Source organism: Salmo trutta, chromosome 1 (assembly GCF_901001165.1).
Source record: "Salmo trutta chromosome 1, fSalTru1.1, whole genome shotgun sequence".
Classification (NCBI taxonomy): Eukaryota; Metazoa; Chordata; class Actinopteri; order Salmoniformes; family Salmonidae; genus Salmo; species Salmo trutta.
The window spans coordinates 16081217-16151240 of record NC_042957.1 but is presented as its reverse complement, the minus strand read 5'-3'; the positions used below and the strand labels follow the sequence as shown (position 1 = coordinate 16151240).

The 70024-nt window shown below is 42.7% G+C and overlaps 6 protein-coding genes across 12 annotated transcripts in view; 2 read left to right on the top strand and 4 right to left on the bottom strand.

The window, feature by feature from the left end:
- LOC115171117 (ectonucleoside triphosphate diphosphohydrolase 5-like) overlaps positions 1–2585 on the top strand; it is a 12551-nt gene extending 9966 nt beyond the window's left edge. Inside the window, exons 12-13 of the mRNA XM_029727677.1 lie at positions 1830–1945; positions 2112–2585. Of these exons, the coding sequence (XP_029583537.1) occupies positions 1830–1945; positions 2112–2195 (200 nt within the window). The 3' untranslated portion in view covers positions 2196–2585. The remainder of the gene's footprint in view (positions 1–1829; positions 1946–2111) is intronic.
- A 511-nt stretch (positions 2586–3096) lies between these two features.
- Positions 3097–16911, bottom strand: LOC115170857 (zinc finger protein 410). 5 transcript variants are annotated; one of them, XM_029727229.1, is made up of 11 exons: positions 16822–16911; positions 15713–15764; positions 15431–15563; positions 15056–15247; positions 12606–12851; positions 12298–12460; positions 12031–12212; positions 11652–11741; positions 10957–11076; positions 10603–10722; positions 3097–3576 (listed from the first exon to the last, which is right to left on the bottom strand). In XM_029727229.1, exons 2-11 carry the CDS (start codon positions 15743–15745, stop codon positions 3476–3478), a joined length of 1380 nt encoding a protein of 459 aa, XP_029583089.1. In that variant the 5' UTR covers positions 15746–15764; positions 16822–16911; the 3' UTR covers positions 3097–3475. The 5 variants fall into 5 exon arrangements, with proteins under 5 accessions (XP_029583089.1, XP_029583411.1, XP_029583332.1 ...); XM_029727551.1 differs by having other exon boundaries at positions 12630–12851; XM_029727472.1 differs by having other exon boundaries at positions 15056–15244.
- Positions 16912–19974: 3063 nt separating this feature from the next.
- Positions 19975–24257, bottom strand: LOC115170782 (CLOCK-interacting pacemaker). Its single transcript, XM_029727111.1, has 3 exons — positions 23913–24257; positions 23142–23349; positions 19975–22963 (listed from the first exon to the last, which is right to left on the bottom strand). The coding sequence occupies exons 2-3, from the start codon at positions 23251–23253 to the stop codon at positions 21951–21953; spliced, it is 1125 nt and encodes a 374-aa protein (XP_029582971.1). The 5' UTR covers positions 23254–23349; positions 23913–24257; the 3' UTR covers positions 19975–21950.
- Positions 24258–33231: 8974 nt separating this feature from the next.
- On the bottom strand, positions 33232–47060 carry LOC115170713 (actin-related protein 10). The gene is made up of 12 exons (XM_029726988.1): positions 46875–47060; positions 46401–46473; positions 39218–39300; positions 38946–39054; positions 38332–38507; positions 38014–38093; positions 37023–37058; positions 36738–36817; positions 36486–36559; positions 36081–36162; positions 34365–34566; positions 33232–34238 (listed from the first exon to the last, which is right to left on the bottom strand). Exons 1-12 carry the CDS (start codon positions 46949–46951, stop codon positions 34057–34059), a joined length of 1254 nt encoding a protein of 417 aa, XP_029582848.1. The 5' UTR covers positions 46952–47060; the 3' UTR covers positions 33232–34056.
- A 636-nt stretch (positions 47061–47696) lies between these two features.
- Positions 47697–57413, top strand: LOC115170553 (synaptojanin-1). 2 transcript variants are annotated; one of them, XM_029726897.1, is made up of 9 exons: positions 47697–47939; positions 51041–51108; positions 51361–52727; positions 53979–54332; positions 54523–54678; positions 54821–54973; positions 55154–55185; positions 55474–55626; positions 55859–57413. In XM_029726897.1, exons 3-9 carry the CDS (start codon positions 51623–51625, stop codon positions 55931–55933), a joined length of 2028 nt encoding a protein of 675 aa, XP_029582757.1. In that variant the 5' UTR covers positions 47697–47939; positions 51041–51108; positions 51361–51622; the 3' UTR covers positions 55934–57413. The 2 variants fall into 2 exon arrangements, with proteins under 2 accessions (XP_029582757.1, XP_029582704.1); XM_029726844.1 differs by lacking the exon at positions 51041–51108 and having other exon boundaries at positions 51531–52727.
- A 5215-nt stretch (positions 57414–62628) lies between these two features.
- On the bottom strand, positions 62629–65943 carry LOC115170411 (N-alpha-acetyltransferase 30). Of its 2 annotated transcripts, none has more exons than XM_029726708.1 (4): positions 64620–65939; positions 63454–63577; positions 63233–63288; positions 62629–62888 (listed from the first exon to the last, which is right to left on the bottom strand). In XM_029726708.1, the coding sequence occupies exons 1-4, from the start codon at positions 65496–65498 to the stop codon at positions 62751–62753; spliced, it is 1197 nt and encodes a 398-aa protein (XP_029582568.1). In that variant the 5' UTR covers positions 65499–65939; the 3' UTR covers positions 62629–62750. The 2 variants fall into 2 exon arrangements, 1 of the variants encoding a protein (XP_029582568.1); XR_003871051.1 differs by having other exon boundaries at positions 62773–62888; positions 63131–63288; positions 64620–65943.
- Positions 65944–70024: the final 4081 nt, after the last annotated feature.

The following is a 70024-nucleotide window of genomic DNA, read 5'->3' as shown; positions in this document are numbered from 1 at the left end:
TCCCCCTTTTTCTTCCAAACATAACGATGTTCATTATGGCCAAACAGTTCTATTTTTGTTTCATCAGACCAGAGGACATTTCTCCAAAAAGTACAATCTTTGTCCCCATGTGCAGTTGCAAACCGTAGTCTGGCTTTTTTTTGGAGCAGTGGCTTCTTCCTTGCTGAGCGGCCTTTAGGTTATGTCGATGTAGGACTCATTTTACTGTGGATATAGATACTTTTGTACCTGTTTCCTCCAGCATCTTCACAAGGTCCTTTCCTGTTGTTCTGGGATTGATTTGCACTTTTCACACCAAAGTACGTTCATCTCTAGGAGACAGAACGTGTCTTCTTCCTGAACGGTAAGACGGCTGCGTGGTCCCACGGTGTTTATACTTGCGTACTATTGTTTGTACAGATGAATGTGGTACCTTCGGGCGTTTGGAAATTACTCCCAAGGATGAACCAGACTTGTGGAGGTCTACAATTTTTTGGCTGATTTCTTTTGATTTTCCCATGATGCCAAGCAAAGAGGCACTGAGTTAGAAGGTAGGCCTTGAAATACATCCACAGGTACACCTCCAATTGAATCAAATGATGTCAATTAGCCTATCAGAAGCTTCTAAAGCCATGACATAATTTTCTGGGATTTTCCAAGCTGTTTAAAGGCACAGTCAACTTAGTGTATGTAAACGTCTGACCCACTGGAATTGTGATACAGTGAAATAATAAGTGAAATAATCTGTCTGTAAACAATTGTTGGAAAAATTACCTGTGTCATGCACAAAGTAGATGTCCTAACTGACTTGCCAAAACTATAGTTTGTTAACAAGAAATTTGTGGAGTGGTTGAAAAATGAGTTTTAATGACTCCAACCAAAGTGTATGTAAACTTTCGACTTCAACTGTATTTTGTATTTTAAAATAAATACATTTGCAAGTAGCTGGCCCGAACAGCAACATTCTCAGTAACGTTTTACTTTATCAACCTTAGTTGAGTGCCCTGACTGTAAGTTACTCTGGATAAGTGTCTGCTAAAAGACCAAAATGTATATGCAAAATAATTATTAACATACCAAAATGAACTGCTTAGCACACTGGGTATTATTATTGGCCTTGTTTCATTATCATTAGAATAATACTCTGCATGCTTTGCAATTGTTCATTTTTACATATACATTTCCATTGAGTTAATTTAGACACTTGGACTCCTGATGCCAACTCCAGGTGAAAGGGAGCAACAAAATGGCCAACCGTTATGAAAAATGGGATAGAAAAGTATTTTGAAAATACAAATGACAGCTCTCGAAAGTATCTTGTTCCATAGCACATTGGAGTGTAGTTCAGCCCAAGGTGATACAAATTACTAAATACTCAGAAGTAATTGAAATACATATTTCAAATACCTGTAATATAAATACTGTCCATAGCAATGGATGTATCATTACTGTGTTGTGCAGGGTTTCTCAACGTGGCCCCCAGGTTTTCTGAGCAAAAAATAATTCAAAAACACAACGCACGCACCGCAATCTGGCAGATGTGTCCCAGCTGTGTGAATTGCCTCCCATTGAAATGAATGGACTTCTGGCAGAACGCATACATACTGGTGGGCACAAGGCTTAGGTCTTGTATAATGCCGGGAGCTGCCTGTGGATTTGACTGTTCAAACGCAGTTTCCTTCCCACACCATCAAAACAACAGCTATGCAGGTGTTGGCTAGTGCAGCTCTGATAGTGCAGTAAGGTCTAGATTCTATGCTTGAGAAGTCTTAATGGCTTACAGGTGTCTTCCTCTCCTTGTTTCCCTTTACTGCACTGATCTGGCAATGGATTTCGGTCTCTTATTCCAGTGTGTAACAAGATGTCTAAGTACCGTCCTGTCAGCCCCTTCTTGTGTATGGACATGACCTACATCACCTGTCTGCTCAAAGATGGCTTCGGCTTCAAGGAGAACACTGTACTGCAGGTGAGACCGGAATAGTCCTGGAATAGTCCTTTTGGCAATTCAGTAACGCAAAACCACACTTTTTAAAGCTAGCAACAAAGAAATGGTCAGACAGATCTGTTAAACATTTTTACTTAAATAAATACAAAAAGGCATGAGTAATTTGGTGTGTGTCTCCTTTCTCCAGCTGACTAAGAAGGTGAACAACGTTGAGACAAGCTGGGCTTTAGGTGCCATGTTCAAACACTTCCAGAACCTAAAGATCCACTGAGAGCCATAAGCCACAGGGTTGGGTGGGCAGGTGGGATCACATGGACTGTCAACAAGAAATGGACTGAGGAATACTTATTTTAATCTAATAAGCCTTTGTGTCTTGTAATGTTTTAAAGATATGCCATATTTGGATTTTACATTTGAGATGACATTACAATTGTTACAACTATTTTGTTACCCAACACACATGACTGGTACTATAGTTCAGTAGGTCTGTTGTTTCCATATGACTGGCTGCTATATTGTAGCCTTGTATTATTTATTTATATCTATATCTATCTATTAAAAGCACTGGGGGCTGAAACTCAACATAGTTGTGTTACTGCAAATACTGTACAAATCTGGATATTTTGACCATCTGTTATCAGTTAGGTCTGATCTTGATTTTCATAAACAAATAGAAGCTGGTATGTGTGTGTGTGTGTGTAGAGTGTGTGTGTGTATGTATATAGAGTGTGTTTGGAAAAAAATAGTGTTCAATTAACTCTGCCTTCGTTCCAATAGCAGCTTGTGAGTTTGAAACTGTTTCCTTAATGATTGGGGACTGAGTACATTTCTGTGGAGTACATTTTCAAATAGTTTTGTGTCAGCTATTGAGTATTGCAGAAGTTCAGCTCCATAGTGCGATTGAAATGGTCATTTCCGATTGAGCCGACATATGCAGCGTTTACCGTGAATTAAGTCTCAATGTGGATACATTGCCTCGAATTTCAAATCCCGCTTTAGTGCTAAACTTCAACGATAGAAATTGATTCGAGCTCTTGATTAATGTGAATTAAGCTAAAAAGCATCAGCCTTAATATTGTTTAGCAAAAGATTACTGCATTTTAGCCTTATCTGCACCCAGGCAAGCTTACACAATTGATTTAGTATGTTGTTTAACAATGACAAACACATTGTTAATTAAAACATTATTTGTATACCTGTCTTTATTTCTTTGGAAAGTCACCTGATAATTCCTTATATTTATAAACTACAGAAAAAGTTGTCTGTCTGTACAAGTTCTAGAACATTTTACACCGTCTTCTCATAAAACCCTCAGCAGCTAATTACATATCTACAGGGCTAAATCTGATCTTTTTTTCCCACTAAATGGTCTTTTGACCAATCACATCAGATCTTTTCTGATTGGTCAAAAGACCAATTAGTGAAAAAAAAGATCAGAATTGGGCTGCCTGTCTTAACGCAGCCACAGTGAAGGATGCAGAGAGTACATGTAGAATTCTGCCACAAATGCCTTTCCTGAAGTGTGAACAGAGATTTGCACAACAGCCTTGACTACAGCAAAGCCACCACATCCTCTGCGTACGTGTGGCTTGTCGTTGTCATGGTGACCAGGTCATGGGGTTGAGAGAGAACGACCACGGACTCTGCCGAGCCTAAAACAAAGGGAAGAAGAGATGAGTTAGAAGAGACAGAAGGCACAGGGGGGTAATTAAATAACATGGCCATAGTTAGGCTATATATCCCCCTGTGGTTTTGGACGATGCCCTTGGTTTGAGTCCTGAAAAATCGAACACCATCGCTAACTGTTAAAGGGATAGTGCGAGATTCTGGCAAATAAACCGTTTTCTACTTACCCAGAGTCAGATGAACTCATGGATACAATTTGTATGTCTCTGCATCCAGTATGAAGGAAGTTCAGTTCTACACAGCTAGTGGTAGACTTACAGTCATCGCGCTAATGCTAGTTATTATTAGCTCGCAAGCTAACTTCCATCATACTAGACAACATAAAAATGGTATCGACAAGTTCATCTAAATCCACGTAAGTGGAAAAAACACATTGATTTCCAGAATCTGGCACTATCCCTTTTAAAAAAATGTATTTCAGTTACAGTAAACAATGCTTGAAATACACTACATTGCACATGTGGTTTTATACATTCGATATACCATGGGATCATGCTTTTTGAACGAGGTAGGAATGTATACACCCATTCGAAAATAATGAGGATAGATCGGGGGCAATCAGTTCACATATGGTGTCCAGGGCACAGCTGGGGGCAGAAGGTGGTCTATAACAAGTGGCAACGGTGAGAGACTTGTTTCTGGAAAGGTGGATTTTTAAAAGTAGAAGCTCGAATTGTTTAGGTACAGACCTGGATAGTAAGACAGAACTCTGCAGGCTAACTCCGCCCCCTTTGGCAGTTCTATCTTGGCGGAAAATGTTATAGTTAGGGATGGAAATTTCAGGGGTTTTGGTGGTCTTCCTAAGCCAGGATTCAGACACGGCTAAGATATCCGGGTTGGCAGAGTGTGCTAAAGCAGTGAATAAAACAAACTTAGGGAGGAGGCTTCTAATATTAACATGCATGAAACCAAGGCTTTTATGGTTACAGAAGTCAACAAATGAGAGCACCTGGGGAATAGGAGTGGAGCTAGGCACTGCAGGTCCTGGATTAACCTCCACATCACCAGAGGAGGAGTAGGATAAGGGTATGGCTAAAGGCTATAAGAACTGGTCGTCTAGCACGTTCAAAACAGAGTAAAAGGAGCAGGTTTCTGGGCACGATAGAATAGATTCAAGGCATGATGTACAGACAAAGGTATGGTAGGATGTGAGTACATTGGAGGTACACCTAGGCATTGAGTGATGAGATGTCTCTAGAAACATTTAAACCAGGTGATGTCATCGCATATGTGGGAGGTAGATTTAAAATGGTTGGTTAAGGCATATTGAGCAGGGCTAGAGGCTCTACAATGAAATAAAACAATAATCACTAACCAGAACAGTAATGGACAAGACATATTGACATTAGGGAGAGGCATGCGTAGCCAAGTGATCAAAGGGGTTCAGTGAATGGTTGGGCTGGATGGAGACATGGCAATTCAGACAACTAGCAGTCCGGGGCTAGCAAGATAGCAGAAGGGCCTTAAAGGGACGTTGTGATGGAGGAAAGTCTGTTTTAGCTTCCTCGTGCGGTTCCGTCGATAGACCAGTCATGATCGATTAGTAGGGTTCCGTGTAGCAGAGGGGTCCAGTCCAATTGGCAAATGGATCTATTCAGCTAACAGTCCAAAATGCTCTAGACAGCTAGCGGGCCGCGGCTAGCAGATGGGCATTCAGGGGATGTCGCGACGAAGAGGCCTGTTGGAAGAAAAAACCCTCGGCAGATTACGTCGGTAGTCCAGTCGTGATGGATAAGCAGGGCTTCGTATGGTAAAAGGGGCCCAGGCCGATTGGCAAAATAGGAATAGTGGCATGAGAAATTGGCCGATGGACCTATTAGCTAACAGTCCGATATGCTCTAGACAGCTAGCGGGCCGCGGCTAGCAGGCTAGCAGATGGGCATTCAGGGGACGTCTCGACGTAGGAGCCAGTTGAGTAACCCCCTTGAGCAGATCACGTCGGTAGTGCAGTCGTGAAGAATCGGCGGGGTTCCGTACCCCGTACCGGCAGAAAAAGGGGTCCAGGAGGGAGTGGCTGATGGACCTCTTCAGCTAGCTGGGAGATAGGCCTAGCTCCAGGCTAATTGGTGCTTGCTTCGGGACAGAGTTTAGTCCAGTGAGTGCGGTGTAGGATGTTGCTTTGGATCAAACCATGTTTGGCACAAATAGAAGAGGAGTGGACACGGTGCAGAATATCTTCCCATGTGTCATCAGTAAACTCAAACTTTATGTTCCCATAAAGTTTTAATAGCTGCGAATGAAGGATTGTGAAGAGAGTAAATTTGACCATAGCTATAAGAAATGCATCAAATTAAATTTTGTCACATGCGCCAAATACAACAGTAAAATGCTTACTTAGAAGCCCTAACCAACAAAGCAGTTAATAAAGAAAAATACCTAAAAAAAATAAGAAATAAAGTAACAAATGATTAAAAAGAGCAGCAGTAAAATAGCAATAGCGAGGCTATACACAGGGGGTACCGGTACAGAGTCAATGTGCGGGGCACCAGTTAGTCGAGGTAATTGAGGTGATATATACACATGTGGGTAGAGTTATTAAAGTAACTTATACATAGATAATAACAAGAGAGTAGCAGCAGCGTAAAAGAGGGAGGCAATGCAAGTAGTCTGGGTAGCAATTTGATTAGATGTTCAGTAGTCTTAGGGCTTTTCTAAGGTATGAAAAAGGTAGCCCCACTCCACTCTATCAAAAGCCTTCTCAGCATCTAGCGAGATTAGAATATCTGGGAGCTTTGAGATAAAAGGATTATACATAACATTAAAGAGTCATCTGATATTTGAGAAAGAATGTCTATTTTTTTTATAAAACCTGCCTGGTCAGAGGAAATAACAGATGGTAAGACCGACTCCAAATGCATAGCTAATAGTTTAGCCAAGAGCTTAACATCCACATTGAGCAGTGAGATTGGGCGATAGGACACGCAGGAGACAGCGTCTTTATTCCTTTTCAATATCATTGAAATGGAGGCCTGTTTTAAGGATAGAGGGAGAGAGACTGATTCAAAGGATTCAATAAACATTCATCAAGAGCGGGGCTAATTTATCCAGAAACTTCTTCTAAAATTATATTGGGTATCCATCTGGTCCAGGACATTTACCACCTTGAATTACACATGCCGCCTCTGAAATCTCTTCCATGGTGATAGGTTCCTCCAATTGAAGCTTGGAGACTGAATCAATTGTTGGGACAGTTAGAATATATTTTTTAAATGTATCAAGAGCAGAGGGGTCAGCAGACTGTTCCGAAGTATAAAGAGGCATAGAAGTCTTTATACTGGCTATTTATTAGCTGGGGATCTATTGTTGCACCTGTAAGTGTTTGAATTTGAGGAATTTGAGGAAGACTGGCAAAGTTGATGAGAAAGCTATTTAATTGCCTTGTCACCATACTCATAGTGAGTACGTCACGACTTAAGCAGCAGTTCCTCAATTTGATGACAAGGTATTGAATTCAGCTTGTAAAGAGAGTCAATCCCTGAACACATTTGTGGATGGTGAGGTAGCGTAAGTACTGTAACTGTAAAATACAAGTTGTCAGTTCAGAGAGTCTCTTTTTCCTATTTAAACTAGTGTATGAATTTATTTGACCTCTAATGTAGGCCTTAAAAGTCTCCCACAGAACAGATGCTGAAATGTCGGGGTGTTGTTATTAGCTATAAAAAACATCAATCTGAGCAGTCAGGAAGTTGACAAAAAACTTTCAGACAGCAAGCGCGTATTAAAACACCAAGGTACACAAGGCTCAGTCCCACCACCAACTGATAGCTCTAAAGTCAGAGGGGCGTGATCAGATATGACAATGGAATTGTATGAGCATGAGCGTACAGAGGAAAGAAGTCCGTTGTCCAAGAAGTACTCAATGCGGGTATAAGTGTGATGGACATGCCCTACTTGTTGGATTGAAAAAACGACAGCCGTCTAACGGAAAACTCTTCAAGAAAAGTTTGGATCACCTTAGCAGACTTAGGTGTGCTAATTTTGTTGGAGGAACGATCCAAAGTAGGATTAAGCCAGCAATTCAAATGGCCTCCCAAGATTAAAAGTGTCAGGGAAGACAGAAAGGCCTGAAAAAAAAAAGTGTGTCATCCCAATTTGGCAAGGATCAATAGAGTATTATAGATTCTGCCAGGGACAATAATATATCTGCCATTGGAATCTAAAATAACATTGGAAGAAACAAAGGGCACCGATTTCTCCCTCTGCAATAGTTGGGAAACAAAGTATGTTGGGCGGGGCCCCACCAGGCATATGTTGTGGCGGTGTTGACATCTTTCTAGGTCCTTGCATTTTTCTTTAAGCTCTTTAACATCAGATGAGAGTGAATTCACTGTGGCCTGAAGGGTGTTTAGGTCATCACTGTAAGACACAACAGAGCACTCTAGTTCAAGTATGGTAGTGCCCTGTGTAGTCACTGTTGCCTATCGTGCAGCTACAGACGATTTCAGTTCTAACTTAAATTAAGGACATTTCAAAGCGGATAGTTGAGGAGAGTGTCCATTTTCAGGTCAAGCTTATCATACAGTTGAAGTCGGAAGTTTACATGCACTTAGGTTGGAGTCATAAAACTCGTTTTTCAACCACTCCACAAATTTCTTGTTAACAAACAATAGTTTTGGCAAGTCGGTTAGGACATCTACTTTGTGCATGACACAGGTAATTTTTCCAACAATTGTTTACAGACAGATTATTTCACTTATAATTAATCGTATCACAATTCCAGTGGGACAGAAGTTTGTATACACTAAGCTGACTGTGCCTTTAAACAGTTGTCATGGCTTTAGAAGCTTCTGATAGGCTAATTGACATCATTTGAGTCAATTGGAGGTGTACCTGTGGATGTATATCAAGGCCTACCTTCAAACTTAGTGCCTCTTTGATTGACATCATGGGAAAATCAAAAGAAATCAGTCAAGACCTCAGAAAAAAAATTGTAGACCTCCACAAGTCTGGTTCATCCTTGGGAGCAATTTCCAAATGCCTGAAGGTACCACGTTCATCTGTACAAACAATAGTACGCAAGTATAAACATCACTGAACCACTCAGCCGTCACACCGTTCAGGAAGGAGACGCGTTCTCCTAGAGATGAACGTACTTTGGTGCGAAAAGTACAAATCAATCCCAGAACAACAGCAAAGGACCTTGTGAAGATGCTGGAGGAAACAGGTACAAAAGTATCTATATCCACAGTAAAACGAGTCCTATATCGACATAACCTGAAAGGCCGCTCAGCAAGGAAAAAGTCACTGCTCCAAAACCGCCATAAAAAAGCCAGACTACAGTTTGCAACTGCACATGGGGACAAAGATTGTACTTTTTGGAGAAATGTCCTCTGGTCTGATGAAACAAAAATAGAACTGTTTGGCCATAATGAACATCGTTATGTTTGGAGGAAAAAGGGGGAGGCTTGCAAGCCGAAGAACACCATCCCAACCGTGAAGCACGGGGGTGGCTGCATCATGTTGTGGGGGTGCTTTGCTGCAGGAGGGACTGGTGCACTTCACAAAATAGATGGCATCATAAGGGAGGAAAACTATGTGGAAATATTGAAGCAACATCTCAAGTCATCAGTCAGGAAGTTAAAGCTTGGTCGCAAATGGATCTTCCAAATGGATAATTACGCCAAGCATACTTCCAAAGTTGTGGCAAAATGGCTTAAGGACAACAAAGTCAAGGTATTGGAGTGGCCATCACAAAGCCCTGACCTCAATCCCATAAATGTATGGGCAGAACTGAAAAAGTGTGTGCGAGCAAGGAGGCCTACAAACCGACTCAGTTACACCAGCTCTGTCAGGAGGAATGGGCCAAAATTCACCCAACTTATTGTGGGAAGCTTGTGGAAGGCTACCTGAAATGTTTGACCCAAGTTAAACAATTTAAAGGCAATGCTACCAAATACTAATTGAGTGTATGTCAACTTCTAACTTACTGGGAATGTGATGAAAGAAGTAAAAGCTTAAATAAATCATTCTCTCTACTATTATTCTGACATTTCACATTCTTAAAATAAAGTGGTGATCCTAACTGACCTAAGACAGGAAGTTTTTACTAGGATTAAATGTCAGGAATTGTGAAAAACTGAGTTTAAATGTATTTGACTAAGGTGTACGTAAACTTCCAACTTCAACTGTGTATGTATCTTTTGAGCCAAGTCAAAGCTTCTGTGAACTAAGGGCAGCGTCCTGGCCATCGCTGTCCTCCTCCCGCCCTGGCAAGTCTCTTGGCGGGGTTGCTCGCCCAGGCAAGCCTGGGGCCTCCTTTAGGAGGGTCTCTTTTAGAGCGAGTGTCTCTTATCTGTCTAATCGAGGGATTTGTGGAACAGTGAAGAGTCAGATTATGTTGTTTCGGAAATGAAGCTAGGCAATAGAAGTCAAGTTGTAGACTAGACTGAGGTTTTAAATAACAGAAATATGACCGTTTAACTCAATTAGCAGCCGTGCTAGCTTGCAGATAAAATTTTAGTAACTGAATGCAGGCTTCTTATTTCAAGTCGCATTTACATCAACTATATCCTTTTTTAACTGTTACTGTTACGAAGAGAGATGAAAAACCATGCCTCGGATATTCTGCCGACCAAGGCAACTGAAACTGTGTCAGGAGCAGACAAATATGCCCGCCACTCCAATTGGAAATCGTTCAGGAAAATCCAAGGCTTTGCTGCGGTCTACTTTAGCAATCCTCCATTCAGCAATTCACTGCCATTATTACCGTTCGTAAGAGCAACGAGATATGAAACTGTCAACAATACTTAGTAAGTCGAAATGAAACAATTAAACTGTGCTCTAAATTAAATAAAGGTTGTCGCAAGTTGCAGGAGCATCGGGAATGTGTGTTACGTCATTCGTGTCCCCAGATATCCCCACACTATCCCTTTAAGAGTATTGGGATTGGACTGTATTAAGCATTCAACGGTAAAGTCTACACCAGTTGATTAGGCGCATTTGACAAATAAATGTGATTTATTGGGGTTTTGCATGACTGTGTGCGTGTCTACCTTGTTCTCGCAGCATGGCGTGGTGTAGGTTCATGGGCTCCACCCCCGTAGTCATGGTGACCATATTGTCGTCAGGTGACCCGTCAGCCTCCAGCAAACTGCTGTGTGTCAGAGCCTCGCCTGTCAATCACACAGAGGTGCCATACTGTTCATTACAGAGGTGTGTGTGTGTTATATCGAACATTCCAAATGGAAGACAATGAGCTGGTTATACATAGACACACACAGGTAAACTCCAAGGCTCCAGCTGAATTAGGTGTAGTGTGTTGGAATTGGAAGAAAAGCCTGTACACCCTGTAATGCTTGTAACCAGGGTTGGTGACCATTGGCGTAATTTGTGTGTGTCTGTGTTACCTGTTTCTCTGCCCTCGTTCCCCAGCACCTCCTCTCCGTGTCTCTTCCTCATGTGGACGTTCCTGCTGCCGCTCTGAGAGAACGTCTTTCCACAGACACCACACTGGTGGGGTTTCTCTCCTAGAACACAATCATACACAGGGACACTTATCACTGTCTCCAATGGCACCATATTCCCTATAAAGTGCACTACTTTTGAGCACAAGGCCATTGGGCTCTGATCCAAAAAAAAGAGTGCACTATATAGGGAATAGGGTACCATTTGAGACACACCCAGTGACACAAATTGAAGCTAAAGTTATCTAACTGACTGTTACCACAATTACATTTTTAAACTGAGCTCGTGTACAGTAGGAACTCGACTTCCACATATTCAGTTGTTGTTATACCGGTAGTTAACAAAGCAACTTAGCTGTTGTCATTTCACTACGTATAGAATGAAAAGCTGAAAGTGTGTTTAAATGCTAGTACAGGGGTGAGCAACCATTTTCCTGGAGTGTCACAGGCACCACACCTGACCAACTGAGCTAATTGATCAGTTCAGTGATTGCCTAAATTCAAAACACCTGGTCTTCCAGGTCTGTTAAATCAAAAACATGAAGTGCCTGCGGCCCTCCAGGACCAAGGTTGCCTCTCCCTGTCCTAGTAGGTCAATTCAGATTTCATGAACCTATCTGTGGGTGTGGTGTTCTCACCTGAGTGTACGAGCATGTGTTTGCGTAGACTGGAGTACTCTGCAAAGGAACGACCACAGCCATCTGCTTCACACAAGAAAGGCTTCTCACCTATAGACACCACACACACCAATTAAAGATCACACGCTAGAAGGTACATATTAAAGGCTTCTCAAATGTAGACAACACACATTAATGATACACTTTCTCACAGAGCAAGCATTATACCACTCTCCCACACTAAGCACATATCTTCCCACAGCACTGAAAACACCTGAAACATATGAAAGACATTCACTTCTATGCTGTACTACAGGATACAGAGCAGACTAAAACAGATGTCCCTCCGGTGTATGAGCTCTACTGCTGTGTACCTCTAAGTGTGTGTCACTGTCCCCACCTGTGTGTGTGCGTTTGTGGTTCTTGAGGTTTCCTGCGGTGGTGAACTTCTTGCCACAGTTCTTCTCCTTGCAGATAAAAGGCTTGTCTCCATTGTGAGTTCTCATGTGGACCTGAAGACGCTGCAGCACGTAGAAACTTTTCCCACAGCCCTCCGCCCCACACCGGAATATACGGTCGTTCCTGACACACACACACACACACACACACACACATTAACATTTGAGGTGATATTTGAGTGTGTGTGTGTGTGTGTGTGTGTGTGTACCTGTGTGTTTTGAGGTGGTATTTGAGGTGAGCAGGCCAGGTGAAGGTTCTATAGCAGCCCTCAAAAGAGCAGCGGAGGTTCTGTTTAGACGAAAGCGTACGATTGGTCCTCGCCGGCTGCTCTCTCTTCACACCCTCCAATGGGAAGCTGGGTAGGTGGTCACCTAGGCAACAGAAGCAGAGAGGGGATGTGATATCATAAACAGAAGTCTTCCTGTTATATAGTCAGTATCAGCTAAATGTCACACCTGCTCTTCAGTCAGTGATCCGTTGATGGCATTAAACTACCATTAAAGTCAATTTACCCACCCCCATTAAAGTCAGTGACATTACTGTTGCTGCCATTCCCAGCCCTGGCGTCCTGGCTAGCCTTGGCATCTTTAGCCAGCTGTGCCCGCGTTGCTGCGATGAGGCTGTCGTGTGCCAACTCCTGTACCCGCAGGTACCAGGGGGCAGTGCCATCCACACAACAGTCCCCGGACGAGATCACCTCCTCTTCCTCCTCTTCTGTCCCGTCTGCTGAAAAGATTAGTGGCTCAGAGGAGGCTGCTAGGCCTGGAGAGAGAGGGAGAAAGGGGGGAGAGGGATGGAGAGGACGAGGGGGAGAGAGAGAAAAGGAGAGGTGAAGGGAGAGGGAGACAAGGAGGGAGAGTTTGTCAGGGCATGATGAAGTGTCCTTGTCACATGTTCTCTCAGCCCTAAAATGTAAAGAAAACAAGGTCATAAGACAATAATTGTGATAATTTGCCCAGCAGAGACAGAGTCTTCCACAGACAGAGTGTGCAGAGGAGATGTATTTGCAAAGCTGCTTTGTCATACCACAGTACAGATAACGGTTAAATAAAGAATTCATTTCAATACATATATTCACATTACAGCACAACAATCAGGCATGCCCTGAAGGAAGGGGGGCTGTCTGTGTAGAAATAGAATTGATAGAACTGTTAAGTGTTACATAACATTGCCTTCAGAAAGTATTCGCACTCAACATTTTCCACATTTTGTTGCATTACAGCCTGAATTTAAAATGAATGAAATTGAGATTTTTGGTCACAATACCCCATAATGTCAAAGTGGAATTATTCTTTACAAATTAATTGAGAAAAGAAACCTGCACACTGCTCTTGCTAGTATCACTGCTCTTTATTAAGCTTTATGTATCGGCCTCAAGGCTTTCGCCAGAGCTTTAAAAAAAATAAAGGCCTTGAGGCCGACACAAAGCTTATTAAAGAGCAGTGACACTAGCAAGAGCAGTGTGCAGGTTTCTTTTTCGCTCTCATGTTATTACACTGTTACCATGCACGTGCAACAAAGACAGCTCAGATGTGTAAGTGCCTTTTGAATTTGTCAAATTAATTAAAAATGAAAAGCTGAAATGTCATGAGTCAATAAGTATTCAATCCCTTTGCTATGACAAGCCTAAATAAGTTAAGGAGTAAAAATGTGCTTAACAAGTCACGTAATAAGTTGCATGGACTCAATCTCTGTGTGCAATAATAGTGTTTAACATGATTTTTAATGACTACCTCCTCTTCGTACCCCACACAGTCAAGCAGTGAATTTATAACACAGATTCAACCAAAGACCAGGGAGGTTTTCCAGTGTCTCGCAAAGGCTACCTATTGATAGATGGTAAAAAATTTAATAAAGCAGACACGGAATATCCCTTTGAGCATGGTGAAGTTATTAATTACACTTTGGATGGTGTATCAATACACCCAGTCACTACAAAGATACAGGCATCCTTCCCAACTCAGTTGTCGAAGAGGAAGGAAACCACTCAGGGATTTCACCATGAGGCCAATACTGACTTTATAACAGTTACAGAGTTTAATGGCTGTGATAGGAGGAAACTGAGGATGGATCAACATTGTAGTTACTCCACAATACTTACCTAATTGACAGAGTGAAAAGAAGGAAGCCTGTACAGAATATAAACATGCATCCTGTTTGCAACGAGGCACTAAAGTAATACTGTAAAAAATGTGGCAAAGCAATTCACTTTTTGTCTTGAATACAAAGTGTTATGTTGGGGGAAAATCCAATAAAACACATTACTCAGTACCACTCTCCACATTTTCAAACAGTGGTGGCTGCATCATGTTATGGGTATGCTTGTAATCATTAAGGACTGGGGAGCTAAATGGAGCTGAATGGAGCTAAGCACAGGCAAAATCCTAGAGAAAAACTGGTTCAGTCTGCTTTCCATCAGACACTGGGAGATTAATTCACCTTTCAGCAGAACAATAACTTAAAACACAAAACCAAATCTACACTGGAGTTTCTTACCAAGAAGACAGTGAATGTTCCTGAGGGTCCGAGTTAGACTTTTGACTAAAATTTGCTTGAAAATGTGGCAAGATCTGAAAATGGTTGTCTAGCAATAGTCAACAGAGCTTGAATATTTTTTTAAATAATATTGGGCAAATATTGCACAATCCAGATGTGTAAAGCTCTTAGAGACTTAGCCAGAACGACACAGCTGTAATCACTGCCAAAGATGTGTCTACAAAGTATTGAGGGGTGTGAATAGTTATGTAAATGAGATAGCTTTCACCTGGATACACCTGGTGAGTCTATGATCCCCTATTGATGTCACTTGTTAAATCCACTTCAATCAGTGTACTTTTTAACTCTGCATTGTTGGGAATGGGCTCGTAAGTAAGCATTTCACTGTAAAGTCTACACCGTTTGTATTCGGCAAATGGGACCAATAAATTTGTATTTAATATGGTTGCTTGGGCCCTGCGTCTCCGTACCTTTGGCGAGGTTGAGGAGGACGTAGGAGGTGCTCTCTGACCGCTGCAGGTCATGGAGGACAGGAGATGGGCTGAGGGGGGTGTGAGGGCTGCGGGGATGGGGGTTGGGGTGCACCTCCATGGTGCTCTGCTCTGCTCCCCCAAACTCTGACAGGGACAGAGATCTCGCTGACACATGGCTGAGACCACCTTCTGGGGAAGCAATCAAAGATTACATTAGTGGAGTGATTAGTTGGCTAGAGAACCAATGAGAGAGTAGGTTCTTAGAGAGATTTAGTCCAAGTAGCAATATATAATCTGAAAAACACAAGGCTATTGTATGGCAGATTGTCTATGATGATTTCCAGTCATTGTGATGATTGCTGTCTGTTTGACCTGTCAGGGCCAGCTGTGTGCACAGGGAGCTATCTGCAGGGGCCTGCAGGGGAAGGCAGGTGTGTTTGGGATCAGAGTCCTCCAGACCCTGCCCCAGAGGGATGGAAGCGTTCTGGACAAACTGAACCAGCAGCTGCAGAAGCCGAGGAGAGAGGGAGAGGAAGCAAGATAATTCATCAAACAGTTCTGTAGATAAGGGTGGATCTGTACGTGCAAATGGAAAACCACAAATACATACTACCACGTATTAGTGTTGGCAGGTGAACAATGTGGAGCGCTTACCTCGGGTTTGGAGTCAAGCTCATCTGAAAGCATGGATTACGCCTTGAGAGATCTGTAGGGATAAATCACACTTTCCATTACTGAGCAAAATTAGCTGTTAACTGAGATGTCCTATTAGAGTGGTGGTGAGAATAATCATCACCATCCAGTGCTTCCCATTCATTAAGTCATAGTCAACCTAAATAGACTAGCTAACTATATGACTTGTTGAAACTAGCAACCAACATTTCAACAAAACAATAAGTGCATGCTAGATACGAAGTTTATTCATTAACAACTGAGCTGTTAATCCGTTAGCTCAGTGTTAATCACGCAACAAGTTTTGCATAGTTGGAGGTATCTCTGTAAATTACCGAGTTAGCTGGCTAACTAGTACAGCCTCTAGCTTATGTTTAACTAATGCAGCATCAATAAAGACGGCCGCCTAGCTAGCAAGACAACACCACCACTGTTCTCTCCAAAAAGGGTGGGTATAATGTGTTACGTTCCAACAGGAATCTGTTACAAAAACGTCGTAAATAACAAGGTTGCCAACAAACAACGCATACAAAGTTGTATAGCGGCATAATAAGAGACCAGGTAACGGTAGGGAGTGGGCTATTTAATTACGTTTTTCACTAACCACGTTTATTCCGAAAAATGTCTGTCCTCACTCTGGTAGCCTATGGACAAACATTAAGAATAAGCTGTGGTGAGTTGATGCCTATTCGGCAGCTAGTTAGCTAGGTGAATTGATCATGCTACTTTGTATGCGTTGTTTGTTGGCAACCTTGTACTTTACAAAGTTTTGGGAACATATTCCTGTTGGAACGTTCCACAAAGTATACCCACCCCTACAAAAATGAACAACTGTCACCAGCTACAATAGAGTACCTTTGTGTTACTGGCCAACATTCATTCCCATCTCAGCTAAAAAGGTCGATTGAAAACGATGGCTAGTTTAGATAGCCGGCGAGTTTGTTGTTAGCGTTTGATTTGTTGCCGTTAATAGCATGTTAGCTTCTTATGCCAAAACAAAGCTTCTCGACAGTCAGTATATGTCACACATATTCACTTTAACCAAAACACTAAGATAAATTACTTACGAAATATTAATTTATACGCTTTACCTTGTTTTCTTATTTGTACATAGAAATGTAGTAGACCCCAGTTCTACGGGAATTCTTGAGGGACAAAACGCGTACTTCCGGGTTTCGTTGCTAAAATATAAACGCAAAAGGCTTTTGATTACTGACATCTGCTGGTTCTTGTGTGGTAACATCAGCTGTTATAAATACTGTAGCTACTATACTCTCCCTTCGTCAGTAGGGGTCAGTATAATTCTCAATTTCCAGAGAAAATTACGTGCTAAATGTTCGTCTGCTTTCTATTTTACTGTTTGTGATGCTCTAGTTTTTGCATCGCAGTAGTAGCCACCGAGAATGACATTATTTCTAACAAATACAACCAAATTAATAAAAAGGATTAGGTTTCGATGTCTTGCTACGGCTGCACTGCAGCGGCTACTCACAGGCGCTATCCCACTACTGGATGGCACGGGGGCTTTGACTTGCTCCGTTTCCGACCTGGGCCGGTGCACCCCTCCTTAGACGACCTGGTGGTCCCGGGCTCCCCCAGGAACACCATATCGGTACCGAACTTAGTGTGGACACCCGCTCGACATAGCAAGCTACAGCCCAGAACTCCTCAGCTCACTCGATCCTCCAACCTCAACCTCCCAGTGACTTGGATTACAGGCACGCGCCACCGCGCCCGGCGAGACACTCAGCTGCAGGTAAAGGTGATAAAGGGTATGTGGCGTCATTTCGAATGAAGCTTAGGTTACAGTCCTTATTTGATCGGAATGTAACAACAACCTCAGCAGGGCCCTCTTCCCCATCACTGAATTGTTACAGATTGGTTGTCTCTTGGTCTGGATCATATTCTGTGTTGTCTTCAACTTCTGACACTTCCTCCTCTAATGCATCTTCACTGTCAGTTTCGTGCCCTCTCTCCTCCTCACCAGTGTCATAATCAAAGATATGATTAAGAGCCTCACATACGTTTGGTCATTGTGCTGCCACAGAATGAATTGTGAGCAAGGCCTCAAAAAAGCTTTATATACCAGAGCTGCGAGGAAAGTTCTATATATTATTTGCGATTGTTTGTGAGAATGCCATTAATTATCATACATTACAGTGCATTCGGGAAGTATTCCGACCCCTTGACTTTTTCCACATTTTGTTACATTACAGCTTTATTCTAAAATGTATTTCATTAATTGTTTTCCTCATCAATCTACACACAATACCCTATACTGCTGTGTGCATTGCTGGCTTACCACAAAGTAGTATAGCTTTCTTATGTAAATGTGGACTCTTACCTCTTGTCAACATGCTTGCCTACATTCCTGCTTTGAAGTGAGAGGAAGAACATTCACATCCCATCTCTGGATTATTAGTATGTTTTTCTTTTACTGTCAGTTGTCTGTTCACTTGGGATCTCATCCATTTTCTCTACTCAATTAGCTATATTGACTCAGATATTATCATGATTCATCACCAGACAGAGATCATGTTCCTTGAAATAAAGTTTATTAAGCAAGCAATGCATCTTAAAAAAAGTACAAAAATGTTAACTTCAGCAACACAAACACAGATAATGCATTTACTGATCATCGTTCACCTAAAGGATGCTCTGATTTGCTTAGCTGCAAAGAGTGTTTTCAAGGTCCATCCTTTTAGAAAATGTACAGTACCAGTCAAAGGTTTGGACACACCTACTCATTCAAGGTTTTTCTTTATCTTAACTATTTTCTACATTGTAGAATTATAGTGAAGACATCAAAACTATGAAAGAACACATATGGAATCATGTAGTAACCAAAAAAGTGTTAAACAAATCAAAATATATTTTAGATTTTTCAAAGTAGCCACCCTTTGCCTTGATGACAGCTTTGCACTCTTGGCATTCTCTCAACCAGCTTCATGAAGAATGCTTTTCCAAAAGTCTTGAAGGAGTTCCCACATATGCTGAGCACTTGTTGGCTGCTTTTCCTTCACTGCGGTTCAACTCATCCCAAACCATCTCAACTGGGTTGAGGTTGGGTGATTGTGGAGGCCAGGTCATCTGATGCAGCACTCCATAACTCTCCTTCTTGGTCAAATAGCCCTTACACAGCCTGGAGGTGTGTTGGGTCATTGTCTTGTTGAAAATCAAATGATAGTCCCACTAAGCTCAAACCAGATGGGATGGCGTATCGCTGCAACATTCTGTGGTAGCCATGCTAGTTGAGTGTGCCTTGAATTCTAAATAAATCAAGTGTCACCAGCAAAGCACCCCACACCTCCTCCTCCATGCTTCACAGTGGGAATCACACATGCAGAAATAATCTGTTCACCTACTCTGGGTCTCACAAAGGCACGGCGGTAGGAAACAAACATCTCAAATTTGGACTCATCCGACCAAAGGACAGATTTCCACTGATCTAATATCCATTGTTTGTGTTTCTTGGCCCAAGCAAGTCTCTTATTATTATTGGTGTCCTTTAGTAGTGATTTCTTTGCAGCAATTCGACCATGAAGGCCTGAGTCACGCAGTCTCCTCTGAACAGTTGATGTTGAGATGTGTCTGTTACTTGAACTCTGTGAAGCATTTATTTAGGCTGCAATTTCTGAGATTGGTAACTCTAATGAACTCTCTTTGCTTACCATAATATGGACTTGGTCTTTTACCAAATATCTTCTGTATACCACCCATACCGTGTCACAAAACGAACTGATTGGCTCAAACGCATTAAGAAGGAAAGAAATTCCACAAATGAACTTTTAACAAGGCACACCTGTTAATTGAAATGCATTCCAGGTGACTACCTCATGAAGCTGGTTGAGAGAATGCCAAGACTGTGCAAAGCAGTTATCAAGGCAAAGTGTGGCTACTTTAACAAATCTCAAATATTTTTGTTGTTTAACACTTTTTTGGTTACTACATGATTGAATATATTAACCCATATTCAATCATGTAGTAACTATTATTCTACAATGTAGAAAATAGTAAAATAAAGAAAAACCCTTGAATGAGTAGGTGTGTCCAAACTTTTGACTGGTACTGTATAATTTAAAGAAGAATAGTAATCGAAAAACATTGGTACATAATTATCTGTTAGGGCTATGGACCATATGTCATCAATCACGAGCTATTACCAATGTGCTACTGAAACATTGAGAAATACAATCACAATTAATTGATGTCTTTGCGATGAGGCAGGGTAAAATGATACAAAAAAGCTGCCAACATTTAAATACAAGACTCCCAATTTGAGTCAAGTTTCAAAATATGTATCCAATCAACAATAGCAAACATTTACACTTTTCACCTATTCAAACTGTGGTAAGAAGCAAATACATGCCTTATTCAGTTCTTAAAGATGATAAATTCAGGAAGCTCACATTTGAAAATGGCTGACCTGAGGCCTATTACTAGTATTTACACAAGATAACATCTAGCAAATGAGCAAATGATATCACATTCGTTGTTTTTGTAACAACTCTGAGGCACACAAACCATTAAAGATGCTTTGCAGGACAAAATGTCAAGATGTGGCACTAAGGTATGTCTGAGAGTCTGTCTTCGTATAGAGAACTAATTTGTTTTTGTCCTTGACACCACATAATCAATCGTCTAAATAAGGCCATGAATGACCAAACATTGGAGAGAGATACTGTATGTTGGTGTATCTATTACAAAACACAAAGAATAACAGATAAAAAATAACTTAACCTTATAAGTAGTGCCAACTTAGTCTTACTTGGGAGTAACTTCCCACATCATTTTTTTATTTCAAGGCATTCCTTTTATTAAGAGAAGTATATGTTATAAGCGCTTGGTTCAGCACAGTAAACACGCTTTTATTTATATTTAAATGAACATCGACTAAAAGGACAATGATTAAAACTTTCAATAAAAAACATCCCTTTAGCAAAAAAAGAAGCTATGCAGGTTTGATGTTCTCAAATGAATCTTCATTTCTGCCTTGGAGAAAAGAAGCAACGCTCCATAGAAATTCCTTTGGAACTACCTTCTAATTATTTGAGTGCAAATACAATAAAATGTTTTAAATAAAATTCTGCTTTTGGATAAGGCCTTGACAATTCTCTTACAAAAAATGTTATGACAAAAAGATTTCAGCCCATCTTCCATTTGGGGGACTTTCATTAGTCTTTGTTGTATAAAAAAATGCTTTGATGAACAGTATCCTCACTAGAATCCTAAAGGAGTCTTTATGTAAATCACTGTCTTTAGTCCATGAATTCATGAGGGAAAAAAGAATTCTGTGCTGCTTGCTTTCCATTCTCCTTAGATGTGCTCCAGTGGAAACCTACTGTATAAGTGGCTACACACTGGGCACAGACGTCAATTCAACATCTATTCCACATTGGTTCCACGTAATTTCACTGAAACAACGTTGATTCAACCAGTGTGTGCCCAGTGGGTATTGTAAAACGTATCAATAAACAGATTTGTTTGAGCCTAAATGAACACCATATATTTTAATAAAAAATGTGTGTTTTTGTTGGGTTTAATTCAGGTACCCACTCAGTACTCTTACTAACTATACCATGCAAGCCTTCTTCAATATTGGCCTATTTTACTCATCACGATGACGGCTACAAGTGTCAAGTGGTGGGCACTTTCAGCTTCCAGTAAAAAAGTCCCTTAGGGCTTATCTCAGAGATACTCAGAGCACAACAAGACTTCTTCTAAGAAGCAGGAAGGCGGTTTGACAGGATGAAGGCGAGCCAGGCTGGGTACAACAGAAAAGAGAGAATGCAACATCCACCATCCTATTCCCCATACACTATACATAGGATCAAAGTAGTGCACTATATAGAGTCAAGGTAGTGCACTATATAGGGAATAGAGCAATTTCATATCATACAGAAGCCTCCCATCCACCCTGGCCTGGTTTGGGGGGTAAGGCAGGCAGGCTACAGTGTTTACCAGGAGTATGCCTGGCCTGGTTTAGGGTAAAGCAGGCAGGCTAGTGTGTAGAGGGAGTTTGCCTGGCCTTGTTTAGGGTAGCTGAACCAGGCAGCAGTGCAGGGAGACTAGGTCAGAGTAACTGTCTGTTTGCGTGATCATTGTGGGCACATTACTGCCGGTCCAGCTTCCTCAGTCAGCCCAAGTCCCAGCCTCCCCCACCTCAACTCAGTCTCTCCCCAATCTAACAGATGAAACCCTGCTTTTACTTAGTCCAGGTCTAATCTATATCTGCCTTTAAGATGCTCTGCTGCCCACTGCCCCTCCCTTTCTCTACGGTCTCTTTCTCTTCTTCCTGGAGGCTGGTTTGCAGCTTGCTCCAGATGCTGGTGTCTCCGGTCTGCAGGGCCTGCAGGAAGAGGTTGGTGTGCTCCTTGAGCCGGTCCAGGTCTCCCTGGGTCCTGCGGTTCTGACGGAGCAGGTCCTTGGTTCTTAGGGTGATGTCCAGCAGGCCAGACTTGGACAGGATGTTGTACGTGTTGCAGAAGCGCTTACGCTTGATGTCGTGGTCATCGCCATCGCCGTTGTCGGTTGTGCCGGCATGTTTTGGGAGGGAGAGAGGCTGGGACTTGAGTTTTTCAGGGTGCTCAAAGTTGAGGGTGTGAGAAGAGGTTACGGTCAAGGACGTGGCGAGGTTGTACTCTGATCTACTGACGGCGGGGGAGGGTCTAGCAGGGCTGCTACAGGCACTGGAGTCTGTGAGGGAGAGGGTGAGGGCGAGCCTGCGCTGGGGAGAGGGGGACAGAGAACTAGTTGGAGGAGGGAGACTGAGGGTGCTGGAACCAGAAGAACTAGAGCTAGAACTACCAGACTGCTGCTTCTGCTGTTTGTCTCTGTGGTTGTGATGGCGCTCCCGGTGGCTGGAGGACAAACCGCCTCTCTCTGACCCCGGGGAGGAAGAACAAGAGCTTCCTCTCCCAGAGGAACTCGAGCTGTCCCCAGGGTGAGGGGCAATCTTGGGGTAGGATCTGAGGATGGGAAGAAACTTTTTTGGGCGCCGGTGTTTAGAGGAGGCCTCCTTGGGGTTGGAGGTGGTGCAGTGGGAGACCACAGGTTGTAAGAAGACCACCTGAGGCTGCTGGATGATCATGGGGGGCATGTTAGAGTAGGACCCCCCCACGACAGCTAGCTGTGAGGACTGTGCCCCCAACACTGATCCAGGGCGCTGAACCTCTCTCTTGGACACCGAGTGCGATGAGCCCTCAGAATCTGTCGGGTCTATGGTGCTGGCATCTGTAGGGGGAAGGAGGAGAAGATTGATTCAGTGTTTTCGGGACCAGAAAATAAAGACAACTTCAATGATATGGTGGGGGAAGACAGTTGGGAATCAATAAATGGAATTGTAGTTGTATGAAGATGATAAGGGTGGGAGTGAAGACATCAGAGTGAAAGAACCATGTGAAGGACAAACCTGAGAAGCCAGAGTCTCTCTCTGAGTCTGTTCTGGAGCTTCCAGACTTCATGGTTCGTAGTTTGCCCATGTTCCTAGAGTGCCCTTCTGCTTTCCTTTTGGTACTACTCATCTTGTCTCTGTTTCTTTTCAAAGGTCTTGTCACTCATCCAAACTACTACACCCACATCAGTGTAGTTAGTAGATGGATAGGAAACCTGGGATGCCCCTAAATAAATGTCAGCATTATGATATGGTTACTACATGCCTATTACTACTCCTTCGTTCTGTTCTAGGACGTGCAATACTTTTGGACATCTAGCCGGTAGTAGCCAACATGCTAGCAAAAATTAACCAGTCTTGCAGCCAATCATAGCATGACGTTCCCACCCATATAGGACACTGAAAACGTCAGACCTGCGTTGGGTAGACTACTCTTTCTACTCTTATTCTGCTAGAATCTAGCTGTTTCTGTGTCCTTGCTGCTAGGATCATATTTCATATATTGTTATTGTCCTTGCTGCTAGGATCATATTTCAGTAGCTAGCTGCAGTTTTAGCATAACAGCTAGCTAGTTAACGTTACTCCAATTTCTAGCTATTGAAATTAGCTAGCTAGCTAACGTTACTTGGTTATTACGGAATACTACACCACCTAGTAAGTCTGGAAATAACGTAGCAAGCTACAGTTTTCTCAAACGTATTAGCTAGAAACGATTACATTACAGAACAATGCATAGACCTGATTGAAACAATACAAATGTACTTCGTGCCCTTGCCCAACCGACCCTACCTTGTGATCGAACGTTCCCAGTCTCCGTGGCCACAGTCTGTCTGTCTGGTGTGACTGTGTAGTGTCCGCAAGTAGAAATATAAACGGTGCTGTACACGGGACTAGATTTATGGTACACCCCTGTCTGCTAGCGCACATGCAGGGAGGAATGCCACAAGAACCCGCTGTTACAATGTCTTGCTCGAGACCTTGCAATTTTCAGAATGACCAACAATGTTCTCCCCGCGGTGAAAAGCAGGAGCGGTCACAAGATAGTCTTCTAAAACCGATGTTTTATACCTCACAAATCCATATTTGGAAGTCTGTGGGCGTCTTGTCGTGTTCCAAGCGTGGAGAGTTGTGGATACGTCACGTTCTTTTGTCTATGTAGTCCGCCCACTACTTAGATTTTGCGGCCTCTCATTGGTCGATGAGTTGGCACTAAACTCAGAAACGTGACCGTGTGCCAAGAGTGTGGCACGTTGATCACATTGTGTCGAACAGTAAACCATGTGAGTTGTACAGTACAAGCATTTCAAATGTATGGGGAATCCGTGACGTGAGACCTAGTCTTCTGTTACATTACATAATAGTTCTCAGCCACTGTGTCCCAAACCTAACCTTTGGCTGTCAAGGCTCCTCTTGCAAAGTAAACACATAACTGTACAAATTATTCTGTAATCACCTGCCACACCTGCAGTTATTTTACTTGATGAACACTATTTATAGGCTACATGTATTCCCTGGTCATGCCATTATGTTATTAACATAACATAACATAATTATAACATAATCATAACATATAATGCAAACGTCATAAAATCCCTATACTGCCCTACCAAGCAAAAAGGCAGTAACTGCTCATTTGGTAATAAATTAGTTAATGTAATTTTTGCTACATTAAATACATGCTTAATCATGTGGACAAGTATCCTGCCTCTATTGTATTGTGTTTTGGAGAAAATGGGTGTCATGTTAGCAGTAACTGCATAAAGTTACCATGAAACAATAATGTTTGTACCATGTTTTGTGCTGCTACCATGTTGTTGTCATGTTGTGTTGCTTCCATGCTATGTTGTTGTCTTAGGTCTCTCTTTATGTAGTGTTGTGTTGTCTCTCTTGTTGTGATGTGTGTTTTGTCCTATATATATATATATATTTTTTATCCCAGCCCCCGTCCCCGCAGGAGGCCTTTTGGTAGGCTGTCATTGTTAATACTAATTTGTTCTTAAATGACTAGTTAAATAAAGGTTAAATAAATAAATAAATAAAAAACCAAGGTAAATAAAAGCCATTTTTCTCAGTTCCACGCTATGAGCAGTTACTGCCTTTTTGCTTGGTAGGGAAGTATAGTAGGCCTACATTATTTTAACAATAAAACAAACTGATGGGATGGAGGGGAAGTTCTCAGGACACAAACACAAACACACACACAAACACACACACAAACACACACACAATCGAAACAACCCACATGAGGACAATCAGATCTTTTTTCCTCTCCAAGTCAGTCAGACAACACATCATGACCCCAGTACAATGAACACATTCCCAAGACAAGGACACTTTTGTGCTAACAACTCAAAATGTCATTCACACATGCCATGTCTGATACAGATAAATAATGAGATACACAAGCCTATTGTTGTAAACTCATTTACATTTTAATACATTTCATTTTCAAATTTCATACAGAGGAATCCATATGGATTTGTTATTCTTTACTGTCTGATGAAAGTTACAACTTAGAACCCAAAGGAGTTATTTCATATTTCCAACCCTGTCAAGAGCATAATCCTACATATGAAGACACTTGCAGAGTGTAAATGTGTGTGTGTGTACAGCAGATGATATCCTCTTATAGGGACTCTCAGGTTCTGTTGTTAACACAGACATTATAAGTCTTTATATAACCTACAGGTAACTGCAAAAATAAAGGAAACACTTGAGTAAATGAGGGATACAAACTATATTGAAAGCAGTGTTTCCACACAGGTGTAGCCTCCTGAGTTAATTAAGCAATTAACACTTATGGTCATGTGTAAAAATGCCCAGTTGACCATTATTTTGGCTACCATGGGTAGAAGAAGAGATCTTTGAAAGAGGGGTCTCCAATGAGCATGGGGGGGTTTAAAGTGTGTGTGTGTGTGTGTGTGTGTGTGTGTGTGTGTGTGTGTGTGTGTGTGTGTGTGTGTGTGTGTGTGTGTGTGTGTGTGTCAGTCACTAGATCTCAAACCCAATTGAACACTTATGAGAGATTTTGGAGTGGCGCCTGAGACGGTGTTTTCCACCACCATCAACATTTCTCATGGAAGAATGATGTTGCATCCCTCCAATAGAGTTCCAGACACTTGTAGAATCTATGCCAAGGTGCTTTGAAGCTGTTCTGGCGTCGGCCCAACGCCCTCTTAAGAAAGGTAATGCTGGTGTTTCCTTTATTTAGCAGTTGGTAAAAAAAAGAAAGTTACAATATTTTTATTAAAAAAATACACTGAATATACAAAACATTAACACCTTCCTAATGAGTTGAACCTACCCCCTCAGAGACTGCCAGCAGCTCCATGGGCACATAGGCCATGTGAAAATAGCTTGGATTGTTTTGCCAGCTACAGTTGAAGTCGGAAGTTTACATACACCTTAGCCAAATACATTTAAACTCAGTTTATGACAATTCCTGACATTTAATCCGAGTAAAGATTCCCTGTCTTAGGTCAGTTAGGATCACCACTTTATTTTAAGAATGTGAAATTTCGGAATAATAGTGGAGAGAATTATTTTATTTCTTTCATCACATTCCCAGTGGGTCAGAAGTTTACATACACTCAATTAGTATTTGGTAGCATTGCCTTTAAATTGTTTAACTTGGGTCAAACGTTTCAGGTAGCCTTCCACAAGCTTCCCACAATAAGTTTTGGCCCATTCCTCCTGACAGAGCTGGTGTAAATGAGTCAGGTTTGTAGGCCTCCTTCTTGCACACGCTTTTTCAGTTCTGCCCACAAATTATCTGTAGGATTGAGGTAAGAGCTTTGTGATGGCCACTCCAATACCTTGACTTTGTTGTCCTTTAGCCGTTTTGCCACAACTTTGGAAGTATGCTTGGGGTAATTGTCCATTTGGAAGACCCATTTGCGACCAAGCTTTAACTTCCTGACTGATGTCTTGATGTTGCTTCAATATATCCACATAATTTTATTTCCTCATGATGCCATCTATTTTGTGAAGTGCACCAGTCCCTCCTGCAGCAAAGCACCCCCACAACATGATACTGCCACCCCTGTGCTTCACGGTTGGGATGGTATTCTTCGGCTTGCAAGCCTCCCCCTTTTTCCTCCAAACACAACGATGGTCATTATGGCCAAATAGTTATATTTTTGTTTCATCAGACCAGAGGACATTTCTCCAAAATGTATGATCTTTGTCCCCATGTGCAGTTGCAAACTGTAGTCTGGCTTTTTTATGGTGGCTTTGGAGCAGTGGCTTCTTTCTTGCTGATATATAGGATATATAGGACACGTTTTACTGTGGATATAGATACTTTTGTATCTGTTTCCTCCAGCATCTTCACAGGGTCCTTTGCTGTTCTGGGATTAATTTGCACTCATCGCACCAAAGTACGTTAATCTCTAGGAGACAGAACGCGTCTACTTCCTGAGTGGTATGACTGCTGTGTGGTCCCATGGTGTTTATACTTGCGTACTATTGTTTGTACAGATGAACGTGGTACCGACAGTGGGTTGGAGATTGCTCCCAAGGATAAACCAGACTTGTGGAGGTGTACAATTTTTTTCTGAGGTCTTGGCTGATTTCTTTTGATTTTCCCAGTGCAAAGAGGCACTGAATTTGAAGGTAGGCCTTGAAATGCATCCACAGGTACACCTCCAATTGACTCAGATGATGTCAATTAGCCCATCAGAAGATTCTAAATCATTTTCTGGAATTTTCCAAGCTGTTTAAAGGCACAGTCAACTTAGTGTATGTAAACTTCTGACCCACTGGAATTGTGATACAGTGAAGTGAAATAATCTGTCTGTAAACAACTGTTGGAAAAATGACTTGTGTCATGCACAAAGTAGATGTCCTAACCGACTTGCCAAAACTATAGTTTGTTTAACTAGAAATTTGTGGAGTGGTTGAAAAACTAGTTTTAATGACTCCAACCTAAGTGTATGTAAACTTCCGACTTCAACTGTATTTGCATACATTTTAACAGCACAAAGTAAATGTACTTTCAAGGATGCTCAAATGTGTGCACAGTCAGAACTTCTGGGTCTGGTATCTCTCACAATGAGTCTCTTGTGCCAGACGGCTTACACGGAACCCAAACCGGCTGCGCGCATGCGCCATCGTGTGCCATTGTGCATACATTTATTTTGTCCCCCTACACCAAACGCGATCACTACACGCAGGTTAAAATATCAAAACAAACTCTGAACCGATGACAATAATTTGGGGACAGGTCGAAAAGCATTAAACATTTATGGCAATTTAGCTAGTTAGCTTGCACTTGCTATCTAATTTGTCCTATTTAGCTAGCTTGCTGTTACTAGCTAATTTGTCCTGGGATATAAACATTAGGTTGTTATTTTACCTGAAATGCACAAGGTCCTCTACTCTACTCTACAATTAATCCACACATAAAAACGGTCAACTGAATCCTTTCTAGTCATCTCTCCTCCTTCCAGGCTTTTTCATCATTTAACTTATATGGTGATGCATCTAAACTTTCATAGTATTACCACGACAACCGGCAACAGTTCATCTTTCAATCACCCACGTGGGTATAACCAATGAGGAGATGGCACGAGGGTACCTGCTTCTATAAACCAATGAGGAGATGGGAGAGGCAGGACTTGCAGCGCGATCTGCATCAGAAATAGGAATGACTTCTATTTTAGCCCTTGGCAACGCAGATGCTTGTTGACGCCCGCGAGCGGTGTGGTCAGCCTATTATTCCATCCCTTTACTTAGATTTGTGTGTATTAGGTAGTTGTTGTGGAATTGTTAGATTACTTGTTAGATATTGCTGCACTGTCGTAACTAGAAGCACAAGCATTTCGCTTGTTCAATGCATAGTTATACTGGAATGAGCTTCTTTTTTTCTTCCTTTTATTTAACTAGGCAAGTCAGTTAAGAACAAATTCTTATTTTCAATGACGGCCTAGGAACAGTGGGTTAACTGCCTTGTTCAGAACGACAGATTTGTACCTTGTCAGCTCGGGGATTCGATCTTGCAACCTTTCAGTTACTAGTCCGACACTCTAACCACTAGGCTAGCTTGCATGATGAACCTGAATATTTGGTTTATCCCTGATTTCACTTGGAGCTCTTCAGTATGAGCTATAGGAGAGGATTAACTCTATCTCCCTAATGGTGAACTTAATGTGACGCCAAAAAGTGAGTTACAGTATGAGAGAAAATAGCTCTAAATGTGACTCTCAGTGGTAATGGGAGTCATATCTTGGAGCCAGAGAATAAATTGGAGATACAGAAATATGAAGCGTTTATGCAGAACTTCACCCTTTACACAGAGAGCCCAGTATTTGGAACAAATTACATACAATAAAGACCCTTACAATTATTTGATGTGCTAGTTTTACTGTATTAAAAGTCATGGAATGATTGATAGCATATCATTCTTTCTGAGTAGCTGTTTTCAATGAGTAGGCTATTAAACGATGATTTATGGAGTAGTAAAGCAGAATCATGACATCATCCCAAGATGACAAAATTGCTTGTCCATTTTTACAACACATGTTCCCTGTTGTCTGTTGATAGTGACATATATAAAAACAGTCATACTTTACCTGAGCAGGTTTTAAACGGAACAGAAGAGAGGCCAATATCTGCGAGACGCCGAGACTGTGCATCTTGAAGGAAAATGTTGTCCTTTTTTTGTAGTCAAATTGTTTAAAAGAAAAATAGCCTGGCTAAATTTCACAAAACTGAGCGGCAGTGACAGTCGTGAGTCACGGTGAAGAGATGTGACCATTATCACGCGTTGTAGAAATGAGGACCGTTTGAGCGCACCTCCGATGACCATCGCTGACCATGAAGATCTGTCAGAGGAGAATTGACTTTTTGTTGGATCGGCTACCTACTATATTGCGGCGCTTGGACATAATCCAAAAGTGATAAGTGAAGTTATGTGCAGCTAAATGTTTGTCAGTCCACCTTGATGCTTATCACTTTTAGTTTATTATGTGCAGTTTAATACAGCTAATGTGGTGTAATTATAAGTGATAGAGGATGATATTTGAGGAGGAGATACAGGAAGAGATGCAGTATGTCTCCATATATCAGTCCCCCCCTCACACTAAAGCCAGATTGGTGACCTTCAGCATCTAAAGATTATCATCATTATTTATTTTAACAGATAATGAATTCATTATGATAATGAACTGGATTTGGTGCTTTTCCAAGTGCTCAAATCACTTCATAAGGGAGGAAAGCACCCCTTACATCCACTAGAGTATTCTCCCACTGGGCAAAAACTGTCTGAATCAATATTTTTTTGTCATTTCAACCCCAAAAAATCAATGTGATGATGTTGAATCAACATGGAAACTGATTGGATTTGAAAAAAGTAATCAACATCAAAAAATGTTTTACCCAACTTTTAACCTAAATCCAATGACATGGTGACTTTTCACCTAAATCCAATGACATGTAAGTCGCTCTGGATAAGAGCGTCTGCTAAATGACTAAAATGTAAATGTAAATGTACATGGTGACTTTTAACCTAAATCCAATGACATGGTGACTTTTAACCTAAATCCAATGACATGGTGACTGTTAACCTAAATCCAATGACATGGTGACTGTTAACCTAAATCCAATGACATGGTGACTTTTAACCTAAATCCAATGACATGGTGACTTCTTTGTGGTTGAATTCACATTAGTTGACCACTCAGCCAAATTTAATTCAAAACTAGATGTTAAACTGACGTCTGTGGGCTCAGAACAAATGTTTTTACCACCCAAGTTAGAGTGAGCTGGTGCTTCTGACCCTGTGGCAGCAGCTAGTCTTTAAAGTGGATGAAGATGAGTAGAACCCTGCAATAGACACAAACATTATCTGTTTGGACAACACTCTGCAGGCCAGTGTACATAAAACATCGACTTGGGGTGTGCAACTCATAGGCCATGCTACTCACACCTTAGGAGAGATATTACCTTCCATCTCCATTCATGATAATGGTACAGCCCTGTTATTAGTTGAAAAAACAACTCTCACACTGATGATGGTGATTACAGTTACTGGTAGTGATTCTGTGCAATCATAATTTATGTTATGAAAACCAGAGTGATTGACAACGAGTTAATTAGGAAGGTTTGTTTTGAATGTGAGTGTCTGGAGGAGAGACAAGCAGCGTAGAAGATTCCCTCCCTCTTTCTCCCTATTCTCCATCCTTCCCTCTATCCATACCTCCCTCTCTCTATCCCTCCCTCCCTCCTTTTCTCTATACCTCCCTCCTTTTCTCTATCCCTCCCTCCCTATCTGTATCCCTCCCTCTCTCCTTATCTCTATCCTTCCCTCCCTCCTTATCTTTTTCCTTCCCTCCCTCCTTATCTCTCGCTCTCTCTCTCCATTATTCTCTCCCTTCCTCCCCCTCGCATCTCACTCTTCTCACATAACACTTACTCTGGGGAGCTGAATCACTTACTCTGGGGAGTTGAATCACTTACTCTGGGGTGTTAAATCACTTACTCTGGGGAGTTGAATCACTTACTCTGGGGAGTTGAATCACTTACTCTGGGGAGTTGAATCACTTACTCTGGGGAGTTGAATCACTTACTCTGGGGTGTTAAATCACTTACTCTGGGGAGTTGAATCACTTACTCTGGGGAGTTGAATCACTTACTCTGAGTTGAATCACTTACTCTTGGGGTTAGTACCGTTTGGTTAGTATGCAGGATTGGTAGACTAGACACAGGATTGGTAGACTAGACACTGTTATCCTTCAGTTCTATACCCATCTCCATATCTGAGAGAGAGTTTCCCAAGAAGTACTTAGTCAGATTTCTCCCAACATGGAGAGGCTCAGGAAGAGAACAGTAGTGTGACTGTTGTGTGGTCTGGCTCAGTGATGTCATGCTGGGTTCACTGCCACTAACATACAGTAGATGGTCCTGTAGGGCTGCAGGGGAGACCCCAACAGAGATAGCTCCGGGGAAGCCTTAAGAGAGTGAGGGAGACAGGGACGGTGGGTGCTTTTTGTGTGTCCGCAATTGGTGTGTGCGTGTACAGGCAGAGATTAAGTCAAACTGGGGATACTCTGAGCTATATCAGATTTCCCAGTCTCTGCCAGCCTCTGGGCCCAGCTGCATTTTGGGTAATGACGCCACACCAGTTCCCAGACACACACAGTAACAACCGCCTAAACAGTTTATGATTTGGGACCTCTGAGGCACACTTTGGTTTCACTATGGCGCCTCCTTGTTGTACTCAAAACCTACCTGCCCGGCCAGCCAGAATTACCTACCAATGTCCATATTGGATCCATAATCCACTAGACTGTGACCAGGCCAGATCATACAGGTTCATTCAGGATTGATTTAAGAATACAGTCAATCACAGGCACATGGTGATCTCAGCTGTATGATTACTAGTCATTGTGGGATTGGGGAATGTGTGTGTGTAAGCTGATATGGACCAAGGAGGATAGAAGACCTTGAATCAAATACAGACATATTTCATGTATTCCAGTTCTGATTGCCGTCCTTTATTCATGCCAGAAATGGATGATAATTCATGTTTTAAACATAGTACACACATTAAATTATTTGCAGGTACTGGTTTAAAAAATGAACTATTGAAATAGAGAATAGATACCCGCACACTTGTCAAAGCTCACGTTACAACCCAAAATGACAAAGACCTTTGTGTCAGTGTTGCACAATAAAACAACGTGAGCATTCATTAGTGTGCAGGCATCTTTTCTTTATTTCATAATTCATGTGTCAGACTCATGGCACTCCATACCAGAGCAGCCAGGGACTGTGTCAGAGAAGAGACTACTTCAGCCCAGGTAGTTCAGAGAGCTGTGTGTGCTGCTCAGCCTGATATTTCTTATAAGCATGATACAACTGGTGATTACTTTGGCCTGGTGTTCATTACTTTGAAAGTGACAGTGCTGGGAAATACCCATAAACCATCTTCAAACAATCCTCCTGACTGCTGTCTCATGGAGTGAACATTATTCAGCCAGTGTACTCTATAGTATGCTTTCTAGTAGTGGGCATATCTGTGTGAAACGTCACTTAAAGGCTCTGGAGAGAGAAATAAGTCTCATGAGAGACGGGACAGAGCAACATAGACAAGACAGGAACGACAACATGCAACAGGAATGTTTATTTAGCGCTGTTTGAGTTGATACATTACAGGATAAGAGCTCTTGGGAGATTGAAACTGATATTACAATGTTTTACATGGCAAATAAATAAAAAAATAAAACACTACATATTAGCTGACAAGGAATGCCTGGGGGTAGCATTCACAAGGACTACATAAAGAGAAACTTGAGAGCCAAATTTCAAAACTGAACTGCAATTTATCTGGTTGAACTGCAGTACATTTTCTATATACAGCTCAAGACTGTTTTAACACGACAAGCCTCAGTTCAGCTGGAAAACAGAGTCAAATCCACACTTCTGCCTCAAGGGGATAGTCACCACATGGCCACAACTCTGTTCAAGACCACTTTGTGTACCACGATCTGGACCCAGAACTTGCACTCCCTGACCCCAGCACTCTCAATTCAAATGCTGACTACTGTACCATTGCACTCCTTAGACAAAACATCTAGTTAGCAATAGAGTGAGCAGAATCTGGAACGCAGTGTGGAAGGAGTCTTACAGAACAAGAACAGGCACATAAAGACTGATAGAACTAAAACCCCCACAATCCACAGCCATCTGGGGGTTGAGATGCTGGGTGCATCTCTATAGTCTAAAGTGGCTCCCTCACCTTACAGATGAGGGGAAGGGCATGAGTAGAGGAAACCACAATAGACTATTGAGACACACCCATAGCATCTGATATGTTCAAGTTATGTCTGGGGTGAGTTTTAGTGGTGCCACTAAAATGGCACCACTTTCCTTATATAGTGCACTATTTTTGGTTTAGGGTGGCACTGCAGACAATAGTGTCTGGTCTGGTGGTTTATTTCTCCGTGGAGAAGGCTCTCTTCATGAGTGGTGGGGGGGTCTTCCCTGCATCATAGAATGATTCTGGCAGCGGGGAGCTGAGACAGCACCAGTCGGGGATACGGCCTGTCTGGTTGTAGTAGTCGCGCGACACAGAGCGACTACCCAGGATGTCTTGCAGTGCTCCAAAGATCGCTCCTATACAGGGAGAGGAAAGCAGGAGACACAGGGTTATTTAAAGCTGGTTTATACCTACCTGCATTACAACCCCCAACTGATCCAGACAGCATCCAAGGTTGGTTATCAGACTACTCTGTCTCTCACCCCCGAGCCATGCGGTGCAGTTGGGTTTGGCTGGAGGACTGTGCAGCCTGAAGCTCTTGGTGGCCAGGGCGTCGCGGTACTTGGGTTTGTCCACCAGGAGGCGTATCTCAGCCAGGAGCCGGTGCAGGAAGCCAGGCAGCATGGCCGTGCCCCCGATAATGACCAGGTTTTCAGATAGCGCCTTACGAGTGTCGATGGGACACTGAGGGGGTTCATCAGATAGAAACACATCAGTATGTATCAATCTTTCGTATTTTCTCAAATGTACTTTTCACAAGTTTAACAGTAATCTGGGCTTAAACTCCCCAAGCTGCATAAGACTGTCTATGGGACAGAAATAAGGATTTAATAAGACCAACAAAAAAAACATGTGATCAGAAGAAATTAATCAGTCATTCAGATTTTTTTCCATTTTCTAAATCAGTTGTACTTGTTAAGTGGTTCACAGCAACCGGTGCCAAGCAGAGGCGACAGTGGCAAGAAAAAAACTCCTTAAGGACTGGGTGGGACGAAACCTGTTCGTCCACAGTGCTGGTCTCTCAGGAGAGAAATCTCATTGACCGACCCTACACTGTAGAGAAGTGGACTGTTTACAAGCTTACTACACTGCCTGTCACACTTGTCCACAAAATACCAATGAGTGCTTATGGTACTGTGCTTACAGAGTGCAGCACAAGCACAAAGCATGCAAGAAGAGTAATGGAAGCTGCTCTGCCTATTAAGATGAATGGTCTGTCATTGGTCTGATCCGACTCGTTGAGAAGTTGCCTAAACAGACTGTTCCCATGGATAGCAGTCAAAAAAAAATAAAAATAATAATCACTGTCAAAAATATGCAATAGCGTCTACAAGGCAGAATGTTGAATACAATTATAGTTACACTTACTTTACCAGCTGTAGAGATGGGGTATCCACAGGAAATTGTATACCTGACTTTCTACGGCACCGATAGGTTCTCTCACTTGTATATTCAATATGCTGACGCATTGCACATGACGCACAATAGATGAATGTAGTCAAACGAAGCCCTTTATTTTGCTATCAGCGGGAAGTGTTTGCCGTTCAGTTAGGCTCAACCATATTGTGCACATGTTTGTCACGTGCGAATTGCATCAGTATTGAAAATAAAAACAGAAATACAAACGATATACAGACCAGCATACTGAAGGTCGGGTTGATAACACTACTCTGTGGATATTTTGTCTCACATTCCTACCTGCAAAAGGACCAACTACACGGACAACCAGTAAAGTATAATTTTATTCAGCATTCTGGCTTGTAGAGGTCGTGAGAGGAAACTTTCCTGATACAAATGCTAATTTCTGCTCAAAGTAGAATTCTATGCAATTCAACATCGGGTCTTCAGGCAACTCGAGAAGGAACCGAGACGATTTCACCTCAGTGAACTGGAGAGTCCCGGGAGGCTGGGACTGTTGCTATGGTAACAGGGTTAAAGTCTCTCCTCGTACGTGTCGGTGAAATGCGTTCGTCATTACAAAATGGAAAAAGAAGGAATTATGAAATAGCTGACGATTTTAATTAGAAGACGCAGATGTCTGATGAAAGGTCGTTGCGAACAAAACAGTGTCCAGTAATTACTGACAAAGTAACATGAATTCCGTACCCATTTTGACAGCATCTCATCTCTTGCGGTTTGAGCAGAAAGAAACCCCAGATTAATACATGGTATTTTTCCATTATGAAAACTAATGTTACCTTGACCAGAGTGTCAAGCACTAGAGTGGCCACACTCTTCTCCTCATTGTCCTGCTCAAACAGCATCTCCATCACCGAGTCCCTTCAAAACACAACCCACACGTCACTCAGAGTCCCTACAATACAGAACCAACATCAATCAAGAGTCCCTGCAATAAGTTTGCAAAAATGTCAATTCAATAAACTTTTTTGTGGCCCCAAGGGGCAATTGGAGGTTCATTAGCCGCCCCTGAGAAGAGCATACAGACAGACATGATGAAAACCTTGACAACCCAGATTCAATAATAGAAGGTGACCCAGATATTAAAAAAGGAGACAGAACCAAATATCTAGGTTTGAAATGTTCTGGACATGTTGTAATTGTATCACATTTTAGCTGAGAAGATATATATAAAAAACAACTACCTGATTGGTCCCTTGATATGCAGAATCTTCTCCCCATCCAATGGGTAATCAACATCAGGGGGTGGTGTTGGTCGCTATAATGTGGAAGAACATGGCAAGGGTCTCAAATTCACATGACTATAATACTCACCAAACTAACTTTAACGAATGACATTTACTGGAAGCACACAGCAATAGCTACTCCTTGAATATACCAGACAATGCAAATATAGAAATGACTGACAGCCCAGTTGGGGGTTAAAGGTCACTGACCTCAGCCGTGCCCTCTAGGTTAAACTTGGCCTCCTGGATCTTCAGGCCTCTCTTTAGGTCACTGACAAAACAGGTCCTGACTGGACAAGAAACAACACAAGAGGGTCTATGAGAGTATGCTACCGCCAACATACATGAACGGGGCGAAGATATGTTTTTAAAAATGAATTAGCTTTAGCTGCCTTTTGTAGCTAAATCCATTTACTTTAGCTGCTAAACTGGAAACCCAGCATCGTCTGTAGTAAAGGCAATAAAACAAGTGGTTTCAGTCTCTTTTGAACATACCCTTGATATCTTCCACAACTTCCTCTGGGATGGAGCCTGGGAACAAAATACAAGACAAAAAGTGAGACCTATTTATCAATGACCCACTTATCCTCCCTCACATAGAGCCCTTCCTTTCACGTCAATGGTTCTATTACTGTACTAAATTATTGTGTCTCATTGTAGTCAAATGGTGTGTGTCCGAGACAAGGAGAGGACACCAGAGGTGCACTCATTGGTTGAGGAAGTATGGAAAAAGTTAAGTAGATTATATCAACTCTTGATAAGTTCAGAGAAGGTTACTTGTCCCAATTTTAATACACTTTTTTTTGCTTGCCTTGGATACGTTTGCTACAGTTTAGTGTTTGCATTCACAACAGTCTCAAGCCATTAATTACATAGGCTACATCAGTGATTTGACTGTGATAGTGCACTCAGTTGTGCCGTGGTACTGTAGTGGTGTGGTTCAGTAGTGCAGAGAGAGAGGTGGTCTATGTTATGCCTGTTTAAATGATTTATGCCCATCAGGCCTGCCTAGCCCTGCATCAGCTAGCGAGCTACTGCTGCTCTTCATAGGAATTCACTCTCGAATCAGAAAAGAAGAGTACTTCAAGGATACAGTACACAGGGAGAAAACTAACTCAAATAGGCCGTGTGTGTATAATTCAAAAGAGACGGAGCAGGTCCTTTCTTTCACATCAGGCTATAGCAACGACCTCTGAATATAAAATGTTGCATGATTGATTCACCCAGAGAGCGCAATTATAAATTCCTTCCTTCCTCTACATATAACAATGGAACACCAGCATCATTATGAAGCTAATTAGGAAAATCAATTCACAAGATTGTCAACAACAGCTATTCACAATGCATGATATAGCCACAGCAAGAAAACAAGAGGATCCATGGGACGACTAACTGAGACAGTTTATACAATGACAAAGCACTGCTTGAGTTGTGCGGTAAGTTACTTATGTTTTTGACAAGGAGGTTTCTGATGTCGGGGTCTTACCAATGACTGTAGGTAGACTCTGTCCAGTACTGGAGTCTGAGTCTACTGTACACTGTTCCACCAGGAGCCCATCCAACTCCCTGTGGTTTAGAACACACACAGCCACTAAGAACAAAGGGGGCAAGTACACCTGAAAGCACACCTTGATACACTTGATTCTGTCACAGTAGTCAAGAAACTGGGGCTTGAAACACACAGCTCTCAAGAGGTGAACAAAAGGTTGTTTCCCTGAAGTTCAGTACGTGACACAAGCAAAGTAGCACACACGGCAATATCTTTACATAATTACACCATCTCAAACACATGCACACTACTTACTTATGAATGGCCTTTCCACCCAAAGGCAGGGCTTCCCAGGCTGACAGGATGGGGATGCACTCATACACAGGCAGCACCAGTGTCTCAGTGTAGCCACAGTCCATCACCAGGCCTGAGTTGATGCCCAGAGACATGATGGACATGAGGTGACTGGGAGCAAACAGCACTGAGGGCACCTGGAAAACACAGAGGCATCGTCCTAAACATCCATTGCCTGATCTGAAAATATAAAATCCATGCCCCTTTGTGTTCCAACTACTGACAGGTGTGAGCACTATGGAGATGGCTCCATCTAGCCTCCCTATTGGCTTAGGGGAGCATTGCATTCACCATTTAGCTTACACCCATCTAGTTGGGTTAGGAGAAGGGGATAGCATTTCTGTACCAGGTAAAGTGGTTCTACACATAAGAGGCTGAGTTTATAAAGGCAGCCCATTTGATATGTTTTCCAATAATTTGTTTTGACCAATCACATTAGATCTTTACACATCAGCTCTTTTTCAGAGTTGATCTGATTGGTAAAAATAACAATTTGTGAAAAAAAAGATCAGAATTGGGCTGCATGTGTAAATGCACCCAGAGACATAGATCATTGGTCCAGCTGGTCTCAGTACCTCAAACTGTTTGAAGAAGACCTTGGTGAGGGTTTCTCTGAAGTGGGAGGGACAGAGGATGGACTCGATGATCAGCACTCTCCTGTCACGGGGGTTCACCAACAGATGCCTGGGCAGGACAGAAAGGTAGTAAACACAGACATTCAATCATCAATGTTTTTATGGCCTGGGGTGCATCTCCAAAATTGCTGACTGACATGGTTGCTTTAATGTTACCGCCACTGATGTGTCAGTCATTACACACACTACTAGCTATGTCAAAAGCTCCTTACCTGAAGTAGAGCATGTGGATGAACTCCTTGAGGTTGGAGTAGAGTTCCTCTGTGTTGATGTTGTACTGAACCACTTTGATAGACTGAAAGAAGACACACCGACAAATGGTTATAGAGGAGGCTGTCCATTTCAATACTCTTGAGTCGGTATTCAGGTCATATGAAGGAATTCCCCTCAACCACGCGCACAAATTGGGGAAAAAAATATTATTCTTTCCCATTGACCCCCATTGTAAAAGAGAAAATAAAAGTTGTATTATACAGAAAGAACAAAACATGCGGAAAAGCTGCTGTGTTGTTCAGTGCCTTCGGAAAGCATTCAGACTTTTTCCACATTTTGTTACGTTACAACCTTATTATAAAATGGATCAAATCCTCAATCTACACACAATGACAAAGCGAAGAACAGGTTTAGAAATGTTTGCAAATGTATTAAAAGAAAACTGAAATACCTTATTTACATAAGTATTCACACCATTTGCTATGAGACTTGAAATTGAGCTCAGGTGCATCCTGTTTCCATTGATTATCCTTGATGTTTCTACAACTTGGTATCCACCTGTGGTAAATTCAATTGATTGAACATGATTTGGAAAGGCAAACACCTGTCTATATAAGGTCCCACAGTTGACAGTGCATGTCAGAGCAAAAACCAAGCCATAAGGTTGAAGGAATTGTCCGTAGAGCTTTGAGACAGGATTGTGTTGAGGCACAGACCTGGGGAAGGGTACCAAAAAATGTCTGCAGCATTGAAGGTCCTCAAGAACACAGTGGCCTCCATTTTTATATGGAAGAAGTTAGGAACCACTAAGACTCTTCTTAGAGCCAAACTGAGCAATCGGGCGAGAAGGGCTTTGGTCAGGGAGGTGACCAAGAACCCGATGGTTACTCTGACAGCGCTCTAGAGTTCCTCTGTGGAGATGGGAGAACCTTCCAGAAGGACAACCATCTCTGCAGCACTCCACCAAATCAGGCCTTTATGGTTGCGTGGCCAGACAGAAGCCACTAGTCAGTAAAAGGCATATGACAGCCTGCTTGGTTTGCCAAAAGGCACCTAAAGACTCAGACCATGAGAAACAAGATTCTCTGGTCTTACGAAACAAATTATTTGGCTTGAATGCCAAGCATCACATCTGGAGGAAACCTAGCACCATCCCTACAGTGAAGCATGGTGGTGGCAGCATCATCATGCTGTGGGGATGTTTTTCAGCGGCAGGGACTGGGAGACAAGTCAGAATCGAGGCAAAGATGAATGGAGCAAAGTACAGAGAGATCCTTGATGAATACCTCTTCCAGACTGCTCAGGACCTCCCACTGGAGGCGACGGTTCCAACAGGACAACGATCCTAAGCACACAGCCGAGACAACACAGGAGTGGCTTTGGGACAAGTCTCCGAATGTCCTTGAGTGGCCCAGCCAGAGCCCGGACTTGAACCAAATTAGCAATCATTTCTAAAAACGTTTTGCTTTGTCATTATGGGGTATTGTGTGCAGATTGATGAGGAAAATAAACAATTTAATACATTTTAGAATAAGGCTGTAACGTAACAAAATGTGGAAAACGTGAAGTGGTCTGAATACTTTCCGAAGGCACTGTATATGTAACCTGGTCAAAAATCCCGACCTACGGTTCACAATGCTCCCACGTAGAGAAATGGAGCCTGCGAGAAGCACCCTGTGGCTTCAGGATATTCAGTGTGTAGGAGTGCGAAATTGTGGGGACCCGGTGTCCAAGTAGGCTACACGCAGCTATGTGTGTGCAAACATTTAATCACAGGCAAGATATTTAACTAGTGTAGTAAGGTCTGTAACTCCACTCACTACTTGTAGTATTATAGTTGGTTTGTTTGGGTTGTTGGTCTTGGCTTAATAATGTTCTGGTTGGTAGCTAGCCAACACTCAAGTGGCTAATGTACATTAAGAGGCATGAGGGAAGCCCTACAATATTAGGCTTTTCTAAGTAGTGAATACTTTTCAACATTGCCTGCTACCAAGAAATCTTTAGACATGCTGTACTTTTCTTTAATGTAGTTTTGTAATGGACTTAAACAAGCAGACAATGTTGTTTAAAAAATAATCTCCAATCGCTAACCAGACTGCAATCTGGTTCAAGTCATCAATCAACCTACCAGGTTTACAAACAGAACAGTAACTAAATCATCCACGTGCATTGATCAGGTCTTTACTAATGTTGCAGAAATCTGCTCTAAAGCAGTATCCACACCCATCGGATGCAGTGATCATAATATAATAGCCATATCTACAAAAAACTAAGTTCCAAAGACTGGATATTATGATCACACAAGAGGATTTCAATGATTCCTATGTCGAAGATGTAAAATATTTGTTTGGATATAAATATCAACTTGATCGAACAAAAAAATGCATGCATTGTTTAACATGATGTCCTAGGAGTGTCATCTGATGAAGATCGTCAAAGGTTAGTGCATAATTTTAGCTGGTTTTTGTGACGCCTGTCCTTGCTAGGAAAATGGCTGTGTGGTTTGTCTTGTGTTGGAACTGTCCTAACATAATCTAACTTTATGCTTTCGCCGTAAAGCCTTTTTAAAAAAAATCGGACAATGTGGTTACATTAAGGAGACGCATCTTTAAAATGGTGTAAAATAGTCATATGTTTGAGAACTTTGAATTATGACATTTTGTGGTTTTGAATTTGGCGTTCTGATTTTTCACTGGCTAGCGTCCCACCTCCCAAAGAAAGGTTAACTAACCTCCAGACGAGCTTCAATGCCATACAACTCTCCTTCCGTGGCCTCCAACTGCTCTTAAATGCAAGTAAAACTAAATACATGCTATTCAATCAATCACTGCCCGCACCTGCCCGCCCGTCCAGCATCACTACTCTGGACGGCTCTGACTTAGAATACGTGAACAACTACAAATACCTAGGTGTCTGGTTAGACTGTAAACTCTCCTTCCAGACTCACATTAAACATCTCCAATCCAAAATAAAATCTAGAATCGGCTTCCTATATCGTAACAAAGCATCCTTCACTCATGCTGCCAAACATACCCTCGTAAAACTGACCATCCTACCGATCCTCGACTTCAGCGGTGTCATCTATAAAATAGCCTTCAACACTCTACTCAACAAATTGGATGCAGTCTATCACAGTGCCATCCGTTTTGTCACCAAAGCCCCATACACTATCCACCACTGCGACCTGTACGCTCTCGTTGGTTGGCCCTCGCGTCATACTCGTCGCCAAACCCACTGGCTACAGGTTATCTACAAGTCTCTGCTAGGTAAAGCCCCACCTTATCTCAGCTCACTGGTCACCATAGCAGCACCCACTCGTAGCACGTGCTCCAGCAGGTATATCTCACTGGTCACCCCCAAAGCCAATTCCTCCTTTGGCCGCCTTTCCTTCCAGTTCTCTGCTGCCAATGACTGGAACGAACTGCAAAAATCACTGAAGCTGGAGACTCATATTTCCCTCACTAGCTTTAAGCACCAGCTGTCAGAGCAGCTCACTGCACCTGTACATAGATGGGCCATCTACCTCATCCCCATACTGTATTTATTTATCTTGCTCCTTTGCACCCCAGTAGCTCTACTTGCACATTCATCTTCTGCACATCTACCATTCCAGTGTTGAATTGCTATATTGTAATTACTTTGCCACCATGGCCTATTTATTGCCTTAACTCCCTTATCTTACCTCATTTGCACTCACTGTATATAGAGTTTTTGTTTTCTACTGTATGTTTTGTTTATTCCATGTGTAACTCTGTTGTTGTGTGTCGAATTGCTATGCTTTATCTTGGCCAGGTCACAGTTGCAAATGAGAACTTGTTCACCTAGCCTACCTGGTTAAATAAAAGGTGAAATATATATATATATTTTTTTTTTTTTAAGTAATTGGGCATCCAACTCACTCAGGTGCTTCGCTATATCACATTTGACATTGTCCGTAAGCTTGAGTTCATTTGCACACAAAAAAATGATACAATGATGGAAATACCTGTGTGTTGTCCTTGCTAATGCAGACAGAAGAGCTCCAACTTCTTAATCATAGCCTCAATTTTGTCCCCCACATTGAATATAGTTGCAGAGAGTCCCTGTAATCCTAGATTCAGATCATTCAAGCGAGAAAAAACATCACCCAGATAGGCCAGTCGTGAAAAGTGAAAATTATGGTCAGTAAAGAACTGACCATAAACAGAACTTTAAGCTCGTCTCTCAATTAAAATAAATGTCAGTACTTTGCCCCTTGATAACCAGTGTACTTCTTTCTGTATGTTGTAAAAGCGTTACATGGTCGCTGTCCATATCATTGCATAGTGCAGAAAATACACAAGTTCAGGGGCCTTGCCTTAACCATTTTCACTGTAGTGTCAAAAACGTCTTTCAAGCTGTCAGGCATTCCCTTGGCAGCAAGAGCCTCTCGGTGGATGCTGCAGTGTACCCAAGTGGCATCGGGAGCAACTGCTTGCCCGCACATTACCACTCCATTGTGTCTCCCTGTCATGGCTTTTGCGCCATCAGTACATATACCAACACATCTTTACCACCAAAGTCCATCTGATGTCACAAAGCTGTCCAGTACTTTAAAAATATCCTCTCCCGTTGTCCTGACTTCCAGTGGTTTGCAGAAGCGGATATCTTCCTTAATTGACCCCCCATAAACGTAATGGACATATACCAGGAGCTGTGCCAGGCCTGCTACTTCGGTTGACTCATCCAGCTGTAACGCATAGAATTCACTGGCTTGTATGCGAAGCAGTAATTGTTTCAAAACATCGCCTGCCATGTCACTGATGCGTCATGAAACAGTGTTGTTTGACGAAGGCATTCGTTTTTTTGGCCTTTTCCCCCAGCCATATCCTCAGCAGCAGGAATAATTAAGTCCACAATAGTATGGGACTTGCCTGTCCTAGCCACTCGGTAGCTCACCATATAAGATGCTTCTAACACCTTATTAATGGTATCTGTTGTTTTTATACATGTCTTACTACTCGAAAGTCGTCTTAATTCTCGCTCAAAAAATCCTGTGGCTTATTTTCCAAATTGGCATGTTTTGTTTCAAAATGTCTGCACAAGTGTGAAGGTTTCATCAAGTTGTGAGATAGTACTTTTGCACATATAACACACTGTGGCTGAGGGAAGGCACTACTCCCAATATAAGTGAACCCCAAATCAATGTAGTTATCATATTTGCGCCTCTCGAGGGTCCAACGTCCCTGTCTTTTTTTTGCTGCTTTCCCGGGTAAGGGGGCAGTAGCTCTTCAGCTGCATCAGATTCACAACTGTCAGTGTCCATGCTAGCTGGGCTAACAACAAATGTAGAATTACTGATGCTAGCATTGGATGTGCTCGTGGAAGCAGAACAATTTGTGTCGTCGACAGGTGCAGTACTGCTGGTAGTAGCAGTAATTTTTTAACCATTTATCAATTTTCGAGCAAAGGGAATGAGCAGCAGCTACGTTTGGCTACATACGGATCGTTAGTGGAATTCCCGCGAGAGAGTAACGGTTGATGTGATTGGATGTTAATTATTTGACTAGGCTACCTGTATTTGACATTGTGTTGTTATTTCGCTGAACACTAGATGGTTTAATTTTCTTTTTGGCAGTGAAATGAGGCTACTTAGGTGAGAAAAAAACCTCACCCAAATGTATAGCCCTGTTGGAAAATATAAATGGACTGTATGAAAATGTGAGAAAAAAAAAGTTATATATATATATATATATATATATATAAAATGTGATTATATATAAATATAAAATCACATTTGTATTTGCCGTACCCCCGACGGCATTGTGTGTACCCCTGGGGGTACGTGTACCCCAGTTTGGGAATACCTGGTCTAGAACAAAGCAACACGGAGGAAAAGTGTCATGCATGTCAGTCAATCCTGGCTCAAAGTTGAGAGAGATTGACTGCATCACTATTGGTCTTTGTGCGAGGTATTGACGTGTTGAAGGTACTCTGCGTTCAAGCAGTTGGCACACAACACAAGACATGCAACCAGAGGTCTCTTCATAGTCCCCAGGTCCAGAACAAAGGCTGGAAAATGCACAGTATTAAATTGAGCCATGACTACATGGAACTCTCCACAACCCCAAAGAAAGCCAAGCTAGCAATAAAACCAGTTTAAAAAAACAGATAAAAAACACCTTACTGCACAAAGGGGACTGTGAAGCCATTTTATATATATTGCATTGTAACTTGCACTGTACTATGTATTATACCTAGATATTGTGTGTACTGTATGTACTGATATGTAGGCTGTGTGTGACATTATAAAATGTATTTCAGTCCTTGACTAATAATGTTCCCTACTATGTATTATGTCATGTTTCATGTGGAGCCTAGGAAGAGTTAGCTGTTGCAAAAGCATCAGCTATGGGGATCCTAAAAAATACCAAATCGAGAGCATTCGTGACTCAGCAAATGTTGCATGTTTGTAAATAAAACAGTTATTCTGCACTCTGGCACACAGGTGAGAGTGCTCTGAAATCAGAGTAGCTAGAGATATGCTAACTGTATAATACAGGCGTTCAGGTTTTTGCCAGCTAACAAAATGACACCTGCATCTCTAGTTGTGTATAGCCACCGAAAAACAATGAGTGGGAGAAGTCACTCACCCACCCCTCCAATGACATCCTCCTAACAGTAAGCTAGCTAGCTAACGTTATGCTCCATGTTTTTATCTTGCTACATAAATAGATACCCTAGCCTATTATGACTGACTTGTGATCATTGCCCTTGCTAGGTTGATTGTATTGACATTCCCAGTCTTAGTTACATTCGTCCATTTTTGTCAAAAATATTGAGTAATTGAAACAGAATCAGTGCAGCCCAGGTGGAGGCAGCAAACAATGTACCAGCCCAGCTGTGATTTACAACCTGATAATGTATTGGTGAATTATATTAATCATGCACTGAACTGCATCCATCTAATCTATTCTGCCAAAGATGCCTTAGTGTACATCATGGAAAAAACTTTTATAAAGTTAGTTTTGTAGCATAATCTGGGAATTTGATATATTATGATTGTCTGTTTGTTTCATATTTGAAAAGTAGTTAAAACGCTGTCAGTTCCATTTTAAGAGCACTATTCATTATTTCTCTCTCACACACACACACACACTTTCAATAATGCCTGTCCATAAGTTAAAGAGCACTAGTCATTCATTAATTCGCTCACTAACTCACCTGCTGTTGTCCCGGCTTCTGTAGCTCACTAGGAATGATGAACCTGGGCCCCGTTTCTCCAGCAAAGCCACACCTGCATCATCATACAAAACCATTTCGTTTGTGATGAGTGAAATCATTGACACTTGTCAGACAGTACTCAATGCCAATGAATGTGGATTTATTGAGTTAAGGGCCTTACTGTGTCGCAATGTGTGTCTGATTGTCATATGATCTTCCCCAGCCCAGGCACTAGACTGGTGCTGTTCCTTACATTGCTAGCTAGCTAACATTAGCCAGCTAGCTTTCGTTAATATTGTTAGCCCTTTTTCAGCAAAACACATATTTAACACATTGTGACCAACTAAATAACGTGCTTTAAACATTGGATAGTCGGTTTATATTTGCTTAAACCTCTGATGTTCAGTACTTAACATTTGTGACAGGCAGTGGCCAATGTTGTTAGCATGTAAACACATCTAGCTAAATACTTACTTTGTGTAGGCTGCTCCTAAATCAATGACGACTGCAGTTTTCTCCCCTCCACTCCCCAACCCTTCAAACAAGGGCATTTTATATTTTATATTTACTTAATCGTTTCCGATATACAACATGCAATCGCAAATAGATTAATTTCTGCTGGGTTTGGCAGGGTCCTTTCTTTCAGTTTGAGGAATGACGTCTGGGGAACGCGCCTGATTAAAAATAGTTTGTCCCTGCTGTAAAATAGTTTATGGAATTATACCTGTGTGTTATAAATCAAACGCAAAATAAAAATAAATAAAGTCATTTTTACACACTTGATATGGACTGAGAATTTGAACGATCTATAAAGAACATGATATTGTTTGGGCAATATATTATGCAATCAATTTCATGTTCTTATAGATCGTTCAAAAGTAGACATGAAAGGATGAAAGGAGAGAAATTCGGTGTTTTCTTTATTTGCCTTGAAGTGACGCATCGACTAGAGACAGGTAGTCCGACAGAATAAATAAGCAGATCAACTTTCATGTAATTTACTTACATTTTTAGATTTCACATTTATCTTCAATTAATTAATTCATTGCCATAGGGCAGGTAAGTTTTTAAGACACCCATCACAACATTATTATTATAACAGGTTTCAGAACCAAGGAGCTGTCCATTCAGCACCACCTCGGGAAAAACAAAATCTGAGGTTCAAATAGAATTTGAAAACATTTCCCCAGACTAAAACAATTGCCTGTTATGCAACGCATTGGACATAAAATATTACTGAATGTTCTTCATAAATCATATTTCTACACGCGCTCAATCACAGAGCGGATCGAGGCACTCTGCCAGTTGAGGCGCGCGCATGCACACGCACTCCGAAGCGTAGCCTACATTGTGTGATCAGCACATTAATAAAGACTAGGCTATTCCTTAAGCTTGCTTCCGGATCGATATTGGCAGCTTATTGATATTATATTGGTACAGTTGTAATATACAACCCGTTGTTTAAAGGAAAGGCTGGAGGGAAATACATACCGCCCTGTGCAATGAGATGAGCATCATTCCCGTCTACGACTCCGGCAGGTAAGGACAATGCATTATACAGTGCATCTTTTTTTAATGACTTTTCATCCAACATAACCTATTTGTTTCGATTTGTTTAAAATGTAAAACATGATCTATTGATAGAACAATATGGTTCATGACAGGCTTCTAAGATGAGAAGCACCGTCTCTACTGTAGCCGATGTGGCATAGTCACACACGCACATATGAATACACGGATTTTAATGCACTAGAAGACTAGGCTACTTAGATCTCTTGGCATTGAATCTGTACACTAAAGCGGTTTATGCCTGCGCCGCAGTGGCGTGGCGTGGGTCTGGATGATGATGTTTGTTTACCGGATGGAGGTCTATTTTAATCGTCATAATTGGTTCATAACTGGTATTGAGGGTGTCAAGCAGCAGGCGGCTCTCTTGACTCTTGTTGAGTACATTGATTAGCGATGGTCAGCTGGGGGTCGGTAGTGTTTGTTAGAGTAAGAAGGTGCGTTTGTTTGTGTATGTGTGTGTGTGTGTGTGTACAATGCACTAACTGGAAGTCGCTCTGGATAAGCACACATGTTACTAAAATGTCAAATGTGTGTGTGTGTGTGTGTGTGTGTTTGTGTTTGTGTGTGTGTATATGTGTCAGGGTTTGACGTTGATGTCTGTGAAACGCCTGTCTGACGTCTGACACCAACCTGCTCTCAGAGCCTTTTGTATTATTGTGTACGTAAATCAGACACTCCATTTAGTATGTTATGTTTTGTACGGTAGGTATTCATTTTTGGATGGCTCTAATCCATTTAGTATATGTTACAAATTACAATTCGTATGATATGTTAGGAATATGCTAGGTGGCTAACATTAGCTAGACTAGGGGTTGGGGTTAAGGGTTAGTGTTAAACTTAGGGGTAGGACTTAGGTTAAAGGGTTATTAAGGTTAGAGTTAGGGGAAGGGTTAGCTAAAAGGGTTAAGGTTAGGGGAAAGGTTAGCTAACATGCTAAGTAGTTGCAAAGTAGCTAAAAAGTATTAAGTTGTTGAAAATGTGCTATTGTCTAAAATGCTGAAGTTGGCAGTGATGAGATTTGACACAACCTTTTTGTTGCTAGACTTTTGGATTATAAGCCCACGCCCACTCCGACCAACCACCTTTCTTTAGTTTTTGCCTTAAGTAACTTTTTGTCTTATGTAACCATACCAAACGTAACATATTATAGTAATTTGACTGAACCGGATTTACATTTACTTTGTTACATCTAGTCTATCAGACCAGGCTGCTGACACACTGCAGCAACATAGGGAATCTGAGGGAAGCAGGGTGTCTTCCAGGCAACCCAATGGGAACAGAATTCTCTGTTTACAAGTCAACTCCATTTGCCAAGAAAAATGCCCCTTGCAGATTACCAAAGTATTTGTGCAGTGTCCTAGTCTCTTCCTCACTTGATATTTGAATGTGTTCTTTCTGTTATTATAATGGTATTATCTATTTGTATGGTACATTTTATATGAAAGTGCAATAACTGAAACGTGTTATTATCTATCTAAAAATATTAACCTGCAGAGCCCAACTGAACAGGACTGAGTCATTCTGGAGATAACCTTCTATTTATAGTTATTTTAAAAGTACAATGCAAGGGTTTGCTGTGTCAGGCTGTACTTACTGTGTGAGTGTGTCAGTGTTAATTTCGTCAACAAAAATAGTGACACAAATATTTGTCAAACACTTGTTTTTCAGTGGCAATTGACGAGACTATAACTGACTAAATAGACCCAGAAAAAACTATAACTAAACATAAATGATTTTTAATTTCAGTAGACTAAAACGAGACGAGACAAAATTATCTCTGTGACCTGACTACTAAGTGGACTGGACAAGAGTTTTTGGAGAGATTGAGAGCTTTTCAGTGATAACATATTTAATATTAGCAGCACAGATGCACAGCACAGTTCTGTTCAGCAGTGGGAAGGAAGCAACGTACCCGGCACACACAGCCCACATCAGCTGGTGAGCTGCGGGGGAGCAAGCGATGAGTGTGGGCAGACAGACAGACAGGCTCCGCCTTCGATTATACACATCGCGCAAATTACTCTCTTGCTTCCCCATAGCTAACCAGTCACCCACCAGCCTTCTCGTTAACTACCCTTTGCCTGGTTAAGAAACACAAGCTGCTTTACGAAATTAAAAGCAATAGCATCATTGAGTTTAATAGTAAAACAACAGTGTAGCTATATTTTTCTCTCTCTTGAGTATAGAAAAGAAGGCTGTCTTTGAATTTGTAATTTCGTTCAACCCTCCCACTTTCTCCACTGCATTTCATTGCAAGGCGCTACGTTTTTTTCTTTCTATCGTGTATTGGTGGGACGCATTTTACATTCATAAAGCATATTGCAGGCCAATTCTAAAACTAGGTTACTTGTGGACCGGACCATTAACCATTTGTTTAGCCTACATCTTGTTCAGTCATTTTACCTCATTAGCTAGCCATAGCTAACAACCTAGGGCGCATTCAGCAGGACTTAACGTTTTGGAACGTTCAGATAGAAATATTCTTTGTAGAACTAACCAAACTTTATTTTGCGTTAATGGGGACCAAGTGACTCAGACTTGAGCACTTGGATCAGGACTACTGTACACATAGGGACTCGGACTATAGCTATAGGGACTCGTGACCCGACTCGTGACTCAACCATTGGTGACTCGGACTTGGACTCGCGCACAGAGGACTTGGGACTCGATTCGGACTCAAAATTTAGTGACTCGATCACATCACTGGGCGAAACAGTCATTAGCTCACATTCAAAGTCATTAGCCCCCGTTCTAGTGTTGGACACCAATGTGGCTGCGGTGTCAGTGAAACGTGGCTGACAATGGCAATGACGTGACCGAGTGACGGATGTGCAACTCATACTACTTTGCCAATACTTTCTCTCTCTCTCTCTCTGTCTCTCCGTGCTTGAGAATTTACATGGACAGATAATTCTTATATATGCTTATGTTTGTCATTTTTCTGCTGTTGGGAAGAGAATAGGATGTTAATCAGAAAAATATGTTGGTAGGACAAGGCTATGTATTTTTGTGCACATTTTGTTACTTTATCCCTCAAACTCAACTTTTTTCATTATTCCCCATCTAATCAGGGAATGATTTAGACCTGGGACACTAGGTGGGCGCAATTAATTATCCGGCAGGGTCTGGACCTCGTAGGGTAAGCGTTGAATACCCCTGCAGTGTTAATGATGCAATACAAATGTAATGTGACTACAATGAAAGGGCATTTAGTTGACTGAAATGGCCCACTGTTGTTGTCATTTTGACAATAACTAGACTAAATCATTATTCAAATGACAAAATGTGACTAAGACTAAATGATATTTTAGTCAAAATGACTAAGACTATACTAAATGTAATACTGTATAAAAAATAGTCACAAAATTAACACTGGTGTGTGTGTGTGGAGAGGAATGGAGTAGAAGTACAACAACTGGAGAGAGGGCTCAAAGGTCCACATTTTCCACGAAACTGCCAGACTACAACATCAAAGGAAAGGCTTACACAAAAGCTAATATAATCCTCAGCCTCAGTTATCTTAGGTTCAGCAATAAATAAGTGGTTAAATTCTTTCCTCAGCTGAATCGCCATACCTGCCCCCGTCATCTGACCACCCCCTTCTAGCCACTGCGACTCTTCTCTACGCCTCCATGTTTACTTTGTGGTGAGAGATGGGAAAGATGCTCTTCCCTGCGACTCTCCATCACCTCCTATTGGTAGGGGTCTGTCTCTCCATCTACAGCACCCCAGTCCTGCCCCTCCACGACTACGCACCAGCCTCACAGGACAGTGGCTGTGATGGACAAGCTGGGGAGCCAATGGAGGGAGAGCCCTGTGTAACACCAGCAACACCTGTCAGTGTGACATCAACAAGTGTCCAATCTGGGCCCTCTGATCCCGGCAGACGGTCCTATGGGATGGCAGAACACATGACTGGCAGCTGGACTGACCTATCAGAGAATGTTGGAGCAGGGGGAGGCACTGGCCCTGATGTGATGGGACGCAAACCAGGGGGGATGGAGCCGGTGACGCAGGCACGAAACGTGGACAGTCATGAGGGTATATCTGGACCAGGAGGGGCTAAGAGCCAGGGGAGGGAGGCAGAGACAGGGGCTGCCTCTGAGAGCTTCTCTGAGGGGAAGGAGACTCACAGACTGCATGTAGAAGCTCCAGAACTCTACACAGACAAAGAGATGAGAGTAGGGCCCGAAGAGAATCATATGGAGGATATACCTACTGTCACCACTGGGGCCATGATAGCTTCCCTAGGAGAGAGGCAAGGGATGACAGTGGCCATGAAAACACCCAGAGCTGTTCTACATGGTGGTTCCACAGCAGCCAGTGCCCCCGAACCAGACAGCCAGACAGGGACGCACCTTGCTGGGGAGAGAAGAGACCTCATCCTGGAAGAGAGGCCAGATCTCTATGGAGGAAAGGAAGGGGAACTCAGAGAGAGCTTGCCCGACCTCGGAGCTCCTCTTATGGGGCAGGAGACAGAGACGGCCAGACCGAGCTCCTCATCTCCCCATAGTATCCTTACAAACTCCCCATTGACCTCCATCCCTCCGTCAGTATGGGGATCCAGCAGAGACGCTTCACCGCTGCCCCCTAGTGATCTGGAGGCCGCTGGCCCTGCATCTCCACACCCCCAAGATGGAGAGACAGCATTTGCTCTCCCAGACCCCCTCCTGCCCGACCTTGGACCAGCCCTAACAGGATCCTCCAGACAGGATGACCCTGACAGCCTCTGGACTGAACCACTACAGCAAAATGGGGGTGAGTATGCAGTATGCTATGGTCCAATGAGTACATACTGGATATGTTAGAGACAGCCACTGGGAACTCAGCCACCTGGAGTGAGTCTGCTCTACAGATGCACTTGAGGGCCACATTCTATGTTGAGTTTTTGCACATGCACACAACAACACACTTGCTCTGCCTCACAACAAGGTAAGGTGCTGCTCTAGCTGTTGTTGTGTCACACCATAGAATTCCATTACACGGGTTGCCTGTTTGCCTTTCGCTGGGTTTCAATAGGTTTCATTAAAAAGGGAAGGGAAATGAAAGTGACACGTCTAGCTACAGAGATCTCCTTTGATGATCGTGGGGGATGGTGGGGGGGGGGGGGGCGCGAATGCTTGGTTTTCCACGCTTCACTTTGAACCTTAGCAGGCAGGGTTCCAGGGAAGCAGTCTAATTACTTTCTATTTCTGACGGTGGAAATAAACCTCACATGACTGCCAGGAGACAGCAATGACAGGGGCTGTTATACAAGTCTGGGGAATTCACTCACCCTTTATCTCCATCTCCCTCTCTCCATCAGAGAGGAACAGTAAAGACCTAGGCACTGGCAGGGCCAGCCAGGCAGTTTATTACTGTGTGATGCAGTAGAATAGAGGAGTCTGTCTGAGCCAATATGTGTTCCTGACTGTTCCTGCCTGTCTGGCGTCCCTCTAAGGATTGTCTGTTAGCGCTACAGGCAGCCTGTTAGCGTCCCTCTGGGACGTGTGCGCGTATGTACATATACGTATGTGCGTATATTTGTGTGTGTGTGTTCCAGCTTCTCTTTGGGGACATGAAGCTTCCCTACAAGGGAAACCAAGCTACCTTGATAAGTAGTATGTAGAAGGAAGGATTTTCTCTTTGGAACACCCTTTTCAACATGGCAAAAAAATAATAATCTACGACTGAAAGAGATGCAGAAATAAACATTTTGATTGAATCTTCATCAACAATTACAAGAATAACCTGTCCCAGAAAGCTGCACCATATGGTGGATTCCTTCCATGGTTATGTTATGTGATATGGGATTTATATCTTTTTTACTTGTGAGCAGAGCAGTTAGAATGTAGTTGAGAACTGGAAGCAGAGCTGTGGGTGTAAAACTCCTCTCTCTTCACCAGTACATACCATCATGTTTCTAGTCACAGGCTGATCTCTAGCAGTCACTGAGCCAATACGAATTGCCTATGGACTATCAGTAGGCCTGACCCAACATCTGTTGGTGTGTGTGTATTTTACTGACAGCCGTGGATGCCAGTGCCCCTCCCTTGCAGGACGCGTCCACAGAGGGTACGATGTCATCGGAGGACCTCCCTCTCATCTTCGAGCCCTTTGATGATGTCACACCTGAAGGGGCGGGGGTAGCGACAGCCGCTCTCACGCCCGGCAACTCACAGCCGTCTGTCTCCATGGCTACCACGGGGATGCTACTGTCAGAGGTGGAGTTCGACCAGGTGGACACGGGACCATCCCGTGTCCCACCCCTGGTGCTACCAGATTGGACGTCGCCATGGCAGACATCCGGGGCTGAGATCTCTGAGACTATCTGCCCCTCTGGTCCACCCATAGACCCTCCCCCTTCAGAGACAGAACAGCCAGGTGAGACTTCTTTCTTATTAATCTTCCTCTTCATTATTCCATTCGTCCTCTTCATCTGTTCACAATATTGCTTACACTCATCCGATCCGTTTAGATCTAGAAGTTTCTACAGTGGTATCTAAGGACTAGATGTTGATGTTATACTTCACTATATCCACTATAATGATCCAGCCGTGATGGTTATATTTAGGTGGCAGTGAGACCATACAGAACCCAGATGAAACCCTGCCCACCTCCGAACCCAACCCTAAAAGCATCGCCTCCCAGCAGACCACCATGACAACGGTCACCAAGACAACCAATCTGCCTGTGGTCAAATCAGGTCTGGAGGAACTGGAGTCTGAAGGTAAGAGTCACACTAACACACACACATAATGCACACTAATACTCTAATGTACACACATTGTTTACACAATGTAAAGATGAAAGTTCACAGTTCAAATTGACAGGAAGTTGAATCAGCTGTTTTCCTTCTTTTCTTCCTGTAGAGGAGCCAGAGGTGGATGAGGAGGATGAGAACACGGAGGAGTCAGAGGAAAGCGAAGAGGAACAGAAGGAGACCCCTATCCCAGCCCCCACTCGACCTCCCTACAGCCTCATCCCCCCGCCTCCTGTCTGGGTGCAGCGCAATCAGGGCCTGAGTGAGAGGAGACACACACACACACACGAATGCATGCGCACCTAAAACTAACTTTGGCTCTTTGTTGCCATCAAATATGAGATATTTTCAATTAGGAAAGAAGTGTAATTGAAATGGTGGGTGACAATCCCTTGTGTGGGTTCAATGTGCTTCAAAGCCACTCTTCCTCCCTTTTTTTCAGTGCGTAGCTGGGTGGAACTGATCAGAGAAAAGGTAAGATCGCCATTAATGGTCATGACAGAACCATACTATCCTCATCATAAAGAATTGTTAGAAAGTGTGGTCCTTTAGGCTGTTTGGCTATGTAGCAGGGATAATATTGACCCCTATTACCCTTAAGTTAAATTAGTCAAAAAACATCAACTGGAAGAGTTGTCTCTAAGACACTGGTCTACGAGTGGTCTGTATTTCCTGTCTGTGGCTAGTTTCTTTTCCCTGCTCGTCCCTCACCCACCCCTATCGTTCACCTCTGTCCCTCACCCATGTTCCCTCTCCCTCCAGGCAGGGTATGTGTCTGGGATGTTGGCCCCGGTGGGCATTGGCATCATGGGGGCCCTGCTCATCGTTGGGGCCCTCTACAGCATCAGGATGATCCACCGTAAGAGGAGGAACAGCTTCAAACACCAGCGTAGGAGGAAGGCCAGGCACACTGAGGTTAATAGGAATATGCTCACTAACACTACACTATTCACCTTGTGGTAGAAAGTGGCTTCCTCATCTCCACACCTTCATCTGTACTGTTTTAAAGACATTGGACAGCTTCTTTCACATCAGTGCAGATGAAAGAAAGGAGATGGAAGAGACTTTGGACTTATTGAGCTTTATACAACCTTTAACTCCATGTAATGAATGTCCTGACTTTTGGTATTTGCCGTCTTGTCTCCAGCAACCCAGGGAGCCAAGCAGCAACGGCCAGGACCAAGCCATGCTATTGGCTGACAGCTCTGAGGACGAGTTCTGATCCTGCCAGCAGCGCTGTGCCTGTGACCGATGAGACTCGGCCAGCGTCATCGTCATCATATCTCCATGACTACCACATCTCCAATCACTGTGGGCCGATTGGCTATAATTTATCTGAGAGTATTTGACTGTCTAACCAACAAGACGGGTGGGTATTTGACATGTAAAACAGGGTTGAACGTTTTAACAACTATGTAGTTACAGGTGCATAGAGGGAAAAACAATACAATATTTGAAAAATAAACTCCAGGCTATTGACATTCTTGTATGATCCACAATGTGCTCGAGATCCTTTAAACCAAGTGTGTGGAGCATACAAGAATGACCGTGTGCTGAAGCCTCTTTCAATTACTTTCTATGTAATAAAAGTGCTAGAGCAGAATCCATGGCAATTAATAGGATCTCTGTTTATATAGCTGACGAGGAGTGCATTTCAATAGTCTGAAGTGGCTTCCTCGTCTCCTTTCCTACATTTAGGAAGCCACTTCAGAAATGAAGCCACTACAGGCTATAGAGATGCACTCACAGTTACTGGAGTAAGATTGTCACACACTATTGAGTTCATAACACATCATAGGCACTGAAAAAACATAAGCTGTCAACACCAGTGTGCATTAAAGTACTGTAGATACTTTCATAGACAGCCATTGCTTGATTCAGCCTTGTCGACTGTTTAAGGCCAAATGAATATCATCCTCCTTTAAAAGCATTCAGCAGGAACCAGCTCTCTCTGTGTGTAGTTACAGGAAACTGATCATTCTATTGTTGCTCCTCCTGACAATGTTTTTCCTCCAGTGTGTGGCAGGCAACCTCTTTCATGACTGTATATACAAGGCTAATGCTTATTTAATCATCTCCATATCATTTACTATTGAATAGCCTACTCTACAGAAAGTCCAAGTCATTCTGAATCATCACATCCCATAGCCATGCTGAGGAATTTTTTAAAGGGAGACTACTTGTATTTTCACGCAACCTCTCTCTTCTGTACTGTTGTTTCTCCTAATTGCCTAACAATCCATTTTTCTTATTTTGCACTGGGACCTGAAAGAACTGAGCAGGTGAAAGCCAAAACTCTAAGGAGAAACAGGACGCTTGCTGCTAGTGTACGCACTTAATGTTGACAAAGGTTTCCATTCCCCCTGGTTGATGCCGTTGTGATCCAAATGTATATATTTATTCATTTCTGTGGTTGATGCATCTAGTGTCTGCATTTTAGCACTAAATATTAAAGGTGTTTTGAAAAGTCTAATTCAATGTAATTGAGTAATCTTGCATTGTATAGTAGTCATTCAAGTTTGAAATGTGTCACATTTTGCGTGACCATCTCCTGGTAGGTTGCTTGAGATATATTGCCTGTGAATATGCAATAATAATGTAATGTACGGGTTCTTCTGTAAACTTATGGCCACATTTTGGGCTTTCTTTCTATAGATACCAAATGTGCAGTGTTACCAATAAAGCTCTTTTACCCAGAAGGATCTCTGTTTGTGGGAAGGGTTCACTATTTTTGTTTCTATTGCTAAACACAGTTGGAAGACAAAATGCCTAATCATGAATGAATCACGATACATTGTAATACAATGTAAAATACTGCACTCTTTCAGATGTGCCGTTTGCTTGCTTTGGAACCAAGATAACCATCAGACAACCCAGAGTCAACCAATCCACCTTACAGCAGAAAACAAATCTAATAATTTATTTCTGTGTACTTTTCCCACATTAAATAAAATATATTGTTGGACAGATTGAAATCAAAGAGACAGAGGAAGAGGGGCAGGGGAACAGAACGCTGACATGCAAAAATACCGTTCTCTCTTCCCTTACAGATCACAGGGGTCCAGGGCTAGTCACTGCAAAAAACAAACAGAGACCCCCTTTAGCTGGTCCTGGGGGGGGGGGGGGGCACAGTGTGTGGGGTCCCCGAGTGGAGTGGTAAGAAGAGAGTAGATGCCCACTCAGCTAAGGTCAGTTTGCATCCCCCAGCCATAATGGTGAAGGTTAGCATTTGGACAGGGTAAACTGATCCTAGATCGGTGTACCTAAAGAGAAAATTCTAGCCAGAGCAAGAAACCAACTGGAATATCTAATAAAAAGCTTGACAACTCTTCCTCTCGTACAAGGAGATGGGAGAAGAGTGGTTGGTCTCTGGGGTGAATGGTAGCTAGGCAACCAGTGGGATGGTGGCCCTCCAAGACCAGTTTAAGTAGCCTTGTCATGTTCTTAGACCCTAAACTCTGAAATGGCAAGACAACTTTTGATTTCTCTGTAGTGAAGACCATTCACTGACTTATTTTGAAGCCATGGGAAGGTATCAGCTAACCTGGATGCCAGCCTGTTTCTTCTTTAGCTCACTCCTTTGTCAAAACAGACCAGAGATATACATTAAACAGATGTCAACGTCTTTTGAAATCACACCAGACTCTGGCCACTAACAGACTGACGAGGAAGCCCTTCAACTGGGGTGCATTCAATGAGGTGCAAAGTTAAGAACAATGCAGCTAGAAAGATAACGAATAGAGTAGACAATTCCCAATTCTACATGACAGTGAATCAAATTGGTTCTAGACAAAACATTTATATATGAGCATTCTATCTAACAGGGCACCCCCATGAACAGACCTCTGGTGTAGATGGTCAAACGGAGCTGTCTGGCCGATCATGGCAGGCAATAATGCCCACGGTCCCTACTGGCACTGCCAGGGTTTCACACTTTTAAAAACTAGGGGAGAAAAATACATTCTATGGGAATGAGGAAAGCGGGTCGGACCAAAACAAAGACCAATTTCATTTGAAACGAGACAGTAGCCCACTCACACCTCTAGACTGAAGCAGGATCAGAGTGATGTCAGAAAGAGTCAAGATTCAACAGGAAGTGTATCTGCACAGGGAGCCAAATGGAAGTCTTCCCAGTGAATGGAACAGAGTGCCATTGGAACATTTCAAAGCAGTATGGCTTTGGAACAGCTAGCCTAGCTCCCATCTGTGCTTCCGGATCTCTGATGACATCGTTGCTGTCCAATCCTGCATTCTTATTCTAGTCCTAATAGTCTAGATGGGTGAAAATAAATTAGCAGAGGAGAAACCGAAAACCTAACCAATCAATCCCTCCAAAAACACAATACACAAAAAAGATCCCCTCAGATGTCAAATGAATAGAGCGCAAACACTGTATTCAAATCGTCAATAAAAAACCCCAAAAGGTCATCTGATCGGTCTTTTCAAACACACGCACACACATACTATAACCACCCACACAGCAGCCTGTGTGTAAAGTATCTGTCGACATCCCTTCTCACTTCCTATTCTGCAATGTTAGCCGGTTGAATTGAAGAGACGTTGAGGAACAGCTCCTAACTGTTTGCATCTGTTTTATTAAAGCTGCAAACTCTGAAATAACAGCTGCTAAAACTTTACAGAGATGCAGACACTGAGTAAACCTGGCCCATAATGTGTTGTGTATCCTAGTGTATACCTTATAGCTGCTCTCTCAGCCTATGGGACTTCATCACAGCTCAGCAGTACAGTACATTAGTGTCTCTGCTAGACAAGGAGCAGATCTTTATTAACTACTACCACCACCACCACCGCCATTACTACTACTACCACCACCACCACCGCCATTACTACTACTACCACCGCCATTACTACCACCGCCATTACTACTACTACCACCACCGCCATTACTACTACTACCACCGCCATTACTACCACTACCACCGCCATTACTACCACCGCCATTACTACCACCACCGCCATTACTACTACTACTACCACCACCACCACCACCACCACCATTACAACCACCACCACCACCATTACTACCACCACCATTACTACTACCACCACCACCGCCATTACTACTACCACCACCACCATTACTACTACTACCACCACCACCGCCATTACTACTACTACCACCACCACCGCCATTACTACTACTACTACCACCACCGCCATTACTACTACTACCACCACCACCATTACTACCACTACCACCACCATTACTACCACCACCGCCATTACTACTACCACTACCACCACCATTACTACCACCACCGCCATTACTACTACCACCACCACCACCGCCATTACTACTACCACCACCACCACCATTACTACTACTACCACCACCACCACCATTACTACTACTACCACCACCACCACCATTACTACTACTACCACCACCACCATTACTACTACTACCACCACCACCATTACTACTACTACCACCACCACCATTACTACTACTACCACCACCACCACCACCACCACCATTACTACTACTACCACCACCACCATTACTACTACTACCACCACCATTACTACCACCACCACCGCCGCCATTACTACCACCACCACCAGCATTACTACCACCACCACCACTATCGCCATTACTACCACCACCATCATTACCACCACCAGCATTACTACTACTACCACCACCACCACCATTATTACCACTACTACTAACTCCACCACCACCACCACTACTACTACCACCATTACTACTACCACCATTACAACAACCACCACCATTACTACTACTTCTACTACCACCACCACCGCCATTACTACTATCATCCCCACCACCATTTCTACTACCATCCCCACCACCATTACTACTACCACCACCATTACTACTACCATCCCCACCACCAACACCATTACTACTACTACTACCACCACCACCTTCTATACCTAGCTCCTGGTGTCCCTGTATCTTCAATATACTTCAGGGTTATCTAGAGTCTGAAATAACCGATTTTACACCATCAGTCAAAACACACACAGCTGACCTTTGTTAATTTATGCTGAAAAAAAAAGGTTATTATTTATTTTATTTTTTTAGACAAAAAGCAGCCACAAACGCATATTTTCTTTGCCATGATTGGAGTAGATAGGAACTGCCTGGTGTGTCTGTCTTTCTCAGACAGAGGAGCTCTCAAATGTTACCAGTGTGTGCTTCATCAGAGTAAGGCCCCTGGAAAGTGCACACTAGGCTTGGCCACAAAGGGGAGTGAGTGTATGAGTGTATAGTACACAATCTAAATAAACTCAGAGAGCAAACAGGAAATAAGTAAACTGCTAACAATACTTTTGCCTTCCTTTACCAGAGGTCAACCAAAGATCAACACACTGACTCAAACACACACACAGAGCGAAGCCAACAGGAATCCAGCATATTTAATAACACTATTACTCCAGCCTGACACTTTGCCATACTGAAACAGGACTCCAGTGCTCTGCATGTTGTTCATTCATAGACAACTATGATGATTGAAAGACAGAGGGGTGCTTGGAAAAATAGTCTCCAAGTTAGGAGGAATTTGAATTAACAAACTGCAACAGGGAAATAGTTTCCGAGCCCAAACTTCTCCTTTGTCAATAATGATTTATCTTTCTCAGGAGATTTTTGAGCAATGTTCCAGTGGCTGGCAGTGCATTTTGGGAAAATTAGCTTTGATCTGCAAAAAGGGCCAACACAAGTGCCCAATCTCAAATCGGCCCCTCATCCTTACCCCTCTAAGCACTTACCAAGTGTATCTGAAATGATTGAATAGGTATTACTAAAATGGTAAAAGCTCCACCTTTCCCTCTGACAGGCCAGGAATAATTTGCACCATATTGCTTACACCTATCCATATCTTTCAGATCTACACAAGTGCCTAGGAGTTAGGACTATGGGTCTGTTTGGAACTGGGCAATGTTCCGAGTGTTAATCAACACACACTCATCATTCATACCACCACTCTTGTTAAAATAAATGCATGCATATCTTTACAGGCTCCAGCTCTTGGTCTGGGGCACGGGGTGAAAACTGAGCAGCAAGCAGCTGGCGTGTTCGTCTCACAATGTAGGGGTAATGAAAACACAGACAGGGGGAGAAAAGCACACTAACACGCACAACTCATGATTCCCACCAAGCATGCGTGCGCACACACACACCCATCCACTACATTACTTCACGTCCCTTACACATGTACACAATAGCATGAACACTTCCTTTTCCAAACCCCTAGGCAAAACACACACTCTCACGAACACACACAGTAGCTTTTCCAACCCCCTGTTGAATCATGATTAAAAAATATAAACAAAAAATAAACTCCACAAATATTTCCTTCGAATCTGGCGTTTTCCCACCCTCTTCCTTATTTTCACCCTGTGTTATTATTCTTCTTCTGTTTTCCTGTGTTCCAGTGGGTGATTTTGCGTGATGCATCGCCCTCCGGGGGTTTGTGGGTTCACCCTCGACATCATGCCTTAGATACTGCTCCGTTGGAGGGGGGGGGGTCAATGTTCTGAGGTTAAAGGTCACCAGACCACATCACACACTCCTCTTCCTTCCCCCTCTCACAGGGTCCTACAGCTAACAGGGCAAGGGCCTCTTCATAAAAACATTGTGGGATTTCTGTCTGTCTGTCCAGTTCAGCCTTGAGCTGTTTTCCAAGATGTCAAGGATCAAAAAAGGGAGGGTTGTATGTACTGTGTATGTACTGTGTATGTCTGTGTACGAGTAGTGTGCATGTACCTATGTATATGCAAATGTAGGTGAATCTATGCTTGTGGGTGTATGACGATGTGTGTGTGCATATGGGTGTGTGTGTGTGTGTATATATATATATATATATATATATATATATATATATATATATATATATATATATATATATATGTGTGTGTGTGTGTGTGTGTGTGTGTGTGTGTGTGTGTGTGTGTGTGTGTGTGAGAGAGAGAGACAAGGGCAGGGTTGAGAGTGAGACTGGAGCTGCTTCAGTAAGAGGGCAGCACCTGTCATGCTCCCTCTCCTCTCTCTAGCGGAGCCACAGTTTGAGCCTCAGTGCATCCACACCGTTCAGGTAATATCTGAAGAGCCGCTTGTCTCGGACAAAACCAAGGTTTTCATACAACTTTAGAGCTGACTTGTTAGTGATCTCAGTCTCCAGAACCACCTATGAGTGAGCGAGAGAGAGAGAGAGAGAGAGAGAGAAAGGAGAGAGGGAGGGAAGGAGAGAGGGAGGGCGGGGAGAGATACTGCTTGTCAGAGCTGAAGCAATACAAGTAGTCTGTATCATTTTATGGGGGTTTGTCATAAGATCATATTGTTCTATTATATCCCCATGTTATTCACTAGAGCAGTTAATTTTCTGTACTAGAGTCCACCTAGTGTGGATATATAATATGTGGTTAATACCTCAGGCCAAGTACAGTCAGGGCCACTAGCTGAGTGAAGGCCCCAGAGGGACAACAGGGCCTTCGGACGTCACCATCAGACAGACAGTACCAGTCCGCTTACCTCATCACAATCCCCCTCCACCATGGCATAGATGGCCTTCTTCACCAGGTTAGTACCTGCAACATACAGGCAACAAAAAAATCTATTCAGTGGGATAGAAGTTTGTGGAGAGAAATAAAATGGAAGTACTTTGAGATCAAATATTTTTTTGTTGCAAAAAGGGCTATTAGTAAAACGTGATTGTTCGTCATGAGAAAATGAGAGAGCATGCTGGTTCTCACCAATGCTTTTCCTCCGGTGTTTGGAGTCTACAGCCAGCATGGCGATGTAGCCACGACGAAACATCTTCTTGTGCATGTCCAGCTTACACACAATGGCCCCCACACACTCTTGCTCCACCATGGCCTGGAATTGAATAATCAGTGAGTCATGTTAGTGCTGTGCCCAACCTAAAGCTTTTGAAGCCTTCTTAAGACCAGACAAAACCAGGAAGTAAACAAAACCCAATGTTTCTAGCCAATGAGCACAAAGAACACATCTACCCTGACCTCTAGTTTGATTACACTGCACATAGCACTTCCTCCTTCCTATAGGTCACTGAGGGCAGTAGACTGAGAAATCATATTGAATAGGTAAGTATCATGGTTACAATGATGAATGGCTCATTCCTTTATGGAGAGGGAGACAGATCAATAGCAAGGACCTCATTGCATTTGTGGACACAAATTGTTTCTTATTAGCCTAGTTCACCTCAAAATACCAAATAAAATATCAAGACTAGAAACGTAAAAGACTTGAAAGAGACTTGCAAGTGTTTCACTGTCAGCAAGCCTCAGAGGTTGCAACACTATGCTAGTGTAACAGTGTAGGTTAGGCTGTAACAGTGTAGGTTAGGTTAGGCTGTCCAAGGGGGTTTGTGTGTGTGTGTGTGTGTGTGTGTGTGCCTGTGCAAGCGCATGTACATGCCACTTCATGTTCAACTGTATCTGTGTGACACCTCCAGATGATTAAATATAAACATAGTGAACAAGTCTACACTAGCAGTCACACCAAAACTAACCAACCCTTTTAGTCCAACTTAAAAACTAGTTTCACTGTCAGACAAGACAACAGGGAGGAAGAAGGGTGTGTTATTGTCTGGATCAACCTAAAGAGAAGCCTACCATTTACCTAGAACTTTAGGAACATCAAATGAGCAGGACTGCTAAACAGAAAGATAGGAAAAGAACACAACTGAAGCAGACACCTTAACAGTATCTAGGCCTAAATCAAAACGGTGCTAAGAGACACTACTGGCCTCTTAGAGTCAGAGGCAACACAGCCAAATGTCCCAACAAACTCGCTTTGTTGCCCCAGAAGCTACTGGCCTCTTTTTATTTTGCTAATGTTCACCAACCAAAACCAAGTCAAGAAGGTGTTTTACTAGATAGTGCCATGTCATACTCACCAGAAAGCAGAGCTGAGGCCAGTTGTGGATGAAGTACCTATAGGTATAAATGGAATACGGCTCAGACAAGTCCTTGGTGATCAACCTCATGATTCCTGGCATCTGTAACTCGGACTCGTAGCGGACATAATGAATCCCCTGGCTCTCTTCCGCTTCTCGGTCAGGCGAACAGTTCAGATCCAGCCTCGCTAATTCTGACACCGGCGGCTGGTGTATGACGTCGGGTTCACTCTCTACTCCAGCCCGGTGCTCGCCTAGGCCTTCGCAGTCTGGGGGCTGCTGGCTCGGTGGTCGAGGGGGTTCTGTGGGGTCACATTCCCTTTTCCTAACGTTACCACCGGGGCTGTGTCCGGTTACAGGGTGGCTTTGGAAAGCCTCAGTTCTTGTGATAGTCAACATACCGTTCATGCCATTGTTGTTCAAGTGAGGGTGGCGGCTGCCTTTCGAACACGGACTGTGGTCCTCATGTTGGCAGCAATGGTCGCTATTATTTTTGTCACTCGGGTCGTCTCCAAAACTGCTGCTGTCACAGAGCTCCATGGACGGTCTCGGATTGTCGGATCGGTTTCCCGTTGTGTGGTTGTTGATCTCACCGTCTTCAGACGGACTGACCAACCCGTTCAGCTGCTGTTCCTGTAGGGCCTGCGATTTGAGGTGTAGCGCAGTCGGGTTAGCATGCGATAGCATGTTTTTCAGTTTTTTTTTACTTGGCCGTTTGTCCTCGCTGATCCGCTGCTCCTGTCGTGTTACAGAGCCCTCCCAACCGCAGCCGGGCTGCTCCCCTTCCCCAGGTTCCACGCTCCCATCCCCGGGGAAGGGAGAAATTTCAGCCGGGGATGCTGGCAATGCGCTGCTAGGCCCAGTCGGCACTGCAGCCATCCCACCTCATCAAGGGGGCAATGCACGTTAGAAAAAAAACCTCGAAATATAGTTTCGTCAACGGGTTTATAAACAAAGCTCACTTCACTTTGGCGATAATTGCATAAATCCGAGGGTTTCCGAAACAATTTCGTCTTTACTTCCAACGCCTGTCGTTGCTTTCTCCTCGGTTTCCCCGCTGCCGGAAAGTGCTGTCGCAGCAAACGCCATTGCAGCCGAAAGATGGTTGTCACTACTTACTACAGTCACAAAGTAAGAATTGGATTTAACGTAAAAATGTATGAAAACAAAATGTTGCTTTTTGGTATTCATTTAAGGTTAGGGTTAGGAATACGGTTAAGGTTTCAAATCATATTTTAAGAAGCTAAATTGTAGAAATAGGCGGGGTTAGACATAATTTTGAATTTGTGGCTGTGATAAGTAGTGACTATCCTGAAAGCGGGTGGCGCTTTACGAGAGTGATGGGAAGCAAAGTCGATGCACGGGTGCCGCTTTACGACAGTGGCGAGAAGCATAATCTATGCGCGGTTTGCACATTTTTTGGGGGTCTCTCCCTCCTCGAGCATCAGCGAAGCTTACAAATTAATTTTAGTTAATCGACGGTGCATTATTTGATGTATCTAGAGACCGCAGTTTTAGGCATAAATAGACAATTCAAACCTCTGTAAAGCTATCAAAATTATGAATGGGCTGGCTATTAACAAAGTAAATAGTGACCAAATAAAAAAACAATAATTTTGACGTATTACAAATGTATTCCCTTTCACACCTTTAACTCAAAATCATAAATTACGCAGGCCATCTCCGGATCCAATACTCTCTTGCCAGCAGAGGGTGCTACTGTTATGTACATTGAGTTTCTCCCCAAGTATCATGCAGTAGGCTACTAATGGTGAAGTAATGTCAAGTGCAGTGCTTGACTTGGACTGAAATAGGTTCCGGTACTAATTTTGGGTGCCGGTACTATTTATATAGTATTTAGGTGCAGGAGCTCCACAATATTTTTGAGCTAATATTCAATAAGAAGAACAGGAGCTTAAGCAGTAGAACATTTGAGGTGCCGGTACTCAGCTCCAGTGAGCTCCTGCCAAAGTCAAGCACTGGCCAAGTGTGTAATGGAGAGAGAACTATACTATACAGGTAAAAAAATAATAAACAAAAGTAATATCTCTGCAAATGCGTTAACCCTAATCACAACTGCTTGTAATATTATTTTCATTGACAGACAGTGACTCAATGTGCATACACACACTGCTGGATTCCTAACACCAGGGAAGCCCTTGGCAATGCTAGGCAGCAGACGGGGCACAGAGTGGATGTCGTAAAAGTGTAGGGGGTACACACTCCAGCTGGAGCACGGTTAGGGGGTGGCAGAGCCCAACTGGGCATCAGAGGGGGATGGAGCACCCCCAGCCGAGGGCAATAAGGGGGAAGCTGGGAGGCGTATGTGTGTTTAGGGGGAGGGGTTGTGGCCTGGACTGTTTGGGTGTTTGAGCAGGTGGAGGGATTAGATGAACTGGAGAGGCTGGATAAGGGTTCACCAGATTAGGATGTAAACACACACACAACCAGAGTTCCACCCCATTCAGCTGAATTCCTGTCAGATTAATTGGACATGGAATTCTCTGCAGGAAACAATTCAACTCTAGAATTGACTGGAAAGTAGATCGAGTTGACATCAACTCTGGTACAGGCACACGTGCATGCACTCACTAACTGGTTTGTGTAGTGCTCTTTTAAAACAGACAGGTGGCAGTGTTGCCCTATAACTTTGTCAAGTCCTATTCGAAGCAATCTCTCCAGTTGCCACATACTGTGGTAGTGCAATGGCTCAGTGGTGTGTCCAGAACATTTTGAATGGGGTGGCCAAGGTAGGGCGCAAACACAGTTTAGGGGGGCCATAACATTTGGAACCTTAATCGATGCAAGGTGGGTTCTTTCTATATACAGTACCAGTCAAAAGTTTGGACACACCAACTCATTCCAGAGTTTTTCTTTATTTTTACTATTTTCTACATTGTAGAATAATAGTGAAGACATCAAAACTATGAAATAACACATATGGAAACATGTAGTAACCAAAAAAGTGTTAAACAAATCAACATATATTTTATATTTGAGATTCTTCAAAGTAGTCACCCTTTGCCTTGATGACAGCTTTGCGCACTCTTGGTATTCTCTCAACCAGCTTCATGAGGCAGTCACCTGGAATGCATTTCAACTAACAGGTGTGCCTTGTTAAAAGTTCATTTGTGGAATTTCTTTCCTTCTTAACGTGTTTGAGGCTGTGTTGTGACAAGGTAGGTGTGGTATACAGAAGATAGCCCTATTTGTTAAAACACAAAGTCCATATTATGGCAAGAACAGCTCAAATAAGCAAAGAGAAATGACAGTCCATCATTTTAAGACATGAAGGTCAGTCAATTCAGAAAATTTCAAGAGCTGAATGTTTTTTCGAGTGCAGTCTCGAAACCATCAAGCGCTAAGACGAAACAGGGTCTCATGAGGACAGCCACAGGAAAAGAAGACCCAAGGCTACCTCTGCTGCAGAGGATAAGTTCATTAGAGTTACCTGCACCTCAGATTGCAGCCCAAATAAATGCTTCACAGAGTTCAAGTAACAGACACATCTCAACATCAACTGTTCAGAGGAGACCATGTGAATCAGGCCTTCGTGGTCGAATTGCTGCAAAGAATCCACTGCTAAAGGACACCAATAATAAGAAGAGACTTGCTTGGGCCAAGAAACACGAGCAATGGACATTCGACCGGTGGAAATCTGTCCTTTGGTCTGATGAGTCCAAATTTGAGATTTTTGGTTTCAACCGCCGTGTCTTTGTGAGACGCAGAGTAGGTGAACGGATGATCTCTGCATGTGTGGTTCCCACCGTGAAGCACGGAGGAAGAGGTGTGATGGTGTGGGGGTGCTTGCTGGTGACACTGTCGGTCATTTATTTAGAATTAAAGGCACACTTAACCAGTATGGCAACCACAGCATTCTGCAGCGATACGCCATCCCATCTGGTTTACGCTTAGTGGGACTACAATTTGTTTTTCAACAGGACAATGACCCTAAACACACCTCCAGGCTGGGTAAGGGCTATTTGACCAAGAAGGAGACTGATGGAGTGTTGCATCAGATGACCTGGGCTCCACAATCACCCGACCTCAACCCAATTGAGATGGTTTGACATGAGTTGGACAGCAGAGTGAAGGAAAAGCAGCCAACAAGTGCTCAGCATATGTGGGAACTCCTTCAAGACTATTGAAAAAGCATTCCTCATGAAGCTGGTTGAGAGAATGCCTGGAGTGTGCAAAGCTGTCATCATGGCAAAGGGTGGCTACTCTGAAGAATCTAAAATCTAAAATATATATTGATTTATTTTAACACCTTTTTGGTTACTACATGATTCCATATGTGTTATTTCATAGTTTTAATGTCTTCACTGTTCTACAATGTAGAAAATAGTCAAAATAAAGAAAAACCCTTGAATGAGTAAGTGTGTCCAAACTTTTAACTGGTACAGTAATTATGATGGTTCAACGCATTATATGCTTCAAATCAAATTTTATGCGTCACATATTTTGTAAACAACAGGTGTAGACTAACAGTGAAATGCTTACTTACGGGCCCTTCCCAACAATGCAAAGAGAAAGAAAATACAGCAATAATAGAAAAGTAAAACATAGTTATAGAAGTAATAATAAAAACACGAGTAACAATAATTTGGCAATATACACAGGGTATCAGTACCGAGTCGATGTGCAGGGGTACGAGGTAGTTGACGTAGATATGTACATACAGTTGAAGTCGGAAGTTTACATACGCACACATTAGCCAAATACATTTAAACTCAGTTTTTCACAATTCCTGACATTTAATCCTAGTAAAAATTCCTAGTAAAAATTCCCTGTCTTAGGTCAGTTAGGATCACCACTTTATTTTAAGAATGTGAAATGTCGGAATAATAGGGGAGAGAATGATTTATTTCAGCTTTTATTTCTTTCATCACATTCCCAGTGGGTCAGAAGTTTACATACACTCAATTAGTATTTGGTAGCATTGCCTTTAAAATGGTTTAACTTGGGTCAAACATTTCAGGTAGCCTTCCACAAGCTTCCCACAATAAGTTGGGTGAATTTTGGCCCATTCCTCCTGACAGAGCTGGTGTAACTGAGTCAGGTTTGTAGGCTTGCTTGCACACGCTTTTTCAGTTTTGCCCACAAATTCTCTATAGGATTGAGGTCAGGGCTTTGTGATGGCCACTCCAATACCTTGACTTTGTTGTCCTTAAGCCATTTTGCCACAACTTTGTAAGTATGCTTGGGGTAATTGTCCATTTGGAAGACCCATTTGCCACAAAGCTCTAACTTCCTGACTGATGTCTTGAGATGTTGCTTCAATATATCCACATAATTGTATTTCCTCATGATGTCATCTATTTTGTGAAGTGCACCAGTCCCTCCTGCAGCATAGCACCCCACGACATGATGCTGCCACCCACGCGCTTCACGGTTTGGATGGT

What these genes read in the sequence shown, in the direction of transcription:
- LOC115170857 (XM_029727229.1), bottom strand. Translation starts at nt 15,745, where the DNA reads ATGCTTTCAGATGAGCTTGACTCCAAACCCGAG. An exon ending in TGTCACTGACTTTAATGGGG is followed by an intron (nt 12,461 to 12,605) that starts GTGGGTAAATTG and finishes TCTGTTGCCTAG; the next exon opens with GTGACCACCTACCCAGCTTC. An exon ending in ACACATGCTCGTACACTCAG is followed by an intron (nt 11,077 to 11,651) that starts GTGAGAACACCA and finishes ATTGTGTTCTAG; the next exon opens with GAGAGAAACCCCACCAGTGT.
- LOC115170782 (XM_029727111.1), bottom strand. Translation starts at nt 23,253, where the DNA reads ATGAGTAGTACCAAAAGGAAAGCAGAAGGGCACTCTAGGAACATGGGC. An exon ending in GAGAGACTCTGGCTTCTCAG is followed by an intron (nt 22,964 to 23,141) that starts GTTTGTCCTTCA and finishes TTCCCCCTACAG; the next exon opens with ATGCCAGCACCATAGACCCG.
- LOC115170713 (XM_029726988.1), bottom strand. Translation starts at nt 46,951, where the DNA reads ATGCCCTTGTTTGAAGGGTTGGGGAGTGGAGGGGAGAAAACTGCAGTC. An exon ending in TTAGGAGCAGCCTACACAAA is followed by an intron (nt 46,474 to 46,874) that starts GTAAGTATTTAG and finishes ATGATGATGCAG; the next exon opens with GTGTGGCTTTGCTGGAGAAA. An exon ending in CTGCACCGCATGGCTCGGGG is followed by an intron (nt 34,239 to 34,364) that starts GTGAGAGACAGA and finishes CTCCCTGTATAG; the next exon opens with GAGCGATCTTTGGAGCACTG.
- LOC115170553 (XM_029726844.1), top strand. Translation starts at nt 51,623, where the DNA reads ATGGGAAAGATGCTCTTCCCTGCGACTCTCCATCACCTCCTATTGGTA. An exon ending in TTCAGAGACAGAACAGCCAG is followed by an intron (nt 54,333 to 54,522) that starts GTGAGACTTCTT and finishes GGTTATATTTAG; the next exon opens with GTGGCAGTGAGACCATACAG. An exon ending in GGAAGGCCAGGCACACTGAG is followed by an intron (nt 55,627 to 55,858) that starts GTTAATAGGAAT and finishes TCTTGTCTCCAG; the next exon opens with CAACCCAGGGAGCCAAGCAG.
- LOC115170411 (XM_029726708.1), bottom strand. Translation starts at nt 65,498, where the DNA reads ATGGCTGCAGTGCCGACTGGGCCTAGCAGCGCATTGCCAGCATCCCCG. An exon ending in GGCCTCAGCTCTGCTTTCTG is followed by an intron (nt 63,578 to 64,619) that starts GTGAGTATGACA and finishes ATTCAATTCCAG; the next exon opens with GCCATGGTGGAGCAAGAGTG. An exon ending in ACACCGGAGGAAAAGCATTG is followed by an intron (nt 63,289 to 63,453) that starts GTGAGAACCAGC and finishes TGTATGTTGCAG; the next exon opens with GTACTAACCTGGTGAAGAAG.